Source organism: Papaver somniferum, chromosome 3, assembly GCF_003573695.1.
Source record: "Papaver somniferum cultivar HN1 chromosome 3, ASM357369v1, whole genome shotgun sequence".
In the NCBI taxonomy this organism is placed as follows: domain Eukaryota; kingdom Viridiplantae; phylum Streptophyta; class Magnoliopsida; order Ranunculales; family Papaveraceae; genus Papaver; species Papaver somniferum.
In genome coordinates, this window is record NC_039360.1 from 144,504,132 (window position 1) to 144,576,220 (window position 72,089).

Consider the following 72,089-nt stretch of genomic DNA (forward strand, 5'->3'; position numbering starts at 1 on the left):
TATGGCGAAACTACCATGTTATTTCTAACACCTGAGCTCTGTGATTTTATTCAGATTGGTTCCTCAACTCCTACAACCAAAATGCTTCCATCCACTTAGATTGGTTAGTGCAATCCTTAATAGGCATAAATTTCTAGGCTCTGGAGTTTATTTATTGCAACTAAAAAGTTTCTCTCATACCCCCAAACTTAAATCTAACATTGTCCTCAATGTTCTAAAGATAAAATTAAAAGCATGAACAAGGAGAAATTGTTACCATTTGAAGCAAAAGAGATAAGGAAAGATATTACCGTGTCGCATGAATATTGGGTTACCTCCCAAGAAGTGCTAAGTTTAACGTCTTCAGCCAGACATAAGAAAGGATTAATCACCTCGTATCATAAAGTAATAGCCGAAATATCTGTGGGTCATCAAAACCAAATAAAGCTATCACAAGTAAAAGGAATATGCAACATGCCAAGAAAATTGACAAATAAAGCGCACCCTTGCCTAGTTTCATGTTTAAGACAACTACATCTAGCCGTGGTTCAAGTTCAGGCTCTATGAAAGGGTCTAGATAAAATATTTTCATGCGCTGGAATTCCTCAAAGCTAAGGTCCGGTTCAGGTATTAGAGTCTGGAAAAACTCAAGTAAAAACTTAGAAATACATAATAATAACCTGAATAATTGTGGATCCTTAAAGTCAATCAGTTTTGACTCACACAACTGACCACAATGAGATTGATGGTCTTCCTTAAACAAATGTGTCGACCCTAATCTCCTAAAGTAATTAGATTTAGTCTCAAAACTTAATAATTGAAACATATGAAACTTATACGTTCCCACAATTGGTCGAAAAATATTTGGTGGGAAAACAAAGTCAATCTGGATATCATAGCCTAGGTAAACCACATCAACCAGAGGATGGGTTTCTAACAACTGAACTTCCTTATGAACATCACTAGGTTCAGGGAAACGTGTATGAAAATAATCTTGTAAAATGGTTGAGGCACATATGTCAAGTCCCAAGTGAGGGACCTTTCTAATAGTTAAAGCACATGGAGAATGATAATCACCCCCAAACTTAGAGTTTTTAGTGTCTCTAGAAAGACTAGTCACAACTTCCCTAATTTCTAGTTTTTAGTGTCTCTATAAAGACAAAGTGTAAGCCGGAGATATCTATCAACCCTTTCTCGGACTGCAGGGAGTAGACTTTCATAAACACCCTTTAAGTCTGAAAATCCACTTCTCATTCTATAATAACCCTCAGACCGCTCATGATACCTCGGCACATGACCTTGGACTAATGATGGAGCAACAACGACAAATTTTGAGTATAATGTACATTTGTGGCAGGACGCAATACCGGTTCATGTCTTCGATCTCTTTTGTGCCTTAAAGTATTGACAACTTTTTCTTTTTATCAACTGGCTCATTTTGTATCAAGGCTTCGTTTAAGAAGAAGAAAATTTTGTTTAAAAGAACTTTAGAAGAAAAGATGGTAGTGGCATGATTGAAAATGAATTCCGATGAAGGAATTTATAGGTTTAAAAATTATAGTTGTTGAGAAAAAAGACATTGGATATTCGGTCGTTGGCGTTTTTGCTTCTTACGATCGCGGTTGAGGATCAAATGCCATGTGTAGTCTTCACACACGAGCGGGTGTTCCTCGATCTGGCGCTTGATGATCAACCTCCCATTTTTTTCCCATAGTGGAAAAACGTGTTTGACCATCTACCTGGCTCAACAAAAGGTTTTATTTGGCCATTGCCCATACGGACCGGCCATAATTTTAACTGTTCAAATGGGTCGGTAAGAGACTAAGAGGGAAACACTTCCCTCCCAAGCCCACTTGACGAGAAGTACCATTTTGAATATTTTAAACAATGAGAAAGCTTCCTATAGTAGAAGCTTGATCATGCATAAAGTTGTAGTTCATCTTCATCTTCATTTTCAAAGACCACCATCACCACCGCCACCATGTCTGAGGTTGCCTCACAAAACACAGTTTCTACGCAATATTTCCGGACGAAATCCATGGTCTGGAAAGTCCATGGTCTGATTCCCCAACTGAAGATGAGTATCAAGAAATTACTTCTACCTTATTTTCACTTCACCTTAAGATTCTTGATATAATCTCTTCTTATGTTACTGATTACATATGGGAACATGAACCGTTCACTCTTTTCCCCTCTACTATTCATAATACTCCAAACCCTAACCTTGAAAATATCCCCTGTTTACATGGACAAACTAGGTTTGGTACTAACTTCGAAAATGAGTGGTTTATTGTCTTTCTTCTCACTGAAATTTCAAGAAAAATTCGTCAAGTTACAGTTAGGGTTTGGGATTCTCACGGTGAGTTTCTTCTCTTTGAAAGTGCTTCATTTCTTCCTAGTTGGCTAACCCCTGAGACTAGTAAAAATAGGGTTTTTATTAGATTCGGAGAAGTTAGTATTGTGCATGAAGGGAATATTTCTCTGGGTTCTAGATTAATTGAAATCTTAGGGTTTTCGCAATCTCCCACTTTTGATGTTGGTGCACCAATGTATGTTCGGTCAGCTTTTAAAAATAGGATCTCTGAGTATCCAGAGAGAGTGAAGTTGAATATGCATCAGATTAGGGTTCAGGTTCCGATTTCCATTGCAAAAGTTTTGCGAACATGAACCTTGTTTGATCTCTTTGGCAATTGAGGGGTTTTGCAATAGAGATGATGGTGATTTAATGAAGCTTAGTCAGGAAATGGAAACATTTCTGAAAGGGACTGAATCTACTGTTGATGGTGATAAGAAAGAAGAGCTTGTTAGAGTTTCTGTAAGAATGTCTAGGGCAATGTATGTGAAATTGGTTAATCAGAAAAGTTTCGAGGCACCAAAATGTTACCCGATTCCACCAAAAACTGATAGTTCACTTTATGTTGAAGCATTATTGGGTATGAAAATTACTTGTGGGTTTGAAATAATGTATAAGAAAAGTATTCGAGAAGGAAGAGGAGGAAAAGGGATTGCTACTTTGGAGTCTTTCAAGGAGAGTTTGAAGAAAAATGGATATTTTAAAGGCCTTCCCTCAGGAGAACAAGCGTCGTCGACTTACAAAAAGGGTGGAACAATACTACTTAAAGAGTTCTGTGTTTTCTAGGGAAAGGTATATCCTGTTTACAATTTAAGATCATTTGTTTTACAAACTCAGAATATTGGCTCATACTCTTGTTTGTTGGTTTTTCAATTTTGAGGCTTTTTGTGTTTGCTAACTTTTTTCATGTTTGGAGTTGTAAACGTTTCAGTTTTATGCATATTGTTTTCATATTTCAGGGAAATGATGAATGGACCAGTTAGTCGAATTGATGAGATCCTTTTGTTGCCCAATTCTTCTGTAGAATTTAAGGGTCTTGGCCTTCTTCCTTCAGATGATGATGCTTGGCTTTATGATGAAGAGGACAAGTCCAAGTTGGCCATGTTTCGAGTTTAAAAGTAAGGCCAAAAAGGACATCGAAAAGACATGTGCCGATCAGTCTACTGAAGAAGGATCATCTTCGGAAAGTGATTCTGGTAAGTTTCCCTGTTTCCTGTTATGAAATTGATAGCTCTATTATGCTATGCTTTTTGAATATCTATCTTTTCCCTTCAAACTTACAACTGCACCATGACATTTCTCTTCTTTCTCAATGACTTACAGTGCTACAAGTTTTAGCTATCTTCTCTAGGTAGTCGTCTTGTTGGATGATTTTAATTAAATAAATTATTGCAAGTGTTTAGATTCTTTAAACAGTACTTCTCTGAAGAAGTGACTGGAGTCCAAGTTGCTTACGTATGTCTCTTTGCTCAAACTGTTGATGACTGATAACTCTTACATGATTGCATGCAAACAGATTGGGATGGAGTTCCATTCGTCTATGATAGTGATTTTTTATATGATGACTTTACAAATCCTTTCTTGGATATCTACAATGAGGTTGATTTTTCATACGACGACTTTACAAATCCTTTCTTGGATATCTACAATGAGGTAAAGACTAGTACTTCGTTGGAAATGTCTGCTTTTATAACTAAGTTCTGATACCACAGCGTGATAATTTTGACTGCAAAAGTCTCAACTTGTCCGTATTGCAATTGCAGGATTCTGATGATGAGTTCAACCCCTTAGAGGCTGCCATCTTGGCGGGGCTCATGGGAGGATCACATCTCCCTAGTGATCGCCGCAGATGTAGATTGACCTCGTCTCCTGTGGTTCAGAACTTCAGATGTTCAACATTCTGCACGTTTCATTTTATACATTGTCGTCAAGCTTGCATCTGAGTGGATTGGTATTTGATTAGTATGTGACTCGCTGACTCTAGTTTACGTTATGAAGTTAAGAACTTCACGTGGTCAACATTCTGCATGTTTCGTTTTGCATCTGACTGTGTTAATGTTCTATTAGTATGATACTCTAGTTTATTTACGACATTAGTATGTAGTATGTACCTCCACCTTTGGTTCTTATTTACGACAGTTACTTTACCTACAATGTTTTATTTGAAACACTACCAAATAAGACCCCCTAAGATGAGAAAATGATGTTTAATTGGAGGTTTGGTTAGAAGTACAACGTAAGCAGGAACAAATACGTCTCACCTTTGAAATAATTTACAAAAAAGACACAATAAAAACACGAAATCACATCTATATAGGGGGTAATCCATCTGCTAAATCAGTACTGTTGTGGTTATGGTGTCTGTGTAATGCTGGGTTGATGCACAAGAAGATTGATGGTTTCTTTTTGGCTGGTTTACTTCCGAATAGGAATGACCGCAGAGGAATGCGAGGCTTTCCACTGGACTGCTTCCCTGACGCACTCTTACTTGACCCAGAAAACTTATATTCATCATTCAGTTTAGCTAAGGTCTTCTCAATATCCAACTGCAGACTATTTACATGATCTAAACCAGCTTGAAGTTCATCTGCAACTTTGTTATTCTCTTGTTTCATGTTCAGAACTTCCCCTTGGAATTTTGCTGCCTGCACACTGGTCAATTCAATGTCGTCCGAAGTAGTCTTGCTGGAACCCATCTTCAATACTTTTGATATCTCTTCTTGTATGTCACACAGAGATGAAAATCTACATTGCAGCTCATCTTTCAGTAATGTGCTCTTTTCCAACCAGACAGTTAATTCCGTCTGTATCTCTCTCAGGTGCTTGTAGATCGGCCTTGCATCTGATTTAAGAGATCGGCTTGATCTTTCTGACCGATCCAAGCGTTCTGGTCGATCTGAAGTACTTTCCTTGCCCTCTTTAGAACTTCCTTCTTGCTTCTTTTTATCTTTCAGTTGTGAAAGTTCAGTTTGTAAATCTTGAATTGAAGTTTGGAACTTTTGGATTTGGTGAAATGATGTACTGAATCTTAACCAAAACTCGAGGTTTTCCTCCAAAAGTTCGTCAATATCTTTTCTGAATTTTTCTTCGATGGTTGAAAGAACGTGAGGTTCATCAACAATAAGCATCTTGCTCTCTTCTTGTTCTTCTCCATGAGTTTCTGCAGTCTTTTCTGTTCTTGTTGGGGCTTCAACATTTAGATTATCTGAATTCATGGAACCATCTGCACCCGACCTTTCCTCTGTGCTGTCACGAGATTTATTCATCTGTGAACCTTTACCTTCATCTACACGAGTATCAGCACTTCCTTCAAAACTTTGTTGCATTAAGTTCAGTTTCTGGCGTAAAGCTCGAATTTCGTCATCCTTTGTAGCATTGGAATTCTTCAAATCCCTTACTTGCATTATTCTTTCAAAAAGAGATTCTCTATGTTTCTTCTCCACTTCTGTGAGTTTCTTCTTAACATCTTTATAGTTCCGAAGAATTGAAGTGTATTCAGATAATAGAAGTTTCTCCCTGTCTTCCAATCCATGTAAGAGTATTTTCTTCCAGTCTATAGTTGGATCTTGGTCGTCCTCTTGCTCCTGCAATTCCACATCTAGATCAGGAACTCCAGTTTTGGACAACTCTGTATTTTCAACATCATCAAGCTCATTTGGTTTCTCGTGTTTTTGGGAGGCGGCTTCGATATCAGCCTGGGTCTTGGATCCTTCATGGATGACTTCCGATCCATTAATACCTTGATTATCACATTCCTTCTTTTCTGACAAACCTTCAAAATTGATCTGAGTTGTTGATCGTTTGTGGCTGGTTTTCTGATCAGTTGTAACATCATCGACACCTTTCCCCATTTCTGTTACTGTTATCTTGGCCTTCAAATCATCCCTTGAGTTGGCGGTGTCTTCTCCCTTTACAAGATCATTATGTGACTCCACATTGAGAGTTGATACGGCCTCGACTGGAGTGGCCACTTCTGCCTGTAAGGAAGTCGCAGTAGTATCTCCTATTTGCTCCAAATCTGGCATTCGTTTTTCTGTCAGTAATGAATCTGCAGTTTTTTCGGTTTGTAGTGAATCTGCCGTCACTTTTTCTGTTTGCACTGGATCAGTAGGTGTTTCAACCTCTTCCTCATCCTCCTCTTCGTCCTCGTCTTCTACCTCCTCTTCCTCATATCTCACACTTTGTAATTTCTCTGTTAGATGATCAAGGTTACAACGCGCTTCAATAAAATGTGTTTGAAGGTTATTGTTTTGGTTTTCAATATTTTTGTTGACATCTTGAACATCATGGAGTTCCACCTCCAACTTCCTTAGCTTTTCAGCTAAGCCCTCCAAGTCCTTTGTAGGGGTCAATTTTTCTTCCTCCAATTGATCCAAGTGCGTATGAAGCTCAGTTGTCTCTGATTTTAATCTTTTCATTAGAGCATTCTGAGATGAAACTGCAGTTTCCAAGCTAATGACTTTTGTTACGAGTTTATCTATCTTCTCCGCAAATTCTGTCACAGTGATAGATGAATTTGTATCTGTTTCAATATGCTCTCTGATTTTCTTGCGGATTGACTCTAGTTCCTTTGTGCCTTGACTAATATTCTGAGCTACTTCCTCCAAACTGTTCAAGCTCGAATTAGCAGCCAAGGATTTTCCTTTGTCGGGTAGCTTCTGTTGATCGCTTTGATTAGGGAGTAAAGCAAGTTTCAGCTTCTCAAACTTCTCTATTGCTTCCTTAATCCTTTTGTGTTCTACTCTCGTATCTTCAACAGATACATTTTGTTTCTCCAGCAGCTTATCCAGGCTCTCCTGACATGACTTTAAAGCAGTTGCGGCCATCAAACTCCGAGCCTCGTCATCCTCAATAAACGTGTTCACACGGAACTCGTCTTGTAAGTTGCACACTTCATCTTGCATTTCTCCAATCTGCTTCTCGATTTCATAAAACTTAGCGAGCGAACTTTCATATGAGCCCTTGACAAATTCCTTCTCAGTCTGTAAAGCTAGTATCCCTTTCTGAAGCTTATCTATCTGTTCAAGTGCCTCAGCTTTGGACATCCTAGAATTAGTACCTGTTGTAGTTGGGGAAGGAATAGTCTTGGCTTGTACTCTCTTGGTAGGTAAAGTGAGCAAACCCTTTACATCTTTTTTCGGGATCTTTGGAACTTTTGGCATTTCCTTTTTTGGCGGTTCAGGTGGAGGGTTCTTCACGAGTTTACCAGGGTCTAATTTGTGTTGCCGAGCTGGAGCTCTTGGGGTACAGCTATCTTCGTCATCGTCTTCTATTGCGAACTGAACTTGTTCGGGGAAAACAGTTGCAATTGTGTTGTTAGCATTTTGCAATTCTCCTGAGATGTGATTATATCTCTCAGCTAATGCCTTGTATTGTCGAAAAGATTCTTCGACAAAGTTTATTAGTTCTGGCCTCTTTCTGTAGTACATTTCTGCTCTCTTTGCAAAGGAATCTCCATCATCTTGAAGGAGTTTTAAAGTGACTTTCACCTTCTCATCCATGTCTGAAACTCAAACAATTTAAATTCAACAATTCCAACAAGAACATAGTAAGAAAGACTACAACTTCCGTAATCTATGTTAGAAAATGTCTGCAAAAACATGAATCAACGGAATTTTGGTTCCTAGGCTGGTTTTACAATGAAATTCAGATGCATGGTCTCTTGGATTGGTTTATTGGTCCTACATTTTATTTGCTTAATCAATAACCTCTCTCTCTTTTTTTTTGTCTCGATGAAAAATGTAACAAATTCAAAAATTCCAACCCATATCTTCATTAGCAGGAAAAGCAAAAAAAGATCTTATGAAACTAAATCTCTAACCAGATTGAAGGAACCCAAAGATTGCATTCTTAAGTCAGTATCATCAAATAAATAAATTAGAGATGAAATGGGGTACCTTGTAAGTTTTGTTCTAGCCATTTTGATTGCTTAGTTCTGATGTGGCTAGCCCACCACCATGAATAAGCATTACTTGCGGCTCTCTGCAACATATCTCCGTCTCTGTGTTTCTCCCTCCCTCCGTCTCTCTTTCTATATGTATATCAAAACCAAAAATGAAGTAGAATTTATTTTTCTTTGATCAGCGGAAACATATTAATCTAAAGAAGAACCATGATAATCAAGGACCCAAATAAAACATGATAGACACCAAAAGAATTGTTTTTTGTTTTCTGAATGAAAATCTATGTTGGGGCTAAACGTGGAAAATGTTTGAATCCCAATGGAGGAGAGTTTATATCGCCTCTATTCGTGGACAACCCTGTCCAAATTCATTCTCACCTAAAAAGTACCGGAGCCCTTCCATGTAGCCCCTACACATGGCAGATGGTGATCATGGAATCTGTTTTTAGTAGTAACAAACAATAGTAGTAGGGGAGGTACATGAGAACAATTTTTCCACATTTTTGGACACTGCTTTGGGTATCTCGTCCCTTGTTGTGCACCACTTTAACACAAATACACAATTCTAAGTTTCAACTCTCTAGCAGAAGAGCAAACATGGTGTTATTTGTCAGGCCAGAAGATGGTCAACACTGCAACTCAGTGTACCCAGAACAAGCTCAGGATGATAATAATTTCACTGTTTATTATGTTCATGAAAGGGGACAAAGCAGCAGAAGGAGTTGAATTAGGAGGTTCAAAAGAACTAGAGAAGCTGAAAGCTTCAGAGCAAGTTCAAATGAAGTTACTGAGCCTATTGAGGAGGAGGAAGAGCAAGAGCAACAAATGGAAAACTCTCAACAACCAAGTATGCAAGGAGCAGGAGACTGGGACAGACACATTGCTAACTACCAAAAACTCTCAAGCAGGGCAAGGAAATTCAATGGTAAATTTTCATAAACCTCTTCTTATTTTTATCTTTCAGTTTGCAGATTTTAATACTAGCCTAAAGCATCAAAATTCTAACAATAGAATCGTGAAAATCCTGAGCTGGAACTTTCAAGGTCTAGGTAATAAATTAACCAGAGACCATTTGAAGAACTGTATTTTCAATTACAACCCAGACATTATCTTTCTTTCTGAAACTAAGTCTACTATCAAAAAAGCAACCTTTTTACTGAAGCAAATGAAATATCCTAATTTATGGTGCAATGAGGATAGAATTAGAGTAGGAGGATTGGCTCTTTTATGGAAAGATGGAATTAATCTTGAGTTCATACATAGTTCAAGTTACATGGTTAACCTCATAATAAAGAATAATGATACTAATGATGAATGGTTTCTTACTTGTTTGTATAGCTCTTCTAATGACAATGAAAGACAAGTTCAATGGAGATTTATTAATGAAATGGATGAAAACATGATCCTTCCTTGGGTCATTATAGGGGATTTCAATTCTACTTTATATAACTATGAAAGACAGAGCTATTCTATACACCCAACCTAATCACACCCTGTCATCATCAATACCATCACTGATTTTGGCCTAATAGACATACCATACACAGGTTGTTCTTTTACATGGTCAAATCAAAGAGATCATATTCAACAAGTAAGAACCAGATTAGACAGAGCTCTTTGCTTACCTTCTTGGATGACTATCTTTCCCTATGCTATCCTAAAAATCTCATTCCATGCGGCTCTGATCATGCTCCCATACTTCTAAATGTCAATCCACAAAATGAAAATCTCAACAAGCCATTCAGATTCTATGAGTATTGGCTTTCAAACAGAACTTGCAAAGAGGAGATTAAAAAAAGTTGGAAATGCTACAAGAGAGGAAGTGAAGCTTTCAAATTCGTAAATAGACTAAGAGAATCAAAGAGAGGTTTGAAAGTTTGGAGAATCAAGGAGTATGGGGACACTGACAAGAAGATCAAGGATACTCAAATTCAACTCCAACAAATCATTAGTCAGCCTCAAGTTAACATGTCCGAACACAACAGATGCCAACAACAACTGAAAAACCTCTATGAAATTAAAAACAGAACTGCTTTTCAACAGTCAAGAGAGAATGTTATAAAGTATCAAGGTAAAATCTCAAAAATCTTTCATGCCCAAGCCAACTACAGAAGAAGATGCAATCAAATTCATTCTATACAAGATGCCAATGGAGAATGGAAGAACACAAGAGAAGAAATCTCAAAAATTCTGCTTGATCACTTTCAAAAAATTACTACTACCTCCAACCCTGAAGAAAATGAAGAAATAATGAGCCTCATTACACCCTGCATCTCAGAAGAAGAAAACATCAAGCTCATAGAAATCCCAAACTCTCAAGAAATCAATAAGAATGTTTTCCAGATAAAATCTTGGTCAGCACCAGGGCCAGATGGATTCCAAGCTGGGTTCTATCAACAAAATTGGGAGATTGTAGGAAATGATGTTATCAAAATGGTGCAGGAATTCTTTAGACATGGTAAGCTGTTAAAAGAATTGAATCACACCTTCCAAACCCTCATACCAAAGAAAAATTGCATCCAAAACCCTTCTGATTTTAGACCAATAAGTTATCATGTACCTAAGTACGATGACAGGTTTGATAGATAATTTGAGGATAAACCTCTCTCAATCCAGAAGGATCAAGCCTACTGGTTCCTAAGAACACAACCTAAATCGTTAAACGACCATTTTGATTATCAATTGATTAACTTTCATTACAGGACTCTCTCTGATTATATAACTAGAATTTCCTCCCTAATATCTAACGACCAAATCTGGCCACGTGTTTACATCTAAACCACACGTTACAATTGATAATAACAACTACTAATAAGATAAAGGATGCCCAACACTGACACTGTATAAGATATGGGGCACCCTCTTCTAATTATAGCGGGTACATGACACTCCCTCCCCCTTCAAACATCCTTGTCCTCAAGGATGAGAACTGATATGGGACACCCTCTTTGCAAGACACCCTCTTCGCATCATAGCGGGTACACCCTTCCACTAGAAGGAGAAGATTGGCAGCCATAATTACGCTGACCACCCTTGTGAGGCTCTTCCGCAGGTGGACTCCATGCCCACTAATCCAATATCGACTGAACCAGAGGTGGTGCCCTAACAACCAAGGTTGTTGCTGTCTACAGATTTCGCGTAACATAGCAGCTGATCTAATGGAGATTGGAGTTTCCAGTAGTTTCTACTCTCCGCAATTTGCATTATCTCCACTATGAACCTGGACAGCGCGTACTACCCTTTGTGTAAGTTGTCGAAAATCCGGTGCGACCAATATCATGCCAAGAGATATAACATCTTCCATACTAATAATACTGCCAGCTGTGAACTCAATCTTGGCCTCAGATGTAAGGAGATCCACTAGATATTCCACCATGACTTCATCTTCCAAAAGTTGACTACGAATACAACACTTGACTGCAAGCCATACTGTAACCTTCAATAGTTCGCGAAACTGAACATATCGCATCATATCTTGACTTATTATGAAAAAAAGGACAACAACAACAGTAATTGGAAATGGTCTTGGTGCAGTTCTATGTAATTGTCCACCCTGGCCAGGAAACGGAGCTTCAATAGTTGTAAGAGAAACTGGCGCCATCATCACTAGAATGAATGTTTCCCATCCATCATCCTTGTACCACAAACCCCAGAGCTGACATTCAGAAATTCCCTCTCTGCCAAGAATCAGCCAACTAGATAACGCCAAACTCACATTTAACTGCTCACATACAACAAAATAAATCTCCACTTCACCTGTGGGTATTATAAGGAAAGTAGAAGCAGAAATTTCGTTGAGAACACATTTCGGCACCTCAAGTGAACCACACTTCAGTAGTAAGAAAAAAAATTCAGATCCACCCTTAGCTGCCAGATAAACAATTGAAGTACTAAACAACCAATCTGACCGGCCCCTAATTTTATAAACCAGTTCATGAACAAATCCTCTATGGCATTTATCCACCAAATTCAAACCCACGGCAGAGACAACGCCAATTCTAATTACCCTTTTCACGAAACAAGAATTCCACATATTGAGTTCGAATTCCTTTCCACAATCAAATAATGTACGAGTGTAAGCAAAAGAAAGATAAAGACAAACATCACCATCAGGACATAGCTGTGACAATTGAGGAACTGAAGCAAGAAAATGCACTTGACAGAACCCATGAAAGTACACAGTTGAAGTGTTGAATGGAAGTGACTTTACAGATTCTGTCCTGAGATTGAAAACGTCACAGCAAAAATAACATAGAAATCTGTATGTCTTTGCTTGCACCTTCCAGACAAGGAGCATAGTACTATTCACATTATTCTCGAGCACTTCATCAGCCAGCTCGTAAGCACAACTACTGCTCCCAGTGATAACCCACAAAAACACATCTGAAGATGCAAATATCAAATTTAAAGAGAACCCAAGCTCCGAAATCAGCTCATACACATATTCAGCACTGTAGGCATCCATCCCATTTGACACAAAAAGAAGAGTGAGCCGAGAAGTAATTGTAGCAACAAAAGATTCAAAAGCATCCGCAAAATAAAAATACCCTGTACTATCTAACACTTTGCCATGATCATATATACGGCGAGCAGAATTGGGAATAATAAGAAGGCCTTCATCAATCATCAAGTTTAACTCATTTTAGCTATTTTAAGTTGTAACAGAAAATCAGCTCTACCACCACACACACACACCAAGCTTCACTCTCAGGAATGTTACCAATTAACGCCGAAGCAGTATCAGTTAAACCAAAACTGAACTTATAGTCACTAGTAAAATAAGAGTATCCATTAATGGTTCCAGATTCTTTTCTGCGAGCAAATACTCTACCATCAATTAACGATTGCTCCTTGGGAAATTGGTTATTGAGAACACTTTTGCTCTTGAGGCATACAATATCTATTTCAAATATTTTACCAAGCATCTGCCAAGTAACACTAGAAACACCATGATACCATGAATCTGACCAGTAATCATGTTCATGAATCAACTCTGGAACAAAAATTCTATAGTATCTAGCCAGCAATTTCAAGTATACATCAATTGGAGACACAATTTCAGAACATTTAGTAAAACAAGAAGTCCTTAAACCAATCTCGATCTCTTTCCTCGATCGAATAATGAACGAGTATAATACAAAAAAAGAGTAACACAATCCTTACAGTTCAATTTGCTGTCAAGAATGATTATATCCTTTGAGGTTGCAAGGTGTTCATAGCTATTGTCAATAGTAATTACTCTAGCAAATAAGAGAAACAAAAATCTACCCCTCGCAGGCATTTGAACAAGCATATTCTTCTCACCATGAATATCAAATGAATTAGCACAGGAAAGAGGAATCGAACTGATAGACCTCAAATCTGAGTCATACCCTAGGCTAAGAAGCAATTGAAGAAGTAATTTCTCATAAGTAAGTGAGGAGATCACACTTACCTCGATCGAATAAGGAGCGATTATAATCAAAATGAAGACCAAAACAATCCATACGAAGTAACTTGTTGTTAAGAAAGAACAACTTCATCAAGTTTGCAGAAATATCAGAATTCTCCTCAAAAATTTGGACGCAAACCTGCATCTCTACATCTTTCGTTCTGTCAATTGTAACTGGAGATAACCCGGAGAAGCCATTGATCTCTAATTTTGAATTTTCTTCAAATAGTAACCTCACACTATGAAGTAAATCAACATCATCGTTTTCAAAGAAGAAGAAAGGAGGAATCAATTCCAATTCGAGAGAATCAGTTGCTTCTTCATCGGCAGCCGCAATTGGTTTTGTTTCCTCAGATGTAGGTTTAGCAGTATAAGTTGTACCCGGATTTGGTGTGAAATTTGTAGAAGGAACAACTGAAACTGAAATTCCCAAAAGCTTGCATAAGAAAGAAAACTTAGAATTCAAAATCTCTTCAATTGAACGCACTTAGGTTTTGATATCGTTCATTTGAGTCTCCAAAAATGATAATCGTTCACCATAACGTTGTCGTTGAGCAGCAACCTTCTCTAGTGTTGAATCACCACCTCCCATCATGAATCAGGTCTGCAGGATCGTGAATCTGATACCAATTGTCATGTACCTAATTACGATGACAGGTTTGATAGATAATTTGAGGATAAACCTCTCTCAATCCAGAAGGATCAAGTCTACTGGTTCCTAAGAACACAACCTAAATCGTTAAACGACCTTTTTGATTATCAATTGATCAACTTTCATTACATGACTCTCTCTGATTATATAACTAGAATTTCCTCCCTAATATCTAACGACCAAATCTGGCCCACGTGTGTACATCTAGACCACAATGTTACAATTGATAATAGCAACTGCTAATAAGATAAAGGATGCCTAACACTGACACTGTATAAGATATGGGACACCCTCTTCTCATTATAGCGGGTACATGACATAAGTCTGTGCAACATCTCATATAAAATCATATCAAAAATCATGACAAACAGACTAAAACCCATTCTCCACAAAATCATCTCTTCCTGGCAAGAAGCTTATGTCCCTGGTAGAAATATTATGGACAACACTATCATTGCTCATGAAATTGTGCATCATATGAAGAATACAAGAGTTATACATGGTGTTGTTGCTGTAAAATTCGACATGTCAAAAGCATTTGACAGAATGGAATGGAGCTTCATTAAAAAAATCTGCAAAGACTTGGTTTTACTGAAATGGTGCCAGCTGGTGGATCAATGCATCTCAACTGCTACCATATCTATATTGCTTAATGGTTCTCCAATTGAAACAATGTTTCCTACAAGAGGTCTAAGACAGGGAGATAGTTTATCTCCATATATCTTCATCCTTTGCATGGAAAGTTTCAGTAGAATGATACAAGCATAAGTGAAGAAAAAGAACATATGTCCAATATATCCAGCTAGAAATGGCCCTCCAGTTTCACACTTGTTCTTTGCAGATGACTGCATCCTGTTCTCTACTGCTAAAAGATCTTCTATAGATAATCTTCAAAAGGTCATTCACAGCTTCTGCAAGGTTTCTGGACAAATGGTAAACATCAGTAAATCAAGCTTACACTTCAGCAAGAGACTCAGTGAAGAAGCCAAGGAGTGTGTCTGCAATACTATGGGAATGAACATCATGTCTTTAGATGAGAAGTATCTTGGAATAAACATCTTCATAGGCAGGAAAAAAAACTAAGTGCTTCAGCAGTATTCAAGAGAAGATGCAAAAGAGAATACAACAATGGCAAGCTGGAATGGTTAATGAATCAGGCAGAAGCACTCAAATACAATCAGTTACAAATTCAATGCCACAATTTCAGATGGGTTGTTTTATCCTTCCTCAACAAACAATAAACCAACTAGAAGCCACTCAAAGAAGATATTGGTGGAACAAAAATAATGGCAAGGGCATTTATTTCATTTCTTGGAGTGATGTCTCAATTCCTAAAAGATGGGGTGGCATGGGTTTTAAAAATCTGAAGTACTTGAATGAAGCTTTGATCACTAAATTGGCTTGGAGGCTTGTTCAAGAGAAAGGGAAGAACTGGACTCTGATTCTAGAAGCTAGATACTTCAAACAAGAAAATATCCTTCAAGATGATCTCACTGATAAAGGCACTGATAAAGGCACTCAAATTTGGAAGAGTATAACTAAAGGTATTGAATGGGTGAGAAGGTTTTATATTTGGTTAATTGGAGATAGTAAAACTGTCTATGCTTTTGGAGATAATTGGATACAAGGCTACTCAGCTCAGCAGCTTCAAGAAAATTTTGGAGAAAATGAAGTTATTCCATATCATATGAAAGTTGCAGACTTTATAGACAATAACACAAGAAGCTGGAACATGAATCTTATGCAAATTTACTTCACTCAAGATCAGATTGAACAAATTCTCAACATAAAGATACAATCCAATGGTCTCTCACAAGCAATGACATGAAGATACAATCCAATGGTCTCTCACAAGCAATGGCATGTTCACAGTTAGCTCTACCTATAAAGCTATCGTCTGTCACTACAATCAAAGCCTTATTCACAAGGAAGAGGAAGCTAAAGTTTGGCTGGGGATATGGCACTTAAAAATCCCACACAAATGTCAGTTATTCATTTGGAAAGTAGCAAAAGATATTCTCCCTGCCAACCAAAAACTCAGTAGATATGGTCAGATGCAAGATAATAGCTGCAGAAGATGTCAAGCTGAAACTGAAACCACCACTCACATGCTTGTTCAATGCACCTTTGCCAGAATAGTTTGGAGTGCTATATCTCCAGACATTGCTCAAGAAATAAACAATATTCAAGATATTCAACAATGGATAAAATCTTGGGAAAATAGAAGCTCCAGAATCAACTTTGAAGCCAAGGAAATATAAACCTAGTTGTTATTACAATTTGGTTTATATGGAAGTCAAGGTGTGAATTGGTTTTTGAAAATAAGAGATGCTCCATCAACAACATGAAGACTAGAATTCTCCAGTTCTGCATTGATAATAAATTTCAAACTAACATAAATTTGAATCAATTGCAAGTGTTATGTCATAGCAACATAAGTACTAGAAGAACCAATTCTAACTCTAACTTCTGGAACCCTCTTCATAGAGGAATGCTGAAAATTAACATTGATGCATCTGTCTTACCAAATAATCATTTTGCTGGAATTGCACTAATTATCAGAGATTTTACAGGTCAGTTGGTGGAAGCCTGGACCATGGTAGAAAGAGTTAGAGATGTCTCTCAGGCTGAAGCAATTGCAGCTCTGAAAGCTCTCTCAATTGCAACTTCAGAATGTCATATTTGAAGGTGATAACAAGAAGGTGATGGAAAGTATCAAGGGTATGTACAACATATATCCCTGGGAAGATGGTAATATTGTTAAGGAATGTCAGCATTTAATTTAGTGTTTAGGTTCTGTTGTGGTGTGTTTTAGAAATAAGAAGTGTAATCAAGTGGCAGATCTTTTGGCCATGTATGCTAGGACCAACAATCGTAGTAGAAAATGGAATGGAAATCTTCCAGACAATGTAATGGCTAGAATTGAGAGTGAAAAAACTACCATGTAACTTTGTTTTTGCCTGTTGGCTTTCAACGAAAATCTTTGTGCTTTTTAAAAAAAAAAAAACTCTCTCATATGTTCGTAGACACAAAACATGAAAAATATAAACACACAACGCAACAAAGATGATAATGAGAATATTAAGGTCGGACCGACGGAACACAACAGAGAGGAGAATATTAAGGTCAGATCGATCGACGATTAAATCAGAGGTAATTCGATGCAGTGAAGGACCGCACTCAAATGTTTACTACACCCTTCGAATTAAAGTTTTCTACACGACCATTTTAAAATTCATAATTCACTCCCACATTAACAACAAGTTATTCTTAAAAACTTGTTGGGTCTTTCTCATGGCCTCTTCTTCTAATTCCAAATATGAGGAATCAATAGCCAATCTTGTCAATCAGATGAATAACTCCCTAAATATCCCTGAAGATTTATTCCCAAAAGTGTTCACCAACAAGGAAAACGTCTTGCCTAAGAAGGACATCAGCTAGAAATGGTGTTTTATAGGAAGATCGTGCAACAGATCTTCATACGAAACAAGAAAAATATCAAGATTCATCAACACTAATATGGAACTTCGGAGAGATGTTGTTGTTGAACTTTGGAAAAGAAGAAGAAACTATACTCTATCAGACTAGGAAGCATAGATGACTACAAAATCTTTAGATAAGGAGGCGCCAAAGGTATTTCTGGCAAGCTCATTATTCTTATAGAAGTACCTCTCTTGGTCCATATTATATAGATGAAGCAAACTTCTGTATTGTTAAGATATGGGTGCTTGTCAAAAAAATTCCAAGTCACATCATATCGGATATTAGCAACATGCTGAAACCTGCTGGTACATATCAAATAACTAAAACAGCTTATGGAAGAGACTCAGATGAGAAAACTACTAAAGTCTTACTGGATATTTATGTAACTAAAGCCCTAAAGTATGGTGTAAATGGTTATGCTCATGCCTATATCGGATATTAGCAACATGCTGAGACCTGCTTGAACTTGCTTATGCTCTAAATGGTTTGCAATTCTGTAAAATTTGTAAGATTCTTGATCTACCTAGTCCTCTATGTGAGGAAAGACCTGAACCTAACCTTGAAAATCATAATCCAACCACTCCTTCTAACCATCCACTCCAAATACCCCTCAAAACCCTTTCAACTCACCACCAAATCAATCACCTATAATTACTAAAAAGGGAGGATACACTGATAGGGATGCATCAACTGAATTTGCAATCAAGCTTCGCAATATTCAAAGACAAATTGTTCTATCTAACAACACCTCTGAGCTTGATGGTTCTGATGAGTACTTTATCTTCAAAGTTGGTTTTCACGGCCCCCCTCTGAAAACATCCAGACTCTCAACCCTGAAGTTATAGCTTGTCAGAAAAAACACAAAAAGATCATCTTTGCTAGTAAACTAAAATATCAACTTGCTAAGAAAAAAGGAATTCCCATTAAAGAAGATGCTGGACTTAACTGCAATCCTTCTTCCTTTAACAGAATTGAGCAGCATCCATTTCCAAAGACTACCCTTGAAGTACCCAATCCCTATCCTGACACTCCTTCTAATATCCAGGCTCGACTTAATGATGAATATGTCATTCAAAGTAAACAAATTTGGGATAAGAGACGACTGGAAAAGAAATCTACTACTGATAAGCACATGGATGCCTCTCAACCACAAGAAGCTAAAACAAAGAGCCAAGCTAGAGAAAGTAAGGATTTCTCCCCCTCTTAGAGCAAAAAAGCTAAAGACTACCCACCTGGTTTCAGTCCAAAAGGATGTGAGGAACTGGGGGATCACAACCATTTGGGAATCAACTTGACTACGAGTAACCTTGAAGGACACACCCAATATTAACACCTCCGAAGTATACCCAAACAACTCAATTAAATTTATCTTGTTTCCTAAATGCACCATACTTATAAATTTTCACATCTCTATTAGCTACTCTATATATAATATAACTATGCAGGGCTACATTATATTAATATTAGATATCATAGAATTTCATGCTCTTGGCAATTCTTCACATCTATGATATGGAACTTCCAAGGAATAGGAAAAAGTACAACCAGTAAATATCTGAATGATATGCTAAATAAATTAAACCCTGACATATTCTTTTTATCTGAAACTAAGCAAAAATCTCCAAACTTAATGAAAATCCTTGGTAATATTGGTGTGACCAATTACTGGTTTGTTGAACCTAAGGGTGTTATTAGTACTGCTTGAGGGCTAGCCCTAGCTTGGAAATCCAACATATCTCTAGACATTGTGGATTTTTCCAACAATCACATATTTTCCCAAATAAATACGATCAGTGACACTCCTTGGATATTCACAGGCTATTATGGTAGTTTTCACAGGTTCAAACTATCCAAATGCAACAGCGAACCTTGACAATGACATTATGCTCCACAACACAATTTCAACCAACTCGACCTTAGCCAATTTCTTCACTTCTTGACTAAAACTTTATTCAACCCATACTAAATAGAGGTTCTGCTCACAATCTTTCAAGCCTTCAAAATAGTACAACACTCTGCTTGATGCATCAAACAGTAAGCCAAACAAAGGGACAAATGCACCAACAGATTTTAGCTTTTCCGAAGCCTTATTATTACCGCGCTTAGGGTTATACAACTCTTCTTGTTTCGGACACCCAACCCATCACAAGATCAGGCTTTTATAGTCTTACAAAAGCTATACACAGGTAATTGACTGGCAATTACATATGTACTTTACACAAGCCAGTTGCCCAACTGTGCCAACTTGACAAACTACCCTCCTAAAGCCAAACAGGCAGTTCCTAGCCTTAGAAATGCATAAATCAAATATCAGTTCCGTGTAACCAACTTATAAAGCGTCAAGACCATGTGCTTGGAACATGTCATCTATCCTTGCCGCGCCATGATAGCTTGTCCAACCAAAGTACGACCATCATAGCTGAGCATCATTCCCTCAATGATGCAAGTGTGTTAATGAAAATCTTACTTGCAGCCCTGCATGCCACATGCACACAGGCTATGTGTCAAACTTTTTTGGCACCTCTTGATGCTAATCTCACATCTTTGGCCATGTCCAAACCATGTTTGGCTCATCCCTTGGCCTATCTTGTAACTCTGGATGCACCAAGCATCTTTGGCTTATGCCTTGTTGCAAGTATTGCGTCATCTTGGCGCTTTATTATGACGTTTGACCGACCGGTCATAGTAGTCCATACAATACCAATGATAAACTTACTTCTTGGAAAAATGCTTGAAATCCCGGCAAATATAGTTTTCCCTGGCTCATAATGGGAGACTTCAATTTTGTTTTGTATGATCATGAAAATTTAGCAAGCATCCTATTGATTCTATTTAAGCAAGCATTTTTAATGGAAAAGTTGATGATTTATTTCTTTCTGATGTGGGATATATAGTTTTTCATTTTACTTGGATAAACAGAAGAAATGGTGAACAATTAACAGAGCAATGACTTGATAGAGGTCTAGCTACTTACAATTGGCTCACTATGTTCCCTAATATCTCTATATCAAATTTGCTTGTTGTTGGTTCTGATTATAATCCCATTCTTCTCAACACCAACCTAATTGAAATATTGGTCATATACCCTTCAAATTCTTTGTTCCATGGCTTGATCATAAGGATTGCAAAGATATTATAATAAATTATGATGGAATCAAAACCACTCTGGATCTTCTACTTTCTTAATTTCTAGAAAGTTGAAGGATATCAAGGTCAGAATAAAACTTTGGAACGAAGAGGTTTATGGTAATATCAAAACTAATCTTGAAGAGTACGAAGCTAAGTTGGATTGGATCACCAAGAATGTCTTCAAAAACATTAGAGGAACAACTATTAAGGAAGCCAAAGATAACATAAAACATTGGTATCATATACAAGAAAGCTTCTGGAAAACTAAAAGTAAGGACCAAGCTATCAAACTGGGGGACGGAAATACCAAGTACTTCCATGAATCTGCAAGGAAAAGAATGATAAGAAATAAGATTAATGATGTTCACAATGACAAAGGGGAATGAATCACATAGAATAATGAAATATCCAAATGCTTTACTAATCACTTTGAAAGAATGGCTACTTCTGAAAAAATCAGTATAAATCCTAGTATCATCAACCTCATACCTGCTTCAATAACCCAAGCTGAAAATGAACACCTTCTCTCAAATCCTGATGCCATAGAAATTAAAAACATTTTATTCAGTATGGAAGGTGACAAAGCTCCAGGACCTAATGGTTTTCCTCCTAACTTTTTCCAAGCCAACTGGAATATTATTGGAGAAGATATTGTTTATATGATCCAAAATTTCTTAAGTTCTGGTCACATTGTGAAAGAAATGAACTCCATTTTTATCTCCTTTATCCCTAAAACTGTATCCCCTACAACTCCTTCTCATTTCAGACCCATTTCTATATGCAACACCACCTACAAAATCATATCCAAACTCATAGCTAAAAGACTAGAACCTCTTCTACTTAAACTCATCTCCCCTTTTCAATTTGCTTTCATTCATGGTAGACAAATTTCTGACAACATTGTTATAACTCATGAAATCATTCATCATATAAGTACCAGATATGACAAAAAAAAAAACCCAGTGCTCATGGGCATAAAAATTTATATGTCAAAGGATTTTAATATGATGGACTGGTCATTCTTAATGGCTATCATGAAGCAGATGAGATTCAACGAACAATAGTGTAATCTGATCCACGAATGCATCTAATCTGGTTGTTCTGGTTTATGGGGCTCCTGGTAAATTCTTTAAACCTTTCATAGGTCTAAGATAAGGAGACCCTATATCCCCATATCTTTTCCTTTTCTGCATAGAAGCTCTCTCTAGAAGTCTGGTTAATGCTGAACAGCTTGGTCTTATTCGTGGAACTCAAATTTGTTCTGGAACCCCTCATATGAGTCACCTGCTCTTTGCAGATGACTGCATGGTCTTCTGTAAAGCCAACATTGAAGAATGCAAGCACCTTGTGGAGGGTTTTTTAGCAACTTCAACATCTCCTTTGGTCAGATGATAAATTGCTCGAAGTATGGTATTTTCCTCAATAAAAATACTGACCTTAACACTGCCAACAATATTAGCAACTTTATGAATGTTTAGCAAATTGATACCAAAGATAAGTACCTTGGATCTCCTCTATTCACTAACAGAAGCAAGTTCAGGCCTTTAAACCCTGTTTAGACAAGTTAAAATTCAGACTAGCTGGCTTGAAAAGTGAAAATCTAACCCCCAATGGCAGAGCTACTATGATCGCAAATGTCACCTCCACATCTATTATCTATCAAATAAACTGCTTCAAACTTCTAAGAAGACATGTGAGGAGATGGATAAGCTTCAGAGAGATTTCTACTGGGAAAAAAACCTTGAGAAACCCAAGGGATTATATTTTAATAGTGCCATGATCATTAAAATTTCATGGAGACTAATATCTGAACCAGACTCCATGTGGTCTTCTACTATGAAAGCAACTCACTTCAAAGACATAGATGTGATCAGAATGGATACCAAACCTAAGAGAATTGATTCATGGATTTGGAAAGGAATTCTGGAATGGGTGGAAAACATCAAGAAATATTATAGATGGGAGATAGGGAATGCTTTAAACATCATAATTTGGGAGATAAAGTGGATACACAATAAAGATGAGATTCCAACTAAACCCCAACTCTGTCCCAATGATCTTATATACGTCAGGCAGCTAATAAATACTTCAGGAGAATGAGATATGGTTAAAATCTCTCTTTGGTTCAATAAATAACACTATACTCAACATTCAAGAGGAAGACATAATCATCTGGAGTCTCACTGAGAATGGTTTTTCACTGCCAAGTCCTTATATGACAGAAAAATCAATGATAAGTACAAAGATGATATCACTGACCCGGCCTGGAAGAAGATCTGGAAAATGAACACTTCTCCATCTATACAAATTTTCATTTGGAAATGTGCTCATGGAATCCTTCCTACCAATGCCGAAACTGCAAGTATTCTTAATCATATTGATCCTATTTGCAATCTTTGCAAAAATGCTAAAGAAGATATAACTCATGCCCTCATATCTTGCCCCTATGCTACTGAGGTGTGGATAAATCTCTTTGGTCCTCAACATCAGTGGTTTGGGGATGCAACTAGCTTCATTGATTGGATTAACTCCTGGTTTCATCCCTATTATCAGCTTAAATACTGGATACCAATCTTTGATACCACCTGCTAATTCATTTGGAAAGCTAGATGTGATTTAGTATTCCAGAAGATTAAACCTTCTCTATGATTATGGCTAATAAGATTAAGCAACATCTCCGCTCCTTTAATAGAGTAATGCACAATAAAAACCATATTCCGAACAATCTCTATTACTAGAGAGCTGATCAGTATAGTTTAGTCAGAATGACTAATGATCACAAGAAAAAATTTGGATCACTATCAACATAGGTTCCATATTCTTATCTAATATGGATGGACATGCTGATACCTCTTCCTATACTAACTATGATTTCATTGCAATGTCACATACATGAAGCTGTGTGGGAGCAAGAAGAATCAAAGACTGGAGTTCTGGAGACAACATAACCAGAAGAGGAGCTGAACTAACAGTAAACTGGGCCAAAGAGTTTCAAATAGCATAAATAGACTTCCAAGCTGAAAATGATGCAATTCTGAAGGAGCTAGAGGATGAATACAAATTAGAAGTGAAAATGCGGGGGTCTAACAACCACACCCAACAATTCGTTTGGCAATCCGAGAGGACTTATTCCAATATACTTACCAGAGAATCAACTAGACAGTTAGACTCAATCTAGAGAAAAGTATATCAAAGAGTTTATGTCTCTAACTCTTAATTCAATCTGCAATCAGCAAATAGAAATCTGCGAGCCCGATTGAATATAAGAGGAGTAGCTTGAACGGTACCAAAGACCATTGTTCAAGTGTCAATCAATTTAAATCAACAACCAAAGGTTAGATTATATAATTGATTGATCTTAACGCATAACCTGTGATATTCAATTATATAACAAAATATAATGCGGAAAAGAAATAACACATACACCATAATTTTGTTAATGAGGAAAACCACAAATGCAGAAAAACCCCGGGACCTAGTACAGTTTGAAAACCACACTGTATTAAGCCGCTACAGGCACTAGCCTACTACCAATGAACTTCAGACTGGATTGGACTGGATTGTAGTTGAACCCTAATCAATCTCACACTGATTCAAGGTACAGTTGCGTTCCTTACGTCTCTGATCCCAGCAGGATACTACGCACTTGATTCCCTTAGCTGATCTCACCCACAACCAAGAGTTGCTATGACCCAAAGTCGAAGACTTGATAAACAAATCTGCCTTACACAGAAAAGTCTATTGGAATAGATAAATTTGTCTCCCACAGAAATACCTATGAGTTTTTTTACGTCTTTTGATAAATCAAGGTGAACATGAACCAATTGATAAACCAGACTTATATTCCCGAAGAACAGCCTAGTATTATCAATCACCTCACAATAATCTAAATCGTATGATGGCGAAACTAGATATTATGGAATCACAAACGATGAGACGAAGGTGTTTCTGATTAATTTTTATCTTGCCTAACGGAGATTAAATCTCGAGCAAATATTAGAGAAGATAGTGCTCAAACGATAGAATCGGGCAAGATCAGAACACGCAACTAGAAAGAAAATAGTTGGGTCTGGCTTCACAATCCCAATGAAGTCTTTGAAGTCGTTAACCTACAGGGTCTCGTTAGAAACCTAAGGTTAAAGGAGAATCGACTCTAGTTGGTGAAACTAGTAACACACATGAGGTGTGGGGATTAGGTTTCCCAGTTGCTAGAGTTCTCCTTTATATAGTTTTCAAATCAGAGTTGCAATCCAAGTTACCTTGGTAACAAAACATTCAATATTCACCGTTAGATGAAAAACATGATTCAACCAAGCTAATATCTTTTAACCGTTATATCGGACTTATATTGTTACACACAAATAAAATGTACCCTCATTTAGGTTTATGTAACCATACCTAAACATGTACCTTTCACAAATAGTTAACCGAAGTTAGCCATATGATTACTCTCATATCAACCTTATTCATCTTAACCATAACTAGTTCAAATGACTCAAACGAAACTAGTTAAATAGTCGTTCAATTGTTATATTCTCATAGAAGTATACAAGAACACAATTGAAGCAAAATCGGTTTGATTCACTCGAATCAGTTCATGAACATTATAGCCACGGTCTGCAAAATTACGTTCCTTATTTTATAAATATTTAAGTTCATGTACAACCGATTCTAGAAAGTAACCAACTCAAGTATGCAAACGGGTACGCATACTTAAGTAGCAGGACCGAGTTTGGTTATGCCAGTACGCGTACGGGTGCGCATACCAATCATACTTCCAAACTCCAGCAGAAATTCACGGACGTGAGACTTCCGCCAGTATGCGTACGGGTACTGATACTTGCCCAGACATCCAACAACCGTCAGTACGCGTAGGGGTACGCATACTTCAGGTTCCCAGTTTTGGACTTATACACAAATGTGAGAACACACTATTTTTATATCCAAACATGGTTACATGATTCTAAGCTCTTTATTTCAATCATTGAAACTTTCTTAGAGGATGACAATAGACGTTTTCACACACTATTAGCATCTAAACAATTTTCAAGATATTGAAATAATCATAACGAAACATTCCAAGCCTACGCCAAATGATTGTATCACGCAAACCATGTAAGATGTTACTCGGAAATTTTCACATGGTCATATTCTGACATTCGTCAAGAATATAATATGAACTTGGTCGAAGCAAAAGCTTGCCAACACATATTTCGAGAAATATGTAAGCGAGATAAACTCAGCTCGAAATCTCAAATATGTATAATAGAAAACTATATCGTAATACAACTTATGTCTTAGTATAGGAGATGGAGTAGAAATAGACTTTCCAACAAGCTCCCCTTAGTAGTTCTTTGTCTTCAAATGATGAACGTCGTGAAGTCTAATGCTCAACTACATAATCTATGTCCTAGTCCGAGACATCTATAAATAGGCTAGAAATCAAGACTTATAGTTTTGATCACTAACATTGACAAACATGCTTGAGATAGCAACGCATGCGAGTTCGACCGAGCAGTGCTCTAACAGTCTCCCCCTTTGTCAATTTTAGTGACAAAACTATCAATACATATGGATTACAAAACAAATAAAACTTTGTAGCTTCTCATCCAAATGCTTGATCTCCTTGGCATTTTCAACACGACTCGAAATCTTCATCACTTCCAAGTACTCCATGATTCTAAACGTGTTCAACTCAGCATCATAGTTGTTGAAGATCCGTAGCGATAACAATGAGAAAACAAATGCTCTCGATCATTGTTATACAGTGTCATGGTATTATTACACAACATCAAAGTCCAATTGTATCACAACTTTGACAACAATACTATGATGATATTCATCACTCCCCCTTAGTCAATACTTCATATCAACATGAAAACCACTCCCCCTTACATAATGATCTGTATACCATATGTATTTGTAGTATCACATTACACATTAATTCTCCTCCTTTTTGTCAATATAAATTGGCAAAGGTACGAAAACTAGTGGGATCCTCATGAAATTTTCACAGAGATACTTCATGACCAAAAGAGAATACCCTACCAACTTATTTAGATGCAATCATAAAGCCGAAGCTAAATGCATTCATCAAGGAGTTAATAAAGATACAAGATAACCCCTAAAATTCTACAACCACACTCCCCACAAAGATTTGGCAGTTAAGCACAAGTTCAATATGAACTCTCCCCCATAAAATGTCATCCCCGAAGAAACAACAAAGGCGACCTTACTTTCACAAGAAAAGAAGGATTTCTTTGGACAAAATCAAATCACATGAAAACATGAATTTGAATCCAAAGTATTCAATTGAATTATCCATAAAAGAATTCATGATTAATCCAATCGAAATGCACAATTATATTAATCACAAGAAAACTCATAATTAATTCAATTTGGAATACACAACCAAATTAACTACAAAAATGATTAATTCAATTGGTCATGCTCGACATAAGAGAACTTACGGAGCAACAACTAAAATAACCAAAAGAGAATGATCAATTTAATTGGTCATGCTCAAACATAAGGAACCTTACAGAGCAACACAGTATATGCACAAAAATGTGGATCGGAGATTGACCAATACTGCGGAATAGATAAGGATTCATCCTATTTTCCATCACTATTTGCACAATGACATACAATAGACTTAATCTTTGTACACAAAAGTTTTATCCTTTCTTCCATCAAAACAATGACATAAAAGGCTTTAACTTTTGTAGTGTCAAAAGTTCATTCTATCTTCCATCAATACATTCATACCGACATAATAGAGATAACTTTTGAACAAGTATGGGACAGTCACAGGTTCACGGACGTAAACAACATATCCCATAACAATTTGCAATACATAAAATCATAAAGATTAAAATTACAAAAATCATCTTCCAAAAAAACTTAGAATTTAAATAAATAAATCTAAAAACATTTAAGATGAAAATCGTTGGACATAGCTATGTGTACTCACAATAATGGATATTCCAAACCCTAGTTATTCTTCTAAAAACAAAACAAAAAAAAGATTTACTAGACATATGAAAACATCCCCAAGAACAAAGGGCAGTCACGAGCGACACCTAGAGTTCCGGTACGGAAGCTTCATTGGTTCCGAGACCTTCAAGCTTGTGACTAACTGTATCAACTGCATCTTCGGAGAAGATATCCTCATTGCGAAGTTCTTTAACTTGTGACTTCATGAGAACAAGGTCCGAATCAACCTTTTAAAACTCAATCGTAACAAGTTAAGATCCTTTATAGAGTTCTCGAGCTTCAGTTGAGTCTTCCCAAGATCCGTGAGAAAACCATGAACTACTTCAGCAGAGACCATCTCATCATTTTCTCGATATTGATGATAAAATGCATAATAGCATGAGGCACATGATTCGAGTTCGTCATACTTCACAAGGGTTCTCTTCTTCTTCAAAACAAACTCCAAATAAACCGAATCATCAATTAAATCGGCTGGTAAATCCCAAGAACTTGGAGTAGATCCCATCCTTAAAAGAGCACAACAAAAGTATGCGTACTCTATAAAAGGTTTGGTATTTATAGGTTACACAAGAACCAAAGTTTAGGGTTTTCAATTTTGGTCCGTTCCTATGTGAAAAGAGATACATGCACGAACATAGACTTACCCTTATACCAAACTGTTGCGAAGAAGGTATCACACATATTTGCTTAATGAATAAAAACCTCAGATCTAAAATAAACTTATTCTCGAAAGAGAAAAATTTAGAGCACATCAATTTGACACCCCTTTTTGGAAGAGAAAAACAACAACAACAAAAATATACTTATGCAACAAAAAGTGTTTATAATTGATAAACCAGCTAAGAACGATAAGAAGATAGCTGGAGATTCATAAACACATTTTGTCATCAAGTATACCTGAAAAAATATCTGACTCTGTCAGGATTTTTATTGAGAATGAGAACTCAACCTTGTGATTAATTAGCACAAGTATGAGCCTTGAGCTCATAATGAACGTTGCTTATAATTAAGCCTCTTTTTCCTGATCTTTGGAGGAAAACCATTTTGATGTGAAAAGTTATCATAAAACTTGTTATCGTCAAAGTATGACGCATAGTGTTGATTCTTACCTGAAGAATTTACAGAGGGACTTGTCAGCCTGTTGATGGTATCTTTATATCCTTCAATTATCCTTTTTAGGTTGGCTACCATTTTTCCATTGCTTCCTTCTTCTGGTACCTTTTTCACATCATGAACAACATAATCTCCCTTCTTAATCGAAGAATATCCATGAGTTATTCTTCGTCTAAATGGATTAGGAAGACTGTTATGTGTTTGAACATTTAAGGAACACATTGAACTGACTTTCCTGGTGGGGTACACAGGGTGAGTACTAAAACCAATTGGTTTAGACATACGAATGTCAGTTACACCTTTGAGAATTAAATCTAAGATATATTGAAGACGAATAATAGAATTGTCATTCAACCTAGAATTCCTCTTTGTTTACTCGGTCCTTTTGAATCACAAAAGAGACACACTTTCTGATCACCTGAGTGATTAGACAAAATAGTCTTAACACCATTGGGAGAATTCTTTCTTCCGTGTGATGTGGAAGACACAGGCACATCTCTCTCAACAGGAAGGGTTTTCGTTTTTACTTCTGAAACTGATTCCTTTATAGTTAAATCGGAAGCAATTGGTATGGTGAACTCATTTGAACACTCTTGAATGGAGAGTTTACTTAAGAGATTTTCAATTTTTAAAGCATTTGTTTTGAGAATTTCCTTTTGAAGAATCTTTAAACGAGAGTCACACTCACTTACCATACCAACTAGGACATTGACTTTGTGTTTCAAACGATTGATATTATCAGCCTGGATCCTAAAGAGTTTTAGAATCGTTGAACTCTCTTTGGCTGCATTCCTTTCAACTTCAGAGAAGGACTCGTCAGTAAGGTAGTCAGAGAAATACTTGCCAATGTACGTCTGTTTCATTGGAACACAAGGTTCATCTATATTCGAGATTGAAAAATCTTTCTCTTTAATAGACTTCATAGAAACAGAACTTTTATTTATGGTGATGCATTTATCAGAGACTATATCTTCCATCCTCAGATCGCTACAAACACAGACTTATAAGGTCTTTATTGTGTTTGCCTGCTCTGATACCAATTGAAAATGCGGGGGTCTAACAACCACACCCAACAATTCGTTTGGCAATCTGAGAGAACTTACTCCAATACACTTTCTAGAGAATCAACTAGACAGTCAGACTCAATCTAGAATAAAGTGTATCAAATAGTTTAATGTCTCTAACTCTTAATTCAATCCGTAATCAGCAAATAGAAATATGCGAGCCCGATTAAATAAGTGGAGTAACTTGAACGGTACCAGAGACCAATGTTAAAGTGTCAATCAATGTAAATAAACAACCCAAGGTTGGAATTCTAATTGATTGATCTTAACGCATAACATGTGATATTTCAATTATATAACAAAATATAATGCGGAAAAGAAATAACACAGACACCAGAATTTTGTTAACGAGGAAACTGCAAATGAGAAAAACCCCGGGACCTAGTCCAGATTGAACACCACACTGTACTAAGCCGCTACAGACACTAGCCTACTACCAATTAACTTCGGACTGGACTGTAGTTGAACCCTAATCAATCTCACATTGATTCAAGGTACAGTTGCGCTCCTTACGTCTCTGATCCCAGCAGGATACTATGCACTTGATTCCCTTAGTTGATCTCACCCACAACTAAGAGTTGCTACGACCCAAAGTCGAAGACTTGATAGACAAATCTGTCTCACACAGAAAAGTCTATAGGATTGAATAAATCTGTCTCCCACAGAAATACCCAAGAGTTTTTTTCCATCTTTTGATAAATCAAGGTGAACAGGAATCAATTGATAACCCGAATTTATATTCCCGAAGAACAGCCTAGAATTATCAATCACCTCACAATAAACTTAATCGACTAGCGAAACAAGTTATTTTGGAATCACAAACGATGAAACAAAGTTTGTTTGTGATTACTTTTCTATCTTGCCTACCGGAGATATAAAGTCTCGATCCAATTATTTCAATTGCACTCAACACGATAGAAACAACAAGATCAGATCACGCAACTACAAAGATAATAGTTGGGTCTGGCTTCACAATCCCAATGAAGTCTTCAAGTCGTTAACCTACAGGGTCTCGAGAAGAAACCTAAGGTTAAAGGAGAATTGACTCTAGTTATGCAACTAGTAACACACATGAGGTGTGGGGATTAGGTTTCCCAGTTGCTAGAGTTCTCCTTTATATAGTTTTCAAATCAGGGTTTGCAATCCAAGTTACCTTGGTAACAAAGCATTCAATATTCACCATTAGATGAAAAACCTGATTCAACCAAGATAATATCTTTCAACTGTTGGATCGAACTTAGCTTGTTACACACAAATGAAATGTACCCTCATTTAGGTTTATGTAACCGTACCTAAATGTGTACACCAGGTTGGCTCACAAATAGTTAACCGAGATTAGCCATATGATTACTCTCATATCAACCTTATTCATCTTAATCATAACTAGTTCAAATGAAACTAGTTAAAGAGTTATTCAGTTGTATAGAAAACACAATCGAAACCAAATCGGTTTGATTCACTTGAATCAATCATGAAAATTATAGCCACGGTTTGCAAAGATTGCATTCCTTATGATTTAAATGTTTAAGTTCATGAACTGACCGATATGACAAAGTAACCAGCTTAAGTATGTGTACGGGTATGCGTATTTAAGCAACCAGATTTTGAGTTTGTTAAGTTTCCAAACTCGGCGGAAGTTTTCGAACGCATACTTAAGGTAACTAGTTTAGGAGTTTGTAATTCCCAAATTCAGCAGATATTTTCAATTCGAAAACTTTTGCCAGTATGCGTGCGGGTACGAATACTTATCTTGTCTATTTCACCAATTTCGTATACATATAAAATCCCGGTTTATGGGACTTATACACTAACGTGCGAACACACTATATATGCTTATATCCAAAGATGGTTACATCCTCAACTCTTTATTTCAATCATTGAAACATTCTTCTATAATGACAATAGCTGTTTTCCCACACTATTAGCATCAAAGCAATTTTCAAGATATTGAAATAATCATTATCGAAACATTCCAAGCCTACATCAAATGATTGTATCACACAAACCATGTAAGATGTTACTCGACAATTTTCTCATGATATAAGATGAACTTGGTCGAAGCGAAAGCTTACCAACACATATTTCGAGAAATATGTAAGCGAGATATACTCAGCTCGAAAGCTCAAATGTGTATAGAGAAAACTATATCGTAACACGACTTGTGTCTCAATATAGGACATAGTAGAAATATACTTTCCAAGTGATAGATGAGTTCAAGTCTCCACATACCTTTTGTCGAAGAATTTCCACAAGCTCCTTAGTAGTTCTTCGTTTTCAAGAGATGAACGCCGAGAGATCTAAGCTCAACTACACTATCTATATCCTAGTCCGAGACATCTATAAAATAGGCTAAAAATCAAGACTTATAGTTTTGATCACTAACATTGAAAAACATGCTTGAGATAGAAACGCATGCGAGTTCGACCGAGCAATACTCTAACAATAGACTTTCCAAGTAATAGATGAGTTTCAGTCTCCACATACCTTTTGTCGATGAATTTCCACAAGCTCCCCTTAGTAGTTCTTCGTCTTCAAATGATGAACGCCGTGAAGTCTAATGCTCAACTATACAATCTATGTCATAGTTCGAGACATCTATAAATAGGCTAGAAATCAAGACTTATAGTTTTGATCACTAACATTGAAAAACATGCTTGAGATAGCAACGCATGGGAGTTCGACCGAGCAGTGCTCTTACAAGAAGTACAAGGAAGGTTCAACCTAGGATACCATCAGATGAAAGATGAAAATTTTGAAGCAATCTATGTCCTTGGAAAGCTAATCAAAATCACTAGAGATCAGAACTGTACGACTGTTAATTTAGTTAGCATAGATTCCCTTTCCAGTAACTTAGATAATTTTAATTGGAAAGGTCCAAAATTAACACACTTAATCATATTTGAACTATGAATTGTAATGGTAATGACAAGGGTTATTTAACCATTGGTACCCAACAAATGACCAACACCTAGATTTGATACCCAATATTTGAAAAATTAAGGGTTGGTACCTTGACCCGTTATTGACTGTCAGGTCAGGTTGTTGACCAAATGGTCTGCTACCTTTATAACTAAAATTATTAATAATTATGAATTACTTAACGACGTTAAATCACTGTTAGCATATGAATTTTAATGATGATCAGAAATCAACTTATCCAAGGGTTTGAATGATTTCATTCAAAAACTACCGGTGGTGGGTGGTGATGAAGAAAGTTCAGCTAAAACTGTTAACAAACAGTTTGTGGGCGTTAATCATAGACGGAGATTGTGAGTTTGTAGTTGATCTTTGTATACCTCCTTATAAATCCTTCATCCTGCAGAATTCAAATTAAGCACAAACCTAACAATCCTAATCTTACAGAAACTCTTAGACATCTATTATTTCCCATCATTCATCTATAATAACCAACGAATTCAAGTTCCTGTTTTTTTTCTCGCCCAAATCCACAACAACTTCAGTCTCTTTTTCTCGTTGTTATAATACTTGTCAATTATGGCATATGCGACAAAGGGATTAAAGATTGAAAGATTTATTGAAACAAATTTTTATTAATAGTTTTGATCAAAAGATCAGAGAGATTACAAGAGAGTTTTTATATAAAAAGTAAAAGAAAAGTACAGATAGTTTCTGTTTTAAAACAAAAATACAGTTGTGTACTAATTCAGACAGGTGATAATCCACCTCCACATTATAAGCAATCTTGAGAAAACCAGAAGCAACTAACTGTCTTATAAAGTGATAATCCACCTCCACATGCTTTGTTCTTGTATGGTATATAGGATTGCAGGCTAAGCTGTTTGCTGAAGTATTGTCACAGAATAATGTCATCCACATAAAGTAATAGAACTGCCATTGAGTCGCCATATTGATATACAAACATAAAATGGTCACATGAAGATTTGAAGAATCCAAAGTCATATAATGTGCCACAAAACCTCTCAAACCAAGCCCTTGGTGCTTGTTTGAGGCCATATAGACTTATATTCAGTTTACACACATAATCTGGTTTTTCAGGATCAATAAAATCTGTAGGTTGTTTCATATACACATCTTCAGTTAAAAAACCATGGAGAAAAGCATTACTCACATCTAGTTGTCTGTTAGACCATCCTCTAGATAGACCAATTGTGAGAACAATTCTAATTGTAGGTGATTTTACTACAAGACTAAAGGTCTCAAAATAGTCAATTCCATCCATTTGATTATACCCTTTAGCTACCAGTCTTGCTTTATGCCTATCCACTGAGCCATCAGGTTTTAGTTTGATTTTGTAGACCCATTTACATCCCAAAACATTGTATGAAGGGTCTGGCTTGACCAAAGACCATGTATCAGCTTCTTGTAAAGCAGTATATCCATTATCCATGGCTTAAACAAAATTTGGATTTTTAACTGCTGTTTTATAAGTCTTAGGTTCTGAAGTAGAAGCAATATAAGCAGTAAAAGTTGATTGAAGAGATACCTTGCAGTGGAAGAAGAAACAAAATCTGGATCCAAGGATTTGGACTTGAAAACTCCAGTTTTAGACCTTGTAGTGATAGAAGTAGTTGTATCTGTTGTGGTAGGTGAAGTTGTAGTCTCAGATTGTTCTTTAGAAGTATTATGAGAAATAGTTGCTTATTGCTCAGTTATATCTTCAAGTTGTAGAGAAGCATCATTTGTGTCTGAAGAACTTGAAGCTGTAGAAGCAGGCTTGAAAGAAAATGTATGCTCATCAAAATTGACATGAACAGAGATATAAGTCTTGCTACTTGACATATCATAGCATTTATATCCCTTATGTAGTGGACTGTATCCCAAAAATACACATTTAGATGACTTGGGACGTAACTTGTCTTTTCTATAAGATGCTAAATTTGGATAACAAGAGCAACCAAATACTCTTAGAAAAGAATAATCTGGAAGAGAGTTAAACAATACCCGATAAGGTGATTTATAGCCTAGAACCTTTGTAGGAAGCCTGTTGATAATGTATGTAGCTGTAAGAAATGAATCATACCAGAAAGATTTTGGTAGATTAGCTTGAAAAGACATTATATTTCCCATCTCTGTGATATTCCTGTGTTTACGCTCTGCTAAACCATTTTGTTGATGAATGTGTGGACAAGAAACTCTATACACAATTCCATTGCCTTCTAAGAAATATTTAAAAATTGTCCCTTCACAAGTTCAAGAGCATTGTCACACTGAAAAAACTTGATAGAAGTATTTAAGACATTCTCAAAACTATTTTTGAAATGTTGAGAGCATGACAAACTTTCTGATATGCACTTCATAGGATATATCCAGTGGTATCTAGAGTAATCGTCAATGAACACAATATAGTATTTAAATCCAAGAGTACTTGATACTGGTGCTGGTCCCCAATTATCTGAATGAACCAAGTGAAGTGGTAAAGTAGTAACTCTTTTGGAAAGACTAAATGGGAGTTTATGATTCTTACCCAGTTGACATGCCTCACATAAACAAATAGTGTATGTAGAACCCAACTGAATAGAGGAACTAGAAGCAATTTTGCCTAGAATCACATCAGAAGTATGTCTCAACCTTTGATGCCAAAGACTATTGTCAGCCATTCTAGAAGTAGCAGTAAAAGCAAATGAAGTAAGACCCGTCATTGGATACAGATCATCCTGAATTTTTCCTTCAGCCAATACCCTTCTTGTAGCCACACATTTTATCTCATATCCCCACTCAAAAAACTCAACAGAAACCTTATTATCCTTTGTGAATTTTGCAATAGATAAAAGATTTTGTTTTATTGTAGGAACATAGAGAACATCATCCAAATGAAATTGGCTATTATTAGTGTCAAGGATGATATTACTAGTCTTCTCTATTGGGAGCATAGTACCATCACCAACCATCACTTTATGAGAACCACCATAATCTTAAGAGTTAAGCAACAATTGTTGATCGTTAGTCATATGACTAGTTGCAGAAGAGTCAGGTAACCAAACAGATGCAATATTAATATCAGTGGTAGAGATTATAGAATTTGCTTGAATAGCAGCAAAATCCTGTTGAAGAGAATTAGAAGCACCACCACCACCACTTGAATATTCTGGAGCATTAGATGTACTAGCATTCTTATTGGGTATATACCTGAAGTGACACCTATTAGCTGTATGTACAAATTTCTTACAAATTTGACAACAAACCTGACTAAAATCAGTAGTTTGAGTCTTATTCTTGGGTTGAGAATTAGATTTAGAAGTTGAAGGATGTGATGTACTCTTAGTGTAAAAGGCTGAATTCTGAGTTTCTAAAACAGATGTTTGCTCAATTTCCTCAGCCTTGAGCCACTGTTCATGATTTAATAATCTTGAAATAACATCACTGAGAGTAAATTGAGTTTCTCTGTTCTGTGCAGAAATAACAAATTGATGATAATCTTTTCCTAAACCCATTAGAGCATACATACAATATCAGACTCATCTAGACGATCTCCAATAGCTTGCAAAGAATCAGTGATTGTCTTCAATTCATCAAAATAAGAAGATATAGATTTATTACCTCTTTTGGTTGAATGTAGTTGACTCCGTAGAAGAGATCGTTTAGCAGAAAATTATTGAATAAATTTCTTCTCCAAGAATTCCCATATCTACCTAGCTGTAGTGAAACCAATAACTCCTCTAGATATTGAATCATCAAAGGTGGCATTAAGACAAACATCACAAATCGATTCATCTTGCGTCAATGAGAAAACAACGGATTTGGTATTTGATTACCATCAAGTTCAAATGTCTCCACAGGACAAATAGATGATCCATCTATGTATTCTTCAAGATCTGTAGTGATCAGAATAGACTCAAATTGATTTTTCCATATCAGATAATTTGACCCATCTTCTTTGAGTTTCACTGAGACAAAGTTAGTAATGTTCTGAAAAGGTAAAGAAGATGAAGTTGCCATAGCACGAAATCAAGATCTGATAAGACGATGATGAAGGTAATGTGAAAAACAAATGTGATGATGATGATGAAGAATTCAAGATTTCAAGAAATATAGAAGAAAGTATGAAATCAAGAATTCAAACAATGTTGATCAGAAATTGTAGAGATGATAAGCGATTTTGGGGTTTGTATAACAATGTTGAACATAAATTGTAGAGATTCCAAGTGATTTTAGGTATTGTAGTAGAGATTTTGAGATGTAGTAGAAATTGCAGCGGAAAATATGATGTTAAGAGATTTTAGGATCGAAAGCTGTAGAAGAATCAAGATCTTCTTTGATAAACTGATACCATGAAAGATTTCTTGGAACAAATTTTTATTAATAGTTTTGATCAAAAGATCAGAGAGATTACAAGAGATATTTTATATAAAAAGTAAAAGAAAAGTACAGACAGTTTCTGTTTTAAAACAGAAATACAGCTGTGTACTAATTCAGACGGTACATCAGTGTAATGACTCAGCAACATGCGTAAACCACATGTGTACAATTTTACTCATTCTTACATCAGAGATGACTTGGTGGTGTAAGCATGAAGTCATGAACTGATTTACCAAGAAATGAATAGTCAAAAAAAAAATTCCCCACTTATCCTCCTTGGGGAATTCGCATGCAGGAGAAAAAAATGAATTCATATAATCATCAATGGATTTAATTAGCTTCATTGGTGCAACTGAAATACTTTTTAATCTTCATCTTCTTGTCTTATCTTGGCCATTTTAGCTTTTCTTCGTTTTCAAATTGCCATGATTTTCCCGTAAAAACTTCGACTGGTTGGTGGGATTAAAGAAACTCCGACCCCAAAATTTGCCGCCGGAGAAAGCGGGATAGGCAAGTAGTTGGATCCCGTTGCTATGACACCATACGTGTGACTCCACACGGCTAAAAAATTTAGTCAGGTGTTTAATCATGTTAGTCATTGTTACTAACGATAGGGGCAATAAAGTAATAGCATATCTCTTTTACGGATTTGTAATTTTGTTTTGGTCTACGGCTTGACCTGACAGTCAATGACGGGTCAAGATACCAACCCTTAATTTTTCAAATATTGGGTACCAAATCTAGCTATTGGTCATTTGTTGGGTACCAATGGTTAAATAACCCTAATGACAATAACTATATTAGAGAAAGGCAGCAAAGGTTTATGCATGATGCTGGAAGCAGCTCTGCAAACCTAGTTTGTAACCGTTGAGTATTTAATCCCGGGTAAATCACTCTTTTTCTTATAAAAAAAAAATGACACAGTTCACCAATTTTTCATTTAATCTTTTAAACATCAGTTTTTCCTATTAAGTTGTGTAGCCAAACTAACTAATTTCTCTTCTTTTTTTTTCTTATAAACTTATTTACATAATATAAACAAATACAAGTAAAGCTGAAGGCATTATATAAAAAGCTTTCCATATCTACAAAAGTTTTTATTTACAATAATTAAGAAAAGAATCTAGAGATACCAAACATATATACAAGTCCACACCCACACCTCTCTTATCATGAAAAGGATAATTGATTCCAGAAGAAAAAGAAATCATCAAAATTTACAAAACGAGGACTTCTTCTTCTTCTGCAATTAATGTCTATAAAACAACAAGGAGTTTCTGGAGCAGTTGTGATTCTCATCCTTCCTTTTAAAGTCCTCTCACTGCAGCTGCTCCTCTTGCACACTTATAAACAAACTAGAATTACATTAAGCATCAATTGTTATCAGCATGATGAGTTTTGCCACCATCTCCTCACTAGCATAAGTGGAATGGTAGCAAAAAAAAAAAAATCCTGTCCTTCACATTTATTTCCTTTTGTTTTTCCTTTTCCCCTTTTCATTCTTTATACAGTTGTAACCAGCAGAAACTCGGCTGATATGAATATCAGCTGTTTTGGAGAGAAGTGAGCCACTGCTCCATGTACTCTGCAGATCAAATCAAAAGAAAGCATCTTAGTTTGGAGTAACAAAATCTCAAGGTCAAATATAAAAAGCCCAGAAAAGGAAAAGCACCCTGATAAAATGCACATCCATCATAACATATGTTGGTTTGCTCAAATTTTTGACTATAGATAACTACTTGGGATATTTCACAATTCTCATCTTTACCAGCTAATTTGTAGAGATTGTTCCATTAAGCAACAGTATATTGACGGCAAACAGACAATCACGTTTACTTATATGTGAAGTATTTTGAAGTTGGAAGTACATTTTCTAAAAAGAGAAACAAAAAGACTCTAGCAGATTAATGGTGCTGTCAAACTAATTAAACCAGTGAAGGAGGAGATTATGTATTAAATATATGTTTGACAAGAGAAGGTCCACATTCCGAACATTAACAGTTTAATACTAACAACAGAATATAACCTGAGATGCTTCATACCACACCACAGTAAACATTATGATTCCTAGCAAAAACTTACCACAAATCCACAAATTCTTTAAACGGAAACATCTTAAAGAATGAATCAGATTTACCATACAACAATAATAAGAGGATACCCATGCAAAAAGCAAATAAGCAAACGGGACATCATATAATGAGCAATAAGTAATCCCATAGAAAGCAAATACTGATGAAAAGAAACCAACTGCAATTTTCAAACTCAAACAACAGAATTGGAATTACCCGACAGCAACACCACAAGCTCTACTCTAGAACTTCAACAAAACTGAATTCATTCTTCTTCGAACTTAAAAAGTTTCTTATTAGCCTTTCTGTTCTTAACTAAAAGTGATACACATGTTTTTACTAAGTTTATGCATAAAAAACTTGTTATGTAGAACAGCTAGAGTTGTAGCAACAAGTTTAAGTGAAACAATCAACTAAATAATTAACCATACGAGGGAAAAGAGTGATTCTCACCAGCTGAGCCTCCATCAGTAAGCTCCCCAATAGCACCCAAAAGCTGATTTCTTGAATTCCCACTATTATCAACAGAAACATCTCCTCCACGAGTAGTAGCAGCAGCACCACGTCCATAACAAGGAACTAAAACAGCGAAGCTTTCAGTTTCATCATCACTTATAAAATCAGAGCCATGGGGTTCGTTCCAACCAACAGACCAATCAGAATCATCTGATTCAGATCCTGATAAACAACCACCATCTGATGGTACGAAAACAATATCATATTCTTTATCAATTCTTCTCTCATCTCTACTCTGCCATTTTTTATTACTTCTTCTCAAAGGCATCTTCACTGAAGAAAATTCTCTAACGCCTGAATTCAAATCCAACGAAGAGTTTGAACCATTAGAAGCACCGCAAGTAGTAGTTTCATTCGCCTTTCCTCTCCATAACCACCATGACAATTGAGGAAATGCTAAAGCCATGGAAAATTGACCTTAAAACGATCAAGGAAATTTAACTGAAATCAATATTAATAATACTGAAGAAACAAAATAGGAGCAACTTTAATCGATCAAAAAACAACCACAACCACTTCAATAAATTAAAGTCACAAACAAAATAATCAAAAAGCAGCGGAAAAAAAATTAAAATATTTTTGTCGTTTTAGTGAAGAAAAAAAAAATAGTTACTTTTGCGTACACCAAATTCGTTGAAATCCTCAAGTTTCAGAAATCTGTTGATCGATTATGTAAAAGTTGTTTGAACAAAATTGAATCAGAAAATCTTCAAGCAAATAAAAATGAATATTTTTTAAACAATAATAAGAATAAGAAATCTTTAACGAAGAAACTGGTGAGGAATCGGCGAATGAGAACTTTCATAACCCTAATTAATCTTCTTTTTTTTCTTTCTTCCTTAGTAATTTCGATCTCTTCCTCTAGTGTTTTATCAGCATATCTCTCTCCAAAAAGAAATTGGTGTTTTATCGAGTGATTATGTTTTCCACTTATTAAAAGGAGGATTGATTGACGTGTTGGGATTCACTAAAATGAAATCTACGGTTGAATTCGGGTACTATACGAAACCCGTTAGATCTTCTGCTATTAGATACTCTAATGATTGATCTCGGAGACGATAAGATCTCAGAAATTAACTCCACACGAATTGTGCATTTTGACCAATATCTTAACCAAGTACGTAAAGTCCGTCAGTAGTATAACTGTTGGACACTAGAACTAGTAAACCACGACTTCGGCAATCACCCACCTTAGAATAATTATATTGATTGATTGAATTGTTTAATATAGCTTGTATATATATATATATATATATATATATATATAGTATATACACACGGTGCGGGTTGATTCGTTATATGTCCTATATAGACGTCCGACTGATCTTTTGCGATTTAATTATTTTGGACGGCGTAGATTATGTCACGGTCCTTGCCGAACCTAATTTCAAGCTAGACATGGGTCTGACCCTAGCTTTGCCCGACCACCAAATTAGGAAAGAATATAGAATTCCTTATGTGACTGCCGATCATCTTGGAGTGAATAATGATTCATATTTTATACTACTTACGATATGTTTATTTAACTCATGAGATGCACTCTGCGTCTATGTTTTGCTTTTTTTAATAATTCAATAAACTCTGTTTTGTACCCTTTGCTATTACTTCGCTGGTATGGATTGAAAAGTATATCTCACGTTCAAATGTGGGGCGCCTACTCACTAATGATTTCATTGCCGAGTTAATTGATCACTTAGGAAAATGTGTCTTACAGTACAACCCAGAAACAACTACATGTAATTACTGGGGATGGAGCAGCTAATTATTATAAGAAGTTTGAGACTCTATTTAACCCCTCCGCAATCCGTCATAATGAAATCGAAGTTCTTTTTCAGAACAAATGCCAAACCACGGATGAATCTATAGAATCAGTGAGGACTCTAGCGCGTTTTTCTTTTTATAATGCCCTTATACAGTAAAACAATTTTTACTGTTAGGGGTTTTGCTGCCTGGCAAACGAAAAAATAAAAAGAAAGGTAATTGTTTATCTTCTTCGTTACTCAAAGAAAATTTAAGGGACCGAGTCTAATTTGATCAAGCCTACAAAATATCGGGGTTTTTCCTAATCAAGACTAATTTTAATACGAGATTATATTTGATTATAATTCATGGCCGGGACCATAGGCCCCGGCTATTATGACTAGAATAACTAAACATGACCCCGATTATTACGGTCTGATTACAATTTCGTGTGAGGGTACTGACTGGCTAACCAAACAGTAAACAAAACTCGAAAAAGGTTGAGTCTCTCGCCTATAAGCTCAAATAGAATTTAAGGGTGTAACCGCGTCTAATTTGATAGGTCAACAAAACATCAGGAGGTCTGTTTTATAGGTTAAACCCTCTAGATTTTAACCTAATCACGGATAATTTTATTGCGGGGACTATATTTGACTCTAGATTCTTTAATCCATGGCTGGGGCCGTAGACCCCGGCTGCTATGACTCGACTGACTAAACACGACTCTGTTCATTACAGGATACTAACCAGTAAACAAAACTTGAAAAAGGTTGAGTCCCGGCCGTAGACAGGGGTGATACCTAGTATATATATATATATATATATATATATATATATATATATATATATATATATATATATATATATATATATATATATATATATATATATATATGCATATAGCTTTCCATGTCTAATTCGAATCAGGAGAAATACAACTTGAACTTTCCATGTTTAATTCGGATAAGGAAACCCAACTTAACTTAAATAATGAAACACAACCATATGGGAAACCAATTATAGGCAAAATAACGAAGATACCCAAAAGTTATTGAAAGAGGCATAGTTAGCCGGTAGTATGCATGCCTTAACATCCCCCCCTTTTTCAAATATGGCTCGTCCTCAAATCTCCAAAAAAATCTGGAAAACGAAAGAGTACGTAATTAGCATCCTCCCACTTAGCCTCAACAACCGAATGATTCTTCAATTTTGTTAGCCGACGAGTTACAAAACGATTTTGTCGCCAGAATAGATTTCTCTTTAAAATAGACTCTGGGTCCCATTCATAACGATCCACGATAGTGTGAAGATTGTTGCCAACAGTTGTGCGAGTGCCATTATTCAACTTCAATGCAGATGCATGAAAAGCAGGGTGAATGCGACTCGTTGAAGATAAATCCAATAAGCTACTAGTCAAATCTTTTCAATGATGAGGTAAGGTCCATAAAAATGAGGAGAAAGCATGGAATATAACTGATTGGCGTTGGTGATCTGACAATAAGGTTGTAAACAAAGAAAAATTTAATCATCTATTTCAAAACATTGTTCCTTTCGACGAGTATCAACAAATGTCTTTATTCTAGCTTAAGCATCTTGGAGATGTACTTTGAAGATCTGTGAGGTTTGATCACGAGATCGCGATGACATATCAACAACATGGACAATAATAGAGCGAAATAGGTTAGTTGGTGGAGGGCGACTATGAAAAGCCTCAAATGGCGTCATTTCGATTGAAAGGTGGTAGGTAGTAATATACCACCATTCAGTCCAAGGAAGCCAACAAACCTAATCATGTAGTTTTTGATCAGAAAAACAACGAAGATAACTTTCTAATGTACCGTTGATAACATATGTTTGGCCATCCATTCGGGGATGATATGTAGAACTTCGAAATAATTGTGCACCTTGGAAGGAAAAGAAAGCTTCGCAAAAATTACAAACACATCAGCAATAGTAACGGCAGTACATGGGTGTGAAAAAACTCTAAAATGAATATATTTATAAAGATGATCAACAACCACCAAAATAGAGTTCTTACAGTTAGAAGGAGGTGGACCATCAATAAAATCCTTCGAAATATCTAAAAAGACATCATCAGGTATGGGCAAAGGTTTGAGAGTCTCGGATGAGCAATAGCTTCATCTTTATTACGTTGGAAAAACTGAATTCAGATCTAATTCAAATAAGGAAACATAACTTAAATATAGAAACACAACAAAATAAGGAAACCAATTGTTAGAGCATTGCTCAGTTAAACTGACCAAGTGTTGGTATGTCAAGTTTGATTGTCATATTTTAGTATCAAAACTGAAAAAGCGGGGGTCTAACAACCTCGCTCAATATTTCGTTTCGACAATCTGTATGGACGAACTCCAATATAATTCCAAGAGAATCAACTAGACAGTCAGACTCAATCAATGGAAATATATCCAAGAGTTGTATCTTTGTTTCACAATGTAATCAACAAATCAAACATATAGATATCCGCGAGCCTAATTATTATGTGAAACAACTTGAACGGTACCAAAGACCAATGTTCAAGTGTCAATCAATTTATATCAACAACCAAAGGTTGGATTATCTAATTAATTGAACTACGCACAACCTGTGATATTTCAATTATATAAACAAATATAACGCGGAAAAGAAATAACACAGACACCAGAAATTTTGTTAACGAGGAAACCGCAAATGCAGAAAAACCCCGGGACCTAGTCCAGATTTGAACACCACGCTGTATTAAGACGCTACGTACACTAGCCTACTCCAAGTTAACTTCAGAGAGGAATGTAGTTGAGACCTAACCAATCTCACACTGATCAAGGTACAGTCGCGTTCCTTACGCCTCTGAATCCCAGCAGGACTCTACGCACTTGATTCCCTTAGCTGATCTCACCCACAACTATGAGTTGCTAAGACCCAAAGTCGAAGACTTGATAAACCAATCTGTCTCACACATAAAAGTTTATTGAATAGATAAATTTGTCTCCCACATAAATACCTATGAATTTTGTTCTGTCTTTTGATAAATCAAGGTGAACAGGAACCAATTGATACACCGGTCTTATATTCCCGAAGAACATCCTAGTAATATCAATCACCTCACAATAATCTTAATTGTATGGTAGCGGAACAAGATATTGTGGAATCACAAACGATGAGACGAAGATGTTTGTGACTATTTTTTATCTTGCCTATCGGAGATTAAATCTCGAGCAAATCTTAGAGAAGATAGTACTCAATATGATAGAAAACAACAAGATCAGAATATGCAACTACAGAGAAAATAGTTGGGTCTGGCTTCACAATCCCAATGAAGTCTTCAAGTCGGTAACCTACAGGGTTTTGGAAAAACCTAAGGTTAAAGGAGAATCGAATCTTGTCGCAACTAATATCACACAGGAGGTGTGGGGATTAGGTTTCCCAGTTGCTACAGTTCTCCCTTATATAGTCTTCAAATCAGGGTTTGCAATCAATGCTACCTTGGTAACAAAGCATTCAATATTCACCGTTAGTTGAAAACCCGATTAGACTCAAGCTAATATCTTTCAACCTTTAAATCGAATTTATCTTGTTACACACAAATGAAAAGTGACTTTATTTAGATATGAGTAACCGTACCTAAATGTGTGCACCTTGTTGGCTCAACAATAGTTAACCGAAGTTAGCCATATGAACACTTTCATATCAACCTTATTCATCTTAACCATAACTAGTTCAAATGACTCAAATGAAACTAGTTCTAAAGTTGTTCAATTGTTTATATTCTCATAGAAGTATACAAGACACAATTGAAGCAAAATCGATTTTGATTCACTTGAATCAATTCATGAAAATTATAGCCACTGTTTGCAAAAGATTGGATTCCTTTATATATAAATGTATTAGTTCATGAACAAACCGATTTAGAACATAACCTACTCAAGTATGCAAACGGTTACGCATACCTAAGTGGCCGGACTAAGTATGGGTTTTCCAGTATGCGAACGGGTACGCATATCTCCAAACTCAGTTGAATTTCCGGACATAAACTTTACGCCAGTACGCATACGGGTATGCATACTAAGTTCTCGGACTTTCATTAACAAACCAGTACGCATACGGGTATGCATGCTATGGTTCCGAAACTTGGAATAACATGCAACAGTTTAGCATACAAGTATGCATACTATGTTATATTCAATCATGGTTAATTGTTCTAAACTCTCATTTCAATCATTGAAACATTCTTAGAAGACGACAATGGCTGTCTCACACAAACTATTAGCTTCAAAGCAATATTCAAGTGATCGAATGATCAATACGAAACATTCCGAGTCTCCATCAAATGATTGTCTCACACAAATCATGTAAGATGTTACCAGGAGATTTTCACATGATCATCTTTTGACTTTCGTCAAGAATATAAGATGAACTTTGTTAAAGCGAAAGCTTACCAACACATATTTCGAGAAATATGTAAGCTAGTTAAACTCAGCTCGAAATATCAATTGTGTATAATCTAAGTCTATATAGCTATACGACTTTTGTCTTAAATAGGAGATAGAGTAGATAGACTTTTGAGTGGTAGATGAGTTCAAGTCTCCATATACCTTTTGTTTATGAAGTTCCACAAGCTCCCCTTAGTATTTCTTCGTCTTTAATCGATGAACGTTGTGAAGTATAATGCTCAATTACACTTACTATCCTAATCCGAGACTTAGCTATAAGTAGAATAGAAATCAAGACTTGTAGTTTTGACAACTAAACTTGACAAACAAGATTGAGATAGTAACGCTTGCGAGTTCGACCGAGCAGTGCTCTAACAATCTCCCCCTTTGTTAATTTTAGTGACAAAACTATCAATACATATGGATTACAAAATAAATAAACTTTGTAGCTTCTCATCCAAATGCTTAATTTCCTTGGTTATTCAATATTACTCGAAATCTTCGTCACTTCCAAGTACTCCAGTGATTCTGAACGTGTTCAACTCAGCATCATAGTTGTTGAAGATCCGTAGCTATAACAATATATAAAAACAAGATGTTTTCGTATTGTTATACAGTGTCATAGTACTATTACACATCATCAAAGTCCAATTGTATCACAACTTTGACAACAATATTATGGTGATATGTATCACTCCCCCTTAGTTAATACTTCATCTCATATGAAAACCACTCCCCCTTACATAATGATATGTAAACCATATGTATTTGTAGTGTGAACTGCACATTAATTCTCCCCATTTTTGTTAATATAAATTGGCAAAGGTACGAAAACTAGTGGGATCATAATGAAATTCTCATAGAGATACTTCATGACTAAAAGAGAACATATCAACTTTATTTATATGAAATCATATACTCGAAACTAAATGCATTCATCAAGGAGTTCATAAAGATACAAGAAAACTCCTACAATATTCCCCAGCTGCACTGATTTGGAAATTAAGCACTCAAATAAGAACTTCCCCCCATAAAATGTCATTCCCGAAAGAACAACAAGAGCGACCTTACTTTTGCAAGAAAAGAAGGATTTCTTTGGACATTAACAAATTACATGAAACATGGATTTGTATCCAGAAAACTCAATTAATTTAACTACAAGTGAACCTATGATTAATTTAATCGGAAATGCTCAACATAAGAGATCTTACGGAGCCGCACAGTACTTTCACATAGAAGTGGATCAGGGAAAGATCAATATTGCGGAATATTCAAAGATTCATTCTATTTTTTATCAATATTTGCATAATGATATCATAGACTTAATCTTTGTAATCGAAATCACATCCTATCTTCAATCAATATTTGCATAATGACACAATAGACTTAACTTTTGACATATATGGGACAATCATAATTCACGGACGCAAACACACATATCCCATAATAATTTTTGCAATATATGAAACCAATAAAGATTTATACTGCAGAATCATCTTCCAAATAAACTTTAGAGTTTAAATAAATAAATCTAAAAATATTGCAAGATGAAAATCATTGGAAATAGCTATGTGTACTCACAATAATTGCTATTCCAAACCCTAGTTTTCCTTCTTAAAACACAATAATAAATTCTCATAGGAAGTTTCATAGACAAAATAAAAGTCAACAAGCAAAAACAAAAACTTTAGCCAGCAAAACCGATGATGAAATCAAATCAGAGAGCTTTTCCGGAACCCTCACGAGTCTTGAGTCCTTTGAGCTTGTGGTTGACAGCATCCACTGCTTTTTCAGAGAAGATCTTTAACATGTGTTTTCATGAGAAAAATGTCAGAGTTAACCTTTTTCAACTCAGTTCTTAACACATCGAGACCCTTCATAGTATCAACGAGCTGCAGTTTTGCTTCCTCAAAGTATTTAAGAAAATCATGAATCACTTTGGCCGAAACCATCTCCTCATTCTCAACATCTTGATGAGAATATGCATAGTAGCATGAGTCATTAGGATTTTGACCATAAACATCTACTAGGATTCTTTTTTCCTCCCTTTGGACTCGAAACCAGTACCTTTATCAAGAAAACCTCTTGCAAAATCACAGGATCGAGAAGGTGAAGACATTCTTGACAAGAAGAAAGTGACCTAGAGTACGCATACGTGACTCGATAGGTTGGGTATTTAAATGGTTTTTTAGGGACGGTAATATTTAGGGTTTCTAAAAACAGTTCGTGACAAGTAAGTCAAGGGTACTTGTATGAACGCAAGCCGAACCCAAAAGAAAAACAAAACTAAGCTATAACGTACCCTTTTACAAGGTAAGATAAAACAATATAATTTTGTTACGTGAAGATTTTATTTCACAATTTTTGGCTCAATAAATTTTGTATTTCCACAAAGAGAAAAATCTAGAGTACAAGAGTAGTAGGCAACTTAGTTGCAACAAGAAAAAACTTTTTCAAAAAACAAAAAGAAGACAATCGAAGAGACTCTCGAGACACAACCAATCGTTTAGCTATAGGCGATAAGAAAATAGCTCAACTAATCAGAAAGCATTTTCCAAAAAGCATACCTGATTATTAACAAAACTTACTCAACAGGATTTTTATGAGTAAGCATTCGACACTTGTGATTAATTAGCACAAGTATGATCCCTAAGCTCATTAAATGAATGGTGTTCATGATTGAGTTTTTTCTTTCTTCCAATTCTAGGAGAGAATCCTTTTTGATGTGAAAAATTATCGTAAAAATTGTTGTTATCAAAATATGAGACTAAGTTAGAGTCCTTACCAGAAGAAGTTTGTATGGAGGATTTTGACGGCTTGTTGATAAGATCCATGTATCCTTCAATTATCAGATTAAGGTTGTCCTTCATATCTCCACTGTTGGTTTCATCTACATGAGCCCTTTTCACATTTTGAACATCATTCTTCATATTAGGTTGAGAGGAACCTTTCTGAAATCTCCTTGAACGATTTGTATTGATGCTACAATTGGTTCGAACGTTCAATGAGCAAATTGAACTGACTTTCCTGGAAGAATTCACAGGGTGAGTACTAACACCAATAGGTTTAGACATCCGAGTGTCAGTTACACCTTTGAGTATCAAATCTAAGGTGTGCTGAAGACGACAAAAATAATTGTCATGTGGCTTCAGTTTGCTTTTCTGTTGAACATGTCCTGTTGAATTCCAAAAAAGACATACTTTCTGATCACCAGAGTGATTAGAGTGTGTAGCATTAGAAAAATCGTTAAAAGATTTCTTCCTTCCGTAAGACGTGGTAAATCCATGATTAGTGGAAGAACCAAACACTTTTTTATCAACAGGAAGGGATTGCAGTTTAGCTTTGTATTCACAAAAGAGTCAGAAGTATTTGGTATGACAGACTCCCCAAAATGACTTTTATCTTGAATAGAGAGATTACTTAATAGTCGTTCAATTTCACAGGCATTTTCTTTGAGCTTAGCCTCGAGTAAGGTTCGTGATGAACAACTTACAACTTTTTCCTCTCGAAGAGCCTTTAGTTGGGAATCACGATCTTTTACCATTCCAACCATTGTATTAACCTTGTGTCTCAGCCTATTAGGTTCAACTGCCTGGATTCCAACAAGATTTAGAATCATTATACCTTCTCATGATGCTTCCCTTTTTAATTCATAATCAGATTTCATCAGTAAGAATATCAGGGTAACATATATCAATACTTGTCTGTTTCGTAGGAATAAAATGTTCATCTATATGTGAGATCGACAAGTATTTCTCTTTAATAGATTTCATCGAAACATAACTTTTGTCTCTGGTGATGCGTTTATCAGATATAACACAACTATTCATAAAGTCAGATCGCTACAAACACAGACTTATAAGGTCTTAAACGTGTTTGTCTACTCTAATACCAATTGAAAAAGCGGGGGTCTAACAACCTCACTCAATATTTCGTTTATGTTAGAGCACTACTCGGTCGAACTCGCATGCGTTGTTATCTCAAGCATGTTTGACAATGTTAGTGATCAAAACTATAAGTCTTGATTTTTAGCCTATCTATAAATGTCTCAGACTACGACATAGATTGGGTAGTGGAGCTTGGTTTTCACGACGTTCATCATTTGAAGACGAAGAACTACTAAAGGGAGCTTGTGGAACTTCATCGACAAAAGGTATGTGGAGACTTAATGTAGCGCCCCCTAAGTTAGCAGCTGACTAATCCAAGAGATTAGTTATAAAACGAGGCACTAACGATCTAAATCATCTATTTAAAACACTAAGAAAGAAGTTCTAAACAAAGATTAACCCGAATCTAAGCCCTCTCTGAAATAAATACAAGAACTCCTCTCAAGTGATATATATTTAATAATGAGTTGGTTTACAAATGGAATATAAACACAAAAATAAACATAGCGGAAGCTAACCAACTTACGAAACCAACTCCTCGAAGCTTTTATCGGCACGTGCACATTTTGATCTGTCTCTGAAACTGAAAGTGGGAATGGGTGAGCACATCATCCCTAAAAGGGGTGCCCAGCAGAAATAACAACTAACTTTCAAGTAATCACTAAAATGATTTGGAAACAATGCAGGTTTTGCTAAAAATCGATAAAACACGTAAAACAGATAAAGCATATTAAAATAATAAGTTGTACTGAAATATAAAGTTCTACCAACCATTAAACCCGCACATATTCACAATCATAAATAATAGTTGAGTGATGTCTTCCTTCGGACTAGCAAGGCATGACTGTTGCGGATTCTTCAATGTTCATTAAAGCGCCCATGAGGTTTCCGTCCTCAAGTCATAAATGATATGTACCTTACTAATACCTTATTCTACGCACTCTACATAGAAAGTATCTAAAGAGATCTAATGGTAACCACATTATATCCGATCGAAGTGCTTACACAGTGAAGAGCCCACAATCCGCCTACGCGTAAATCCAACAATCATATATAATATTCTCAACATCATTCTCTTTAAACACCAAAACGTAATATAATAGCTTTTGAAAGTATTTTAAAAGAAACAGTAAACATCCATGTATGAGACATGCGTTTCCCTAATCCGGTATATACGGTAATATTGGACAAGACCAGCCTATTCCTTGCATAAATACATATATAAGTTTTGGGCACAACAAATCTCACACCAATCAAAAGGAAACTTCTCCTTTTCATGCTAACAATAAATAAAGATTGTAACCACTTTCCAGTGAATGGAAAGAATCACTTTTGAAAATAAGTAAATACTCCCAAAACACAGATATCAGTTGTTTTTAAAGATCCAAGCCATCCCAAAATGTAAAAGAAAACTAGTTTGTATTACACATAGATAATACATGCATACACTATCATATAGTAACAAAGATATGCATGGTTTTCACGACAGATAGATTTGTAAAACAATAATGAATACAAGAGAGTTCGTCATCGATTCCCACCTCTTTTGATGTCAAGCCTCGAATATCTTGAGATCCATAATCCACTCGTTCATTCTTTAGATCGATCGTTGTTAACAAAGATTAATTGTTAATCATATAAGCACTCTAAAGATTAACTGTTAATCACAAGGCTCATAACATAATCTCATACAATTCTCTAGTTATAGGCTAAGTGAACTATCTAATGGTTCTAAGCCCATTTACGGTTCTACACCTTTTTATTATCTATCTTTACCATATAAAGGTTTACTAGTTTCATTAGGTAGAAATCTATAGTCCATTTGATAAGTCTAAAGAGTATCTACAACTTTGTAAAAGGAACTAAAGGCTAATTCAGACCACAAAGGTCCAACACATGTTCATTGGGAAAACAGGCTATAAGCCCAAGTTTATTAAACAGGCCCAATAAGCTAAGGCCCAGTCCAGTTGGATCAACTAACGGTCACTAACTGTCAAAGGGGTCAATTTAACAGTCAACATCTATTCAAAGTGAATTCCAAAGTCCACAAGTCAAGGTCAAGTCTGGTCAAAGGGTTAACTCGGTCAAGGTCAGGTCTGGCCTTGGTTTACTGAGTCAAACTGATTCAACTCAGTCAGATATACTGAGTCAGACAAACAAATTGAGTCAGCTAAACTGACTTGGATGACTAACATGTCTAAACTCATGATGCAACATAAAACATATCAAGATCAAATGCATTTCTAACTCTCTTTACAAAAAAAAAATACAAAGCTAGACCATTTCTTCCTTGATTCAGTTCAATTAATTTTATACATATCCCATCTTTCAGCTGAAACCAACCCTCATGACAACTCACAGCTCCACCTGTAACTAATATAGTTCTCCACTAATTCGATCTCTAACACCTGCAACAGTTCAACTCTTCATTATATCTTAATCTTCAACTTCATATCCCATGTATCTCAACCACACTAGAATAACTCGTAACTCAGCTGAAATTCAAATCCATTAGTCTTACACACTCATTCATCTATCACCTACACATTCAAACTACAACCTTTCTCCACTAGCTCCATTAGCTTCAACAATAACTCAATGACAGAACCTCCATACTCATGAACTGAAATCTCAGAATTACCATAACCACAGTCAATTCATGTTACTGACTTCACCCTTTCTAATTCATTACAACCTGTAAATACCTCCACCAGATCCATTAGTTTCAGCTCATAATCCACCTAACCACCAATACAAGCCATTGAGCAGAATAACAATAATCTCCCTCTATTTCAGTTTATACTCCTTCCTTACAAATTAAATTCCACCTTCTAACCATCATTTCAGTCATAGCAGCATCATTACTATTTACAGCTACACCATATCCCTGGTACAAACAACCAATTCATCTAAACCTCAACTCCAACTTTGTACAACTCTTATAGCATCAACTCTATTGCAATATCAGTTTCCTGTAATTCATCATACATCTAAACCACAACCAAAACTTCATTCCACAATCATCTTGCAAACACAATTCCATGCAACTGCCACTACACACCACCAGACCAAGGCCAGTTCATCATTATCAGCTCTGCCTAGCCATGACATCTCCAGCTCTTGAATACAACTCCAATTCGAAATTGCCAATTGTACACACTCGAACTCAAACCCTAGTTTCTATTTTCTTCTATACAGAACCTTAAAACAACAAACCAACTTCAATCACCTCTAAGAAATTCAATGAACTCATCTTCTTCATCTGTCGTTCCCATTCAGACAACCTAAATCGCATGAACCCTAATCTTCATTCTCAATTCGCTCAAACCCTAACCTGTGATTTCCTAGATAAACTAAAATTAAACCTTATACAACCCCCTTTATTCTACTTAACCACAAACCCAAGAATTGAAACACCAAAACAAACTCAATTTCACAAACAAAATCAATCAAAAAAGAAACTCTAAATTCAGTCTTCGAATTACCTTTCCCTGTGAATTCCGAATACAATAATCGATTCAACATCGACATCCTAAAATATTCCTTGATCTCCACTTAATCCTCACGATCTCATAATCTAATTTCATCTCTCAAAACTTCCAGAATCGCTAGAGAGAAAACGAAGAAGAATTGAAGAAGAAGAAAGAGAGAAGAAGAAATAAGAAGAATTAGGGAAATGATTTCTCTTCGACACATTGGATGGTGATCAGGCCAACAGAAATGATTAAGGCAACCAGGTAAAAGATAAGGGCAGCCAAGCGGTTTTGATATGAAATGACAATTTTGCCCTTCGTACATATCTGAAGATATATTCTTTGTCTGGTATCCGATTGACACGTTTGAGATGTCCACTGCGCATAAGTTTTCGAGACCTATTCAATGGTACTAGTTTTGTATCTAGATCGTTATTAGATTAATTACTATTAATTAAGGTTCATCTCTAATTAATCGAGTTATTAGCGGTTAACTCGTCCCTTGACTGGTCTAATAGCGTTGACGTGTTTGAGGGCCTTTACACTTAAACTCATCTATCACTTGGAAAGTCTATTTCTGCTTTATCTCCTATATTGAGACATAAGTCCTATTACGATATATTTTTCTATATACACATTTGAGATTTCGAGCTGAGTATAACTCGCTTACATATTTTTCGAAATATGTGTTGGCAAGCTTTCGCTTCGACCAAGTTCATCTTATATCACGTGAAATTTTCCGAGTATCATCATACATGGTTTGTGGGATACAATCATTTGGTGTTGTCTTGGAATGTTTCGCAATAATTATTTCAAGAACTTCAAAATTACTTTGATGTTAATAGTGTGTGAAAACCGGCGATTGTCATCCTCTAAGAAAGTTTCAATGAATGAAATAAGAGTTTAGAACACTTAACCATTATTGGATATGTCATGTTGTGCACTCTTGCACATATGTAATCCATGTCTGGGAACCATAGTATCCGCACCCGTTTGCGTACCTGTTGGTTTGAAAAATCCGGGAACCTAAGTATGCGTACCCGTTTGCGTACTGGCGTACAGGTTCATGTCCGAGAATTTCTGCTAGGATTTGAAGTTTTTTACTCGTTTGCGTACTGGCGTAACTCAATCTTAGTCTGGGTATTTCAAGTATGCGTACCCGTTTGCATACTTGAAGGTTAAAGTTCTAAAATCGGTTTTAAACATGAACATAAACATTTATATAATAAGGAATGCAATCTTTGCAAACCGTGGCTATAATGTTCATGATTGATTCGAGTGAATCAAACCGATTTTTCTTTAATTATGTTCTTGTATAATTCTATGAGAATATAACAATTGAACAACTCTTTCACTAGTTTCATTTGAGTCATTTGAACTAGTTATGGTTAAGATGAATAAGGTTGATGTGAGAGTAATCATATGGATAACCTTGGTTAACTATTTGTGAACCAACATGGTGTACACCTTTAGGTACGGTTACATAAACCTAAATGAGAGTACATTTCATTTGTGTGTAACAAGCTAAGTTCGATCTAACGGTTGAAAGATATTATCTTGGTTGAATCAGGTCTTTCATCTAACAATGAATATTGAATGTTTTGTTACCAAGGTAACTTGGATTACAAAGCCTGATTTGAAAACTATATAAAGGAGAACTCTAGCAAGTGGGAAACCTAATCCCCACACCTCCTGTGTGTTACTAGTTGCATAAACTAGAGTTGATTCTCCTTTAACCTTAGGTTTCTATCGAGACCCTGTAGGTTAACGACTTCAAAGACTTCATTGGGATTGTGAAGCCAGACCCAACTATTTTCTTTGTAGTTGTGTGTTCTGATCTAGCCCGATTCTATCGTATTGAGTACAATTGAAATAATTGACTCGAGGTTAATTTATCTCATAGGAAAGATAAAAGTAATCACAAACATCTTCGTCTCATCGTTTGTGATTCCACAATATCTTGTTTCGCTAGTCGATTAAGATTATTGTGAGGTGATTGATAATACTAGGCTGTTTTTCGGGAACATAAGTCTGGTTTATCAATTGGTTCCTGTTCACCTTGATTTATCAAAAGACGGAATAAAAACTCTTGGGTATTTCTGTGGGAGACAGATTTATTCAATCTATTGACTTTTCTGTGTGAGACAAATTTGTTTATCAAGTCTTCGACTTTGGGTCGTAGCAACTCTTGGTTGTGGGTGAGATCAACTAAGTGAATCAAGTGTGTAGTATCCTGCTGGGATCAAAGACGTAAAGAACACAATTGTACCTTGAATCAGTGCGAGATTGATATTAGGGTTCAACTACAGTCCATTACGAAGTTAATTGGTAGTAGGCTAGAGTATGTAGCGGCTTAATACAGTATGGTGTTCAATCTGGACTAGGTCTCGGGGTTTTTCTGCATTTGCGGTTTCCTCGTTAACAAAATTCTGGTGTCTGTGTTATTTCTTTTTCGTATTATATTTTGTTATATAATTGAAATATCACAGGTTGTGCGTTAAAATCAATCAATTAGAATATCCAACCTTTGGTTGTTGATTTACATTGATTGACACTTGAACATTGGTCTTTGGAACCGTTCAAGTAACTCCTCTTATATTCAATCGGGCTGGCATGTTTCTATTTGATGATTGCGGATTGAATTAAGAGTTAGAGATATTAAGCTCTTTGATATACTTTACTTTAGATTGAGTCTGACTGTCTAGTTGATTCTCTAGAAAGTATATTGGAGTAAGTCCTCTCAGATTTCCAAACGAATTATTGGGTGTGGTTGTTAGACCGCCGCATTTTCAATTGGTATCAGAGCAGGTAAACACATTGAAGACCTCATAAGTCTGTGTTTGTAGCGATCTGATATGGACAGAGGTGCTATCTCTATACACATACCACCAGTCTTCGATGGCTCAAATTACTTTTGGTGGAAAAGTTTTATGCGTGCCTTTCTCCAAGCGCGTGATTTTCAATCATGGGTTTATGTAGTTAATGGCTATGATGCTCCCGTTGTAGCAGTAGGGAATGCGACAGTTCCTAAGGATATTGGTGCATATGACGCTGCTGAGATTCTTGCTGCAAAGCAAAACTCCGACGATTTGAATGCCATCATACATGCCATTACCCTAGATCTTCAGTACCATGTGACTACGTGCACTCGGTCTAAATATGCCTGGGATATCTTAGAAACCGTATTCGAAGGGAATACCAATGAAAAGGAAGCTAGGCTTCAAAACCTTAATTACGATTGGGAAAACCTTCGTATGGCAGATGAAGATTCATTTGATGAGCTTAATCATAAAGTGTCTGAAATTGTTAATCCATCCCTTGCATTGGGTGAGACTATTCCTGAAAAGGACATTATGATGAAAATTCTCAGATCGCTGGCATCTAGATATGATTATAATAAGCATGCCATCGTTGAAGGAAATAACCTTGATGCTCTCTCCAGAAACACGTTGGTTGGAAAGCTAAATATCTTTGATCATGAGCATACATCCAAAATCGGAAAGGATGTTGCTTTTAAAGCACAAAAGAACACTAAATTACTTGACAATGGTAAAAGTGTTCATGTATCTGAGGATGATCTTTCTGAAGCTGATTCATCAAATGAAGATCTTGAGAAGTCAGTCTCGTTGATCACAATACAGTTTAGAGATCTCTTATTAAATAGAAGTAAACGGTTTACCAGAGACAAACCTAGGTCACCAGTTAAATCTCACAATCGCATTCCTCTTAAAAACAGGGATGCTGACGAGGCTGATGACGAGGATATGCCACAATGCTTTAAGTGTAAAGGTTTTGGTCATTTTGCAAATGAGTGTCCAAACCGTAGAAAATACATTGGGAACAAAGGTCTTGCTGCAACTCTTTATGAAATGTCTGATCACTATGATTTTAATGAAGACGAAAGATCAAGTGTTGCACTTCTTAGTAAAGATATTGATTTTGATAATTGTAGCAATACATACATCAATCTCGATATTCTTCCAGAAGAAGACCCAACCAATCTGAAAGAAAAACTTAACCTTTCTGTTGGAAACTCTCTGTCTGATTTTTCAGGTTCCACTTTGTGTCTAGCCAAGGTTTATAAATCGTAAATCAAATCATGAATCGGTTTTGAAAATTTGAGAATCGAATCGTGAATCGTATATTTGCCTATAAAAATAATGAACTAGGTGAAAATCTTAGCAAAAGTTACATATATTTTCCAAGTATTTATAAATAAGATACAAATGCATTACTAATTGTCAAATGAAGCACAACTCAGTGGTTGGGGTGTTGTCCCTTGAATCCAAGGTCGCAGGTTCGACTCATTCCAACGTCATTTTTGCAAAAATAAATAAATAAAACAACACGAGATGTGGTTTGACCGCAGTATGAAGCGTGGACCAACGTTGACCTGTCCGATTTGTTGGTGAAACGATTCACGCATGCGCTAATCGAAATAGGGATTTCTGACTCGACTCGTACGATTCAACTCGTGAATCGTACGAGTTTAAAAACCATGTGTCTAGCAGCTTGCACATCTCGGGCGTCTGAATAATCTTATCCATTGACATGCTCTTATTGTTCAATCAAAGGTCATGAACTTTTAAAGTGTTTCAAGTACAAACACAAGATGACATATGTTAATAAACTTCAACGAAGAGCAAATCGCCTGGCAAACAAGCTTAAACTTGTTCAAAAAACCACTGAGGTATGTAATATTTTATCCTCTTCAAAAAAGTTGGTTTCCAAAGATAGGTCAAGACCACTAGAGAAAAGAGTATGGTCTAAACATTTTGATATACATGGTTCTATGAATTCCGATCAAAAAGGATGTGATGGACAGATTATTATTCATCCCAGCACAACTTAAATTGTGTTGGTTAGTGCATCTTGTCTCATGTGCCTGACTAAAAGAGACAAGATTCTGCACACCCCGGGCTTTTAAAAAATAAACATGGTTTTAAAATTGTTTTCTTTTTTTTTGAGCTTTGCCTGTTTTGCCATATCGGAATTTTTCCATATCTAATTGATATTGGAAAGGTCTTCCCTGGTTAATCAATAAAAGAGGGTTAAAATTGATAATTCAGCCTTTTATAGGGTATGAGTTGTGCGTACGTGAATCCTTTGAAGTGTATAATGGTTCTGTAACCCTAAATTCCTTTTTCCTTTCCTAGAAATCTTTTTTAACTTAAGACTGCTTGTTGAAGTGTGATTTCCTCTCACAAATCCGTATGCTTATGTGTACTCCAAGCACCATGTATTCTGATGGAAAAGATATTAATATGATTGTTAAGCTATCAATTATGAAGGAAGAAGAGAAATCTCCGTTACCTTCAACTTTGAAAAGAAAAACAAGGAATGTGAGGAAGCCAACAGTTGTTCCTTCAAATTCTCAGAAGTTTTCTGGTGTTCTTGAAGAGTTGAAGGAAATAAGGAAGGAGATTCAGCAAATAAAGGTTTTTGTTTTGAGAACTTTCAAAATTCAGAAGGCCCTGGTTCGATATCATCAGTCTAGAAGGTTTGTTGGAATTGACTCCTTTCTCCACGAACCTTATGTTCCTATGGATGTTGACGACAAGGAGTTCGGGGACGATAAAAAATTCTTCAGAGGTCTCAATGTCTAGTAAATATTCTTTTGAGAATTTATTTCTTGTGTTTTTAGAAGAATAACTAGGGTTTTGGAATAGCCATTATTGTGAGTACACATAGCTATGTCCAACGTTTTCATCTTCATGTTTTTAGATTTATTTATTTAAATCCTAAGTTTTTGGAAGATGATTTTTGCAGTTTTAATCTTTATGATTTTATATATTGGAAATTTTTATGGGATATGTTGTTTACGTCCGTGAACCTGTGACTGTCCCATACTTGTTCAAAAGTTATCTCTATTATGTTGGTATGAAAGTATTGATAAAAGATAGAATGAACTTTTGACTTACATAAGTTAAAGCCTTTCATGTCATTATTTGATGGAAGAAAGGATAAAACTTTTCTTTACAAGATAGGACTATGTCTATTGTATATCATTATGCAAATAGTGATGGAAAATAGAATGAATCCTTGTATATTCCTCAGTATTGGTCGATCACCGATCCACATTTTTGTGCACATACTGTGTTGCTCCGTAAGTTCTATTATGTCGAGCATGACCAATTGAGTTGATCATTTTTGTGGTTGATTCAATTGAGATCTTTGGATACAAATTCATGTTTTCATGTGATTTGGTTATATTCAAAGAAATCCTTCTTTTCTTGTAAAAGCAAGGCCGCCTTTGTTGTTCTTTCTGGAATGACATTTTAATGGGGGAGAGTTCTTTTTGAACTTGTGCTTAAGTGCCAAATCTTTGTAGGGAGTGCGGCTGTGGAATATTATAGGGTTATCTTGTATTTTTATAAATTCCTTGATGAATGCATTTAGTTTCGGCTATATGATTGCATCTAAATAATTTGGTATGTTATTCTCTTTTGGTCATGAAGTATCTCTATGAAAATTCCATGAGGATCCCACTAGTTTTCGTACCTTTGCCAATTTATATTGACAAAAAGAGGGAGAATTAATGTGTAGTTTCATACTACAAATACATATGGTTTACGCATCATTATGTAAGGGGAAGTGGTTTTCATGTTGAGATGAAGTATTGACTAAGGGGGAGATATACATATCACCATAATATTGTTGTCAAAGTTGTGATACAATTGAACTTTGATGCTGTGTAATAATACTGTGACACTGTATAACGATGATTGAGAGCATTTGTTTTCTCATTGTTATCGCTACGGATCTTCAACAACTATGATGTTGAGTTGAACACGTTTAAGATCATGGAGTACTTGGAAGTGACGAAGTTTTCGAGTCGTGTTGAAGATGCCAAGGAGATCAAGCATTTGGATAAGAAGCTACAAATTTTTATTTATTTTGTTTTCCATATGTATTGATAGTTTTGTCATTAAAATTGACAAAGGGGGAGATTGTTAGAGCACTGCTCGGTCGAACTCGCATGCGTTGCTATCTCAAGCATGTTTGTCAATGTTAGTGATCAAAACTATAAGTCTTGATTTCTAGCCTGTTTATAGATGTCTTGGACTAGGACATAGATTGTGTAATTGAGCTTAGTTTTCACGGCGTTCATCATTTGAAGACGAAGAACTACTAAGGGGAGCTTGTGGAACTTTATCGACAAAAGGTATGCGGAGACTTAAACTCATCTATCACTTGGAAAGTTTATTTCTACTTTATCTCCTATATTGAGAATAAGTCGTATTACAATATAGTTTTCTATATACACATTTGAGATTTCGACTTGAGTTTAACTCGCTTACATATTTCTCGAAATATGTGTTAGCTAGCTTTCGCTTCAACCAAGTTCATCTTATATCATGTGAAAATTTCCGAGTAACATCTTACATGGTTTGTGTGATACAATCATTTGGTATTGTCTTGGAATGTTTCATAATGATTATTTCAATAACTTGAAAATTGCTTTGATGTTAATAGTGTGTGAAAAACGGCTATTGTCATCCTCTAAGAAAGTTTCAATGATTGAAATAAGAGTTTAGAACACTTAACAATTATTAGATATGTCATGTTGTGCACTCTTGCACATATGTAATCCATGTCCGGGAACCATAGTAAGCGCACACGTTTGCGTACCTGTTGGTTTGAGAAATCCGGGAACCTAAGTATGCGTACCCATTTGCGTACTGGCGTACAGGTTCATGTCCGAGATTTTTTGCTGGGATTTGAAGTTTGAGTACCCGTTTGTGTACTGGCGTAACTCAATCTTAGTCCGGGTATTTCAAGTATGCGTACCCGTTTGCATACTTGAAGGTTAAAGTTCTAAAATCGGTTTTAAACATGAACATAAACATTTATATAATAAGGAATGCAATCTTTGCAAACCGTGGCTATAATGTTCATGATTGATTCGAGTGAATCAAACCGATTTTGCTTTAATTGTGTTCTTGTATAATTCTATGAGAATATAGCAATTGAAAAACTCTTTCACTAGTTTCATTTGAGTCATTTGAACTAGTTATGGTTAAGATGAATAAGGTTGATGTGAGAGTAATTATATGAATAACCTTGGTTAAATATTTTTGAACCAACATGGTGTACACCTTTAGGTACGGTTACATAAACCTAAATGAGGGTACATTTCATTTGTGTGTAACAATCTAATTTCGATCTAACGGTTGAAAGATATTAGCTTGGTTGAATCAGGTTTTTCATCTAACGGTGAATATTGAATGCTTTGTTACCAAAGTAACTTGGATTGCAAATCCTGATTTGAAAACTGTATAAAGGAGAACTCTAGCAAGTGGGAAACCTAATCCCCACACCTCATGTGTGTTACTAGTTGCATAAACTAGAGTCGATTCTCCTTTAACCTTAGGTTTCTATCGAGACCCTATAGGTTAACGACTTCAAAGACTTCATTGGGATTGTGAAGCCAGACCCAACTATTTTCTTTGTAGTTGCGTGTTCTGATCTTGCCCGATTCTATCGTATTGAGTAAATAATTGACTCGAGATTAATTTCTCCCATAGGAAAGATAAAAGTAACCACAAACATCTTCGTCTCATCGTTTGTGATTCCACAATATCTTGTTTCGCTAGTCGATTAAGATTATTGTGAGGTGATTGATAATACTAGGCTGTTCTTCGGGAATATAAGTCTGGTTTATCAATTGGTTCCTGTTCACCTTGATTTATCAAACGACGGAACAAAAACTGTTGGGTATTTCTGTGGGAGACAGATTTATTCAATCTATAGACTTTTCTGTGTGAGACAAATTTGTTTATCAAGTCTTCGACTTTAGGTCGTAACAACTCTTGGTTGTGGGTGAGATCAACTAAGGGAATCAAGTGCGTAGTGTCCTACTGGGATCAAAGACGTAAGGAACACAACTGTACCTTGAATCAGTGTTAGATTGATTAGGGTTCAACTGCAGTCCAGTCCGAAGTTAATTGGTAGTAGGCTAGAGTCTGTAGCGGCTTAATACAATGTGGTTTTCAATCTGGACTAGGTCCCGGGGTTTTTCTGCATTTTCGGTTTCCTCATTAACAAAATTCCGGTGTCTGTGTTACTTCTTTTTCGCATTATATTTTGTTATATAATTGAAATATCACAGGTTGTGCATTAAGATCAATCAATTAGAATATCCAACCTTTGGTTGTTGATTTGCATTGATTGACACTTGAACATTGGTCTTTGGTACCGTTCAAGTAACTCCTCTTATATTCAATCGGGCTCGCTGATTTCTATTTGCTGATTGCGGATTGAATTAAGAGTTAGAGATATTAAGCTATTTGATATACTTTACTCTAGATTGAGTCTGACTGTCTAGTTGATTCTCTAGAAAGTATATTGGAGTAGTACTCTCAGATTGCCAAACGAATTGTTGGGTGTGGTTGTTAGACCCCCGCGTTTTCAGTTTACGCAATATGTATGGACGAACTCCAATATAATTCCAAGAGAATAAACTAGATAGTCATACTCAATCAGTGGAAATATATCCAAGAGTTGTATCCCTGTTTCACAATGTAATCAGCAAATCAAACAGATAGAAATCCGCGAGCCTGATTATTATGTGAAACAACTTGAACGGTTCCAAAGACCAATTTTCAAGTGTCAATCAATTTATATCAACAACCAAAGGTTGGATTATCTAATTGATTGAACTACGCACAACCTGTGATATTTCAATTATATAAACAAATATAATGCGGAAAAGAAATAACACACGCACCAGAAATTTTGTTAACGAAGAAACCGCAAATGCAGAATAGCCCCGGGACCTAGTCCAGATTTGAAAACCACACTGTATTAAGCCGCTACAGACATTAGCCTACTCTAAGTTAACTTCGAACTGGAATGTAGTTGAGCCCTAAATAATATCACACTGATCAAGGTATAGTCGCGTTCCTTACGCCTCTGAATCCCAGCAGGACTCTGCGCACTTGATTCTGAAAAGATTAGGGTACCCAAATACACCACAATCTTTTATTTATCCACCTATAAGTCCTCTACCGAAAGTGATTGTCTATGGACTGAGTCGAGACAATACAAAGAATCGGTTCACACTTCGTGTGATCGTCTATGGATACGAGATCGAGACAGTATGCCAATAAGATAACTTGTGTGATTGACTATGGATACAAGATCGAGAAAATACAACAACGAAGTATGATACTTGATAATAGGTTCGGACTTAACCAAACTCTATATGATCACTATCAAGTATATTATTAACGTTTGTGCATTTTACTTCTAACTATAATAAAACAATTATAATTGCGGAAATAGAAAAATAAAAGACACAACAAGATTTTGTTAACGAGGACCGGGACCTAGTCCAGAATTGAATATTCTCAGAATTAAGCCGCTATACAAATCAACACTAACTTCGTATAGTTGAGACCAAGCAACTAAACCTATAGTTCACCTAGTTTCTTCATTATCCCCGCGCTTCCAACATTCAATAAGTGCACGCACTGGAACAATTCCTTTGGATCGTATTCCAAACAATAAAGGAACTACAAATTTGTTTGGTAACAACTCTATTGATTCTTTCCAATGAATATATCTCAAATCATATGCAAAGGCTCTTCCGTTTAATCAATAAACTCCTTTTCCTGGTTAGATCAATCCAATCTTTAATTACCGAAGCAATAAGATCCGTATTTGTAACAATCAAATAGAACTCGAGAGATCTATTATTGCTACCAGTCTCACGCAACTAATCAATCGAATAAATACGATATTAGTTGGATCCCAGCCGATCAAGTTTTGTGCACCAAAGATATATAAACCAATCAGAAATCTTCTTTGTCTTCAAATCTTCTTAGATCTTCAATAAACACCTGCACAACACAACTTGAATCTCTTGTGATCAATCACGCACATAACGGAGTCTGTTAACAATGGATTATCACAAGACGTCTTTAGATCTACAAACAGTTCTAAAGATCCCATCTATACTTCGATCTAGTTTGAGTGAAACTTATATCAGAAGAGAAGATTCTCAAGAATGAACAAACTAGGTGCAATCAAAGTTCAACAACCGTTAGTCAATCAAATCAATCGAAAACTAATAATAAACTGCAATTATCTAGTTTCCCACCAACGGTACTCGTAGAGATTTTTGATCCCACAGAAGTCTTTAAACGAGCGGTCGTAAGAGATTTCGCCTAATTAGGGTACTTTCCTCTCCGGATAGACGGATCCACCAGTAACAACACAACTAGGTAGTTTTGCTGGATATTAGGATAGTTTGCTCGAAATGCAAACTTGTTATAGACCAAGGAAGTTTGGACATCAAGGAATTTCCAAAACCGAAGATCTCAAGATATACAATATATTTCCAAATCGGTTTTCATAATTCCTGGAAATGCTTTGTCCAATATAACCAAAATCTCACTAGAAAATCTCCATCCAGTTAATGCACAATACCAATTTTTATTCTCCAGAGATTTGCAAAAACTAATAACCTTAATTAAAAGATTCTTAGTTTATTTTTGGTTCAGGATCTCCTAGAGTAATTAAGGAATATCTTTGAATAATAAAAGATAAGAATTACTGAGCATGTTCAAAGTGTGTCGACATATTTTCTTATGTAAATCCTCTTTCATATTTACAATCTTGGAACCGATTATACCACACTTCCAAACAAGTTAGAATTGGTTCATCTGTATTCCAAGACAGCTATGTGATTGATTACTGGGATTGGTTACATCAGTTACCAGGATCGGTTACGTCAATTAGCAGGACTAGTTACCATATTCTCATGGTATTACTTGTGATCGTTCACACAAGTCACTAGGATCGGTTACACCAATTACTAGGACGGGTTGCGCCAATTACAAGGATCGATTACACAATACTTTTGTGATCGGTCACACCAATTACAAATATCTATCATACCATCTCAGGTGATTACTTAGGATCAGATACACTAATAGAAGTCATACCAATCATAAGCCGGGCATTGTGATTAGTTTAACCAAGATACATAACAAATTATGATCGGTTCTACTAACTCTCACATATTGGTAATCCAAAGATATGCAATGAATAAAAATACCAATAAGCCTAGCGATTTCCATTTCGATTCATAAAACAAGTTCATGAATGTACTTCCTTTAAACAAATGTAAACATTGTTTCCTAGGATGAAATCTTCACCTTTTCCCATACACATAATCACAATAACATTCATACGATTATGTCGATGTTTTATATACGAAGTTCAAAAGATAAGCGTTATACTTCGTATCCTATTCCTTAACACTCTGATCATGTGATCATGTCCTACTACTAGAGTATAATCATTCACAGCTTCGCAGTTATGTTTTCTACATAGCACGACTTGAAAGATATGTTAGGAATGAAACAGTTCAAATCAAAATATTATTAACCTCAAGAGGAAGGATGATGTTGTCGATGTAGCTCTTTACTTCTTCACATTCTTCAAGTCTTCTAGTAATACTTGTATGTTTCATAATCCTAGACTTTCTAGTCTAACCTATACGAAGTTGTCTCTAGTACATAATCAAGCGACTCTTTAAATGAGTTTTGATTCACTAAAATATGACAACCAAACTTGACATACCAACGCTTGGTGGGTTCAACCGAGCTATGCTCTAACAGATTACCTTAGCTGATCTCACCCACAACTAAGAGTTGCGACGACCCAAAGTCGAAGACTTGATAAACAAATCTGTCTCACACATCAAAGTCTACTGGGTAGATAAATCTGTTTCCCACAGAAATACCTATGAGTTTTGTTCCGTCTTTTGATAAGTCAAGGTAAACATGAACCAATTGATACACCGGTCTTATATTCCCGAAGAACAACCTCACAATAATATTAATCGTATTATTGTGAAACAAGATATTAATCGTATGGTAGCGAAACAAGATATCGTTGAATCATAAACGATGAGACGAAGATGTTTATGACTACTTTTTATCTTGCCTATCAGAGATTAAATCTCGAGCAAATCTTAGAGAAGATAGTACTCAATATGATTGGAAAACAACAAGATCAGAACACGCAACTACAGAGAAAATAGTTGGGTCTGGCTTCACAATCCCAATGAAGTCTTCAAGTCGTTAACCTACAGGGTTTTGGAAAAACCTAAGGTTAAAGTAGAATCGACTCTAGTCGGAACTAGTATTACACAGGAGGTGTGGGGATTAGGTTTCCCAGTTGCTAGAGTTTTCCCTTATATAGTCTTCAAATCAGGGTTTGGAATCAATGTTACCTTGGTAACAAAGTATTCAATATTCACCGTTAGATGAAAACCTGATTAGACTCAAGCTAATATCTTTCAACTGTTAAATCGAACTTAGCTTGTTACAAACAAATGAAAAATGACTTCATTTAGATATGAGTAACTGTACCTAAATGTGTGCACTTTTTTGGCTCAACAATAGTTAACCGAAGTTAGCCGTATGAACTCTTTCATATCAAACTTATTCATCTTAACCATAACTAGTTCAAATAACTCAAATGAAACTAGTTCTAGAGTTGTTCAATTGTTTATATTCTCATAGAAGTATACAAGACAAAATTGAAGCAAAATCGATTTTGATTCACTCGAATCAATTCATAAACATTATAGCCACAGTTTGCAAAAGATTGCATTCTTTAATATATAATTGTATTAGCTCATGAACAAACCGATTTTAGAACATAAACTACTCAAGTATGCAAACGGGTACACATTTCTAAGTGGCCGGACTAAGTTTGGGTTCGCCAGTACGCGAACGGGTACGCATACCTCCAAACTCAGTTGACTTTCCGGACATGAACGTTAAGCCAGTATGCATACAGGTAGGCATACTAAGTTCACGGACTTTCATTAACCAACCAGTACGCATACGGGTGTGCATACTATGGTTCCCGGACTTGGAATAACATGCAATAGTTTAGAATACAAGTACACATACTATGCTATATCCAATCATGGTTAATTGTTCTAAACTCCTATTTCAATCATTGCAATATTCTTAGCAGACGACAATAGTTGTTTCACACAAACTATTAGCTTCAAAGCAATTTTCAAGTGATCGAATGATCAATACGAAACATTTCGAGTCTACATCAAATGATTGTATCAAACAAATCATGTAAGATGTTACCAAGCGATTTCACATGATCATCTTTTGACTTTCGTAAAGAATATAAGATGAACTTGGTTAAAGCGAAAGCTTACCAACACATATTTCGAGAAATATGTAAGGCGAGTTAAACTCAGCTCGAAATATCAATTGTGTATAATCGAAGTCTATATAGTTGTACGACTTTTGTCTCAAATAGTAGATAGAGTAGATAGAATTTTGAGTGATAGATGACTTCAAGTCTCCACATACATTTTGTTGATGAAGTTTCACAAGCTCCCCTTAATAGTTTTTCGTCTTCAATGGATGAACGTTGTTAAGTATAATGCTCAACTACATTTACTATCCTAATCCGAGACTTAGCTATAAGTAGACTAGGAATCAAGACTTATAGTTTTGACAACTAAACTTGACAAACAAGCTTAAGATAGCAGCGTTTGTGAGTTCGTCTTAGTAGTGCTCTAACAAAAACTCAATTAAACTCTCTTGATTAAATGTACTAGAGTCAACTTCATTTAGCTAAGACTAGAAATTCTAGGAATGTTGAGACATATAAGTATTAGCTTGAAGACCTGAAGACGATGAAGACGTTTCGACTACAATGAAGACATCATCCTTCCATTTTAGGTTAGTGATACTGACTTGACTTGTTTCCATTCCTATCGTTGCTTTCAAGTCGTTTAAGATTGAAAACACAACATGCAAGGTTATATTTAATACTCTAGTATTAGACTTGATCATTTTATTATGATCAAAGTGTCAAGGAAGAATATTTGACTACGAAGTATAACATTTATCTTTTGAACTTCGTAAATGTGGCGTCGACATAATCCATGTAACTCGTTACTTGATTGTGTATTGGACATTTGTATGATTTCATCCTAGGAAACTATGTATAATTACATATTTTCAAAGGAAGTCCATATACGGAACTTATTTCGTAATCGAAAGGAAATCAATAAACGTGTTGGGTCCGGTTTTCATTGAAGATCTATGGGATGACCAATTTGAGCTTAAGTATTAAATTTGGTAGAACCGATCTTGACTTATGTTGAGATTTATGGTAAACTGATTTTACCTAGTTTGGGATATACTGTAGAATCGATCTTAACTCATATTGAGAGTCATGGTAGAACCGATCCTTACCTATATTTGGATAGCTGGTAGAACCGATCCTAGCTATTGTCAGGAGTCATGGTAGAACCGGTCCGAAGAGCGAAACCGATCATATACATTCACATATTACTTTATGGTTTTGTGTGAGTTTGGAATTAGGGTTTACTAAATAGGAAAGTCCTAGATGTCAAAGATATCCCTTGATACTCAATGTGATCCCAATCCGAAATATTGAGAATCTTTTAATTAAGATTTTCGATTATATGTCTTTGATTTTCCAGCAATCAAAACATATCTCTTAGAAAGTTATATTAGTTAAGTGTTAAACTAGTATTAGATATTTCTAATGAGATATTTCGGAATTACAAGTTGGATATTAGATGGAAATATGAAAACTGAAATTTGGTACTTATTGCATATCTTGAGAATATTTTCGGTTTTGGAATTTCCTTGTTGTCCAAACAACTTTGGTCTATAAATAGTTGAGTTTGTATTTCTTACAAACTATCCTAAGAGTCAGGAGAACTTGATTCGTGTTACTTTTAGTGGAGCCGTCTATTCGGAGCGGAAAGTACCCTAATCATGCGAAATATCTTACGACCACTCGTTTAAAGACATTTGTGGGAATCAAGAAGATCTACGAGTAACATTGTGGAAAACTAGATAATTGCATTGTTATTTTCATTTTCGATTATTGATTTGGTTGACTAACGGTTATTGAAACTTTGATTGCACCTAGTTTGATTACTCTTGAGAACCTTCTCTTCTGACATAAGGGTCACTCAAATTAGATCAAAGTATTGACGGATCTTTAGAACCGTTTTTATATCTAAAGATAACTTGTGATCATCCATTATTGACAGACTCAGTTATGAGTGTGAACGATCATAAGTGGATTCAAGTTGTGTTGTGCAGGTACAAAAGAAGGCAATTGAAGATTTGAAGACAAGAAGATTTTTCTTACTGGTTTACGTATCTCGTGATTTGTGCATACATCTTGATCAAATGGGATCTGACTTAGATCTGATTTATCTTTGATAGATTTGATCATATAGTTGTATAGATCGACAAATATCATTTGGTGGTATTTTTCGTTATCTGAATCTGATAGTTGGTGGATTGATCTTAACCGACAAAGGAGTTTACTAATTTAAACAGAAGAGCCTTTATCAAAACTCAATGAATATTTTCTAAAAGATTATTGGACTATTTACCAAACAACTTTATTTCTTTATTGTTTGGAAGACGATCAAAATGAGTTTAGTGCTTAAGACTTTACATCAGTAAAGCAACTTAAGATAGTGATTTTTGTCTTGGGATTCACGTGAGTGACCAAACGGTCGTCGACGCAGGGATACTGAGGGAACTAAGTAACTATGGGTAGATTATTTGGTCTCAATTATAAAAAGTTGGCTTTGTTCTTTATATAGCGGCTTAATTCTGAGAGTATTCAATACTGGACAAGGCCCCGAGGTTTTCAGCATTTTCGTTTTCCTCGTTAACAAAATTTTCGGTGTCATTTACTTTACTTCCGCATTATAATTGTTTTATTATAATTAAGTAAACTACACTTGTACGTTAAAACCTAATGACTTGACATTGATCCTATAATCGGTCTTACACCGTAACTATTGTCAAGTGAATATCTTGTAGGTGTATTATCTCGACTTTGTCCATAGACGATCACTCAAGGTTTCAGACTTATAGGTTGAAACGAAAAGATTGTGGTGTACTTAGGGTACTCTCGTCATTTCAACAGGTATCAGATCAGGCAAACACGAAAAGATCTAACAATATGTGTTTGCTGAGATCCAACCTATAAGATTTGAATCAAAATGGTTACAATTAAACCTGTAAGTGATTCGGTTAATGATAAACAAGGTTCTGGAGACATCTGGGAAAAATAAATATATGATGTAGTCGTCAAATGTGAATCATCTAGACAAGTTGATCTTAAAGAAGTTTTTGATGACTGTGAGACGCACCTTGAAAAAAACTGGAAGAAATTTCTTATGATGGTGATTCAAATATTGATCAAGATGTAGAAGAAGATATCTCAAAATAGTCAAAGCTATTGGATACCCTATCCAAGAAAAAATTGTTTACCTCAGATATCATTGGTTTTCTTACCCCTCTCTGTAGAGAAAACAATAAATTGAGGAAAGTTTTTTATGGATATCACAGTGAGTATCAGAATACCAAATATTTCCTTAAGGTTTGTAGAGATAATTTGAATTCAGAATTTCTTAGTTTTGAAAATCTTCGTAGAAAACATTAATTGAAAAAGAAACTTATTGAAACTAAAACAAGGATTAGTTCTCAACAATTAACCTATGAAGAAAAAGAAAGATTATTTCTCCCTCGAGAAAAACTTCTTGAAAAAGATTTGATCACTGCTCATGACAAAATCAAGTCATTGGGAGAAGAAATTTTAAAGTTGAAAAAACTTAACAATAGTACAAACAATTTATCTTCGTTGTTAAAAGAAAAAAGAATTCATCGTGATACATGAGGATTGGGCTATGATGGAATAGATACTTCCAATAATGAAGAGATAAAGTTTGTCAAAGCTACAGGTTCTTCCATACTAAAGGATATCTCTAATGACAAATTGGCTGAGGCTACTAAAACTATAAGTCATGATCACTCCATGCCTTCAAATGTGACTAATGAAGAAAGCACAGCTGCAAGTGAACAAAAAACTGAAGCTCCAAAGATTGAGAAATTTAAAGCCCAAAAACAAGTGAGTCCATAAAAAGGTAACATTAAAACTTATACTCCTTATGTTACTAAGTGTTGAGGGGTGAATTTAATTCTGGTTCTACCAGTCCTAGCCACACCAAATGACCTCACAATTCCAAATATGGTAAGAGAGAGAGAGAGTTCCTCTTCCATTGTACCTTGTCCTTTCTGTTAGAGCATAGCTCGGTCGACCTCACATGCGTTTCTATATCAAGCATGTTTGTCAATGTTAGTGATCAAAACTATGAGTCTTGATTTCTAGTCTACTATAGCTAAGTCTCGGACTAGGATAGAAAAATGTAGTTGAGCTCAAGGACTTCATGGCGATTCATCATACAACGACGAAGATCTTCTCAAGGAACCGTGGAACTTCATCAACAAAAAGGTATGTGGATACTTGAACTTATCTATCACTCAAAAGTCTATCTATTCTATCTCCTACTTCTTATGAGACAAAAAGTCGTATGCCATATAGACTGGATCATACAATTTGACATTTCGAGCTGAGTATTCAGTACTTATCTTTTTCTCGAAATTGTGTGTTGGTAAAGCGTTTCGCTTTGATCAAGTTTATCTTCACCTAGTGACGTAAGTCATGAAAAGTTTCAATTACTTTGAGAATTGCTTT

General features: G+C 35.8%; 3 protein-coding genes across 3 annotated transcripts; 1 reads left to right on the top strand and 2 right to left on the bottom strand.

Annotated features, from left to right (window-relative positions):
- The first annotated feature begins 1,925 nt into the window (after nt 1–1,925).
- Nucleotides 1,926–4,302, top strand: LOC113357601. Its single transcript, XM_026601043.1, has 4 exons — nt 1,926–3,124; nt 3,292–3,528; nt 3,849–3,985; nt 4,096–4,302. Exons 2-4 carry the CDS (start codon nt 3,387–3,389, stop codon nt 4,273–4,275), a joined length of 459 nt encoding a protein of 152 aa, XP_026456828.1. The 5' UTR covers nt 1,926–3,124; nt 3,292–3,386; the 3' UTR covers nt 4,276–4,302.
- A 222-nt stretch (nt 4,303–4,524) lies between these two features.
- On the bottom strand, nt 4,525–8,482 carry LOC113357600 (protein NETWORKED 2D-like). The gene is made up of 2 exons (XM_026601042.1): nt 8,230–8,482; nt 4,525–7,835 (listed from the first exon to the last, which is right to left on the bottom strand). The coding sequence occupies exons 1-2, from the start codon at nt 8,321–8,323 to the stop codon at nt 4,642–4,644; spliced, it is 3,288 nt and encodes a 1,095-aa protein (XP_026456827.1). The 5' UTR covers nt 8,324–8,482; the 3' UTR covers nt 4,525–4,641.
- A 29,947-nt stretch (nt 8,483–38,429) lies between these two features.
- Nucleotides 38,430–41,111, bottom strand: LOC113357602. Its single transcript, XM_026601044.1, has 2 exons — nt 39,906–41,111; nt 38,430–38,965 (listed from the first exon to the last, which is right to left on the bottom strand). Exons 1-2 carry the CDS (start codon nt 40,372–40,374, stop codon nt 38,925–38,927), a joined length of 510 nt encoding a protein of 169 aa, XP_026456829.1. The 5' UTR covers nt 40,375–41,111; the 3' UTR covers nt 38,430–38,924.
- Nucleotides 41,112–72,089: the final 30,978 nt, after the last annotated feature.

Bases quoted from the DNA above. Each gene is read 5' to 3' on its own strand.
- LOC113357602 (XM_026601044.1), bottom strand. From the start codon at position 40,374: ATGGCTTTAGCATTTCCTCAATTGTCATGGTGGTTATGGAGAGGAAAG. The intron at 38,966-39,905 runs GTGAGAATCACT...TTTGATCTGCAG, and splicing joins TACTGATGGAGGCTCAGCTG to AGTACATGGAGCAGTGGCTC.
- LOC113357600 (XM_026601042.1), bottom strand. From the start codon at position 8,323: ATGTTGCAGAGAGCCGCAAGTAATGCTTATTCATGGTGGTGGGCTAGC. The intron at 7,836-8,229 runs GTACCCCATTTC...TTTGAGTTTCAG, and splicing joins GCTAGAACAAAACTTACAAG to ACATGGATGAGAAGGTGAAA.
- LOC113357601 (XM_026601043.1), top strand. From the start codon at position 3,387: ATGATGATGCTTGGCTTTATGATGAAGAGGACAAGTCCAAGTTGGCCA. The intron at 3,529-3,848 runs GTAAGTTTCCCT...GCATGCAAACAG, and splicing joins ATCTTCGGAAAGTGATTCTG to ATTGGGATGGAGTTCCATTC. The intron at 3,986-4,095 runs GTAAAGACTAGT...TTGCAATTGCAG, and splicing joins TCTTGGATATCTACAATGAG to GATTCTGATGATGAGTTCAA.